Genomic DNA, 55,959 nt, shown 5'->3' with positions numbered 1-55,959 from the left:
GTTCATTGTATACATTGGCACTGTCCATGAACAACATCTATATTATTTGCTACCCTTGTTCCCCCTGTTATACATATACAATATAGTTCCACCTTGCCCATCGGTTGACCACTGTTTCTGTTTCTGTGTCCTACCACCTTGTATCATACTGTATCCTGTGGACCTCCTTCACAGTGAGGCCACATTCTCTGTTTTCATGGTCTTTTTAATAGATTTCAACAGCATTATGTATTGCTGTATCAATAAAGGATATTTTTGACATTTCTAAAATTGTATCAGTGCCTTTCTCCTTCCCTCAGGGAAGGTAACTTTGGTTCCTATTGTGTCATTTTGTGGCACTGTTTTGGTGTGATACTCTGGAGTGAGGGGTCCCATCATAATTACCGGGACTATCCACCACAAGCAGTGGATGGTTGAGTCATCTTTCCTTCCCCCCCACCCCCCTTCCCTTCTTTTCCTGATCTTATTCATTGGATTGAGCTAAATACATTACCCAACATAACCAAATATACATGAATGTGCATACAAGATCACAAAGTATTAGGGTGTAACCCTTATAGTACCGTAGACCCCAAAGGATATGTGCATAAAGCCCTTCCCTGCCCCACATAACCAAACATACACCTGTCCATCCCTTTTACTACTCCAGATAACTATAGTTTTATTCCCATTACTACCCCTGACCACCAGGGACTCGGCCAGTAACACCCTCCACCTCCATGGATGATTCTATCTCATGATACAGCACTAAGGAAAGGAGCCGCATTGCAATCATTAGATAGCCTTGAGTTACCTCGCTCACTACCCCAGACCACCAGGGATCCCATCATTAACACCTTAAAACCCCTAGGCCACCAGTAATGTCTCCTACCCCCAGGTTGCCCATAGGTGCGCCCCCTGCAGTCCCAGGGCGGAGGTGCTCTATTATCTGCAGGTCCTGATACATTGTAGCAGCACTCCAGTAATGAGTGGAATGCTGGTTGCCAGGGAACAGACATGCTCCGTGTGTTTATGCTATGACTAGAATAATTCTGGGAAAGATTCCTCCAATTTCATTGATACAAAACTCACTTTGTGGGGAATTCACAGAAATCATCCATGAAATGATAAAAAGGAGGGCGAGATTTTCTAGAATGAGCAAAAATGTTTCCACTGATGTAAGATATTTCCAGAACTCGGGAGCGAGTGTCCTGAGTATAAGATGTCCGAGCCCCCTGGTATAAGATGGCCGAGCCCCCTGGTATAAGATGTCAGAGCCCCCTGGTATAAGATGTCAGAGACCCCTGTTATAAGATGGCTGAGCCCCCTGGTATAAGATGTCCGAGCCCCCTGGTATAAGATGTCCGAGCCCCCTGGTATAAGATGTCCGAGCCCCCTGGTATAAGATGTCCGAGCCCCCTGGTATAAGATGTCAGAGCCCCCCGGTATAAGATGTCAGAGCCCCCTGGTATAAGATGTCAGAGCCCCCCGGTATAAGATGTCAGAGCCCCCTGGTATAAGATGTCAGAGCCCCCTGGTATAAGATGTCAGAGCCCCCTGGTATAAGATGTCAGAGCCCCCCGGTATAAGATGGCAGAGCCCCCCGGTATAAGATGTCAGAGCCCCCTGGTATAAGATGGCAGAGCCCCCCGGTATAAGATGTCAGAGCCCCCCGGTATAAGATGTCAGAGCCCCCCGGTATAAGATGGCAGAGCCCATGGTATAAGATGGCAGAGCCCCCTGGTATAAGATGGCAGAGCCCATGGTATAAGATGGCAGAGCCCCCTGGTATAAGATGTCAGAGCCCCCCGGTATAAGATGGCAGAGCCCCCTGTTATAAGATGGCAGAGCCCCCTGGTATAAGATGGCTGAGCCCCCTGGTATAAGATGGCAGAGCCCCCTGGTATAAGATGGCAGAGCCCCCCGGTATAAGATGGCAGAGCCCCCCGGTATAAGATGGCTGAGCCCCCCGGTATAAGATGGCTGAGCCCCCCGGTATAAGATGGCAGAGCCCCCTGGTATAAGATGGCAGAGCCCCCCGGTATAAGATGGCAGAGCCCCCCGGTATAAGATGGCTGAGCCCCCTGGTATAAGATGGCAGAGCCCCCTGGTATAAGATGGCAGAGCCCCCTGGTATAAGATGTCAGAGCCCCCCGATATAAGATGGCAGAGCCCATGGTATAAGATGGCAGAGCCCCCTGGTATAAGATGGCAGAGCCCCCCGGTATAAGATGGCAGAGCCCCCTGTTATAAGATGGCAGAGCCCCCCGGTATAAGATGGCTGAGCCCCCTGGCATAAGATGGCAGAGCCCCCCGGTATAAGATGGCAGAGCCCCCTGTTATAAGATGGCAGAGCCCCCCGGTATAAGATGGCTGAGCCCCCTGGCATAAGATGGCAGAGCCCCCCCGGTATAAGATGGCAGAGCCCCTGGTATAAGATGGCAGAGCCCCCCGGTATAAGATGGCAGAGCCCCCCGGTATAAGATGGCAGAGCCCCCTGGCATAAGATGGCAGAGCCCCCCGGTATAAGATGGCAGAGCCCCTGGTATAAGATGGCAGAGCCCCCCGGTATAAGATGGCAGAGCCCCCCGGTATAAGATGGCAGAGCCCCCCGGTATAAGATGGCTGAGCCCCCTGGTATAAGATGGCAGAGCCCCCTGGTATAAGATGGCTGAGCCCCCCGGTATAAGATGGCTGAGCCCCCCGGTATAAGATGGCAGAGCCCCCCCGGTATAAGATGGCAGAGCCCCTGGTATAAGATGGCAGAGCCCCCCGGTATAAGATGGCTGAGCCCCCCGGTATAAGATGGCTGAGCCCCCCGGTATAAGATGGCTGAGCCCCCCGGTATAAGATGGCTGAGCCCCCCGGTATAAGATGGCTGAGCCCCCTGGTATAAGATGGCAGAGCCCCCTGATATAAGATGTCAGAGCCCCCCGGTATAAGATGTCAGAGCCCCCCGGTATAAGATGTCAGAGCCCCCTGGTATAAGATGGCAGAGCCCCCTGGTATAAGATGGCAGAGCCCCCTGGTATAGGATGGCTGAGCCCCCTGGTATAAGATGGCAGAGCCCCCCTGGTATAAGATGGCAGAGCCCCCTGGTATGAGATGGCAGAGCCCCCCGGTATAAGATGGCTGAGCCCCCCGGTATAAGATGGCAGAGCCCCCTGGTATAAGATGGCAGAGCCCCCGGTATGAGATGGCAGAGTCCCCCGGTATAAGATGGCAGAGCCCCCCGGTATAAGATGGCAGAGCCCCCCGGTATAAGATGGCTGAGCCCCCCGGTATAAGATGGCAGAGCCCCCCGGTATAAGATGGCAGAGCCCCCCGGTATAAGATGGCAGAGCCCCCCGGTATAAGATGGCTGAGCCCCCCGGTATAAGATGGCTGAGCCCCCCGGTATAAGATGGCTGAGCCCCCCGGTATAAGATGGCAGAGCCCCCCGGTATAAGATGGCAGAGCCCCCTGATATAAGATGTCAGAGCCCCCCGGTATAAGATGTCAGAGCCCCCCGGTATAAGATGTCAGAGCCCCCCGGTATAAGATGGCAGAGCCCCCTGGTATAAGATGGCAGAGCCCCCTGGTATAGGATGGCTGAGCCCCCTGGTATAAGATGGCAGAGCCCCCCTGGTATAAGATGGCAGAGCCCCCTGGTATGAGATGGCTGAGCCCCCTGGTATAAGATGGCAGAGCCCCCTGGTATGAGATGGCAGAGCCCCCTGGTATGAGATGGCAGAGTCCCCCGGTATAAGATGGCAGAGCCCCCCGGTATAAGATGGCAGAGCCCCCCGGTATAAGATGGCCGAGCCCCCCGGTATAAGATGGCCGAGCCCCCCGGTATAAGATGGCAGAGCCCCCCGGTATAAGATGGCCGAGCCCCCCGGTATTAGTCGCATTGGCTGATCACCTCAGTGTCAGAGGAGTCGAGAAAAAAATTAAACATAAGTGAACAATCAACTTCACACATGGCCAAGTAGCTGATGGCTCGTGCTTAGCATTGTTGGACAATGAATATGTTGGTCCTGTCCTCAGGGCTGCCACAAGGAATTCTGGGGCGCCTGACAGGAACCTTTTGTGGGTCCCCCCTTCCCTGCACACATTAATCTTACTGCATAGATACAGCACCAGAAGCAAAGTACTACAAAGATGTTACCGGAACCAAGATTACTACATAGATACAGCACTAGAAGGAATCTTACTACATAGATACAGCACTAGAACCAATCTTACTACATAGATACAGCACTAGAAGCAATCTTACTACATAGATACAGCACTAGAACCAATCTTACTACATAGATACAGCACTAGAAGCAAGCATGCTACATACAGCACTGGATCTTACTAAATAGATACATTACTGTATCAAAACTTACTCCTTAGATAGAGGACTAGAACCAAGTAGAGTCAGCACCAGAGATATCAAAGTATCTGATGCTGATTGTTTATTTACATGGCCTTCATATAGGTCACAGCTCAGGGGAGATGTAGCAGAATTGTGGGTGCCCTCCAAAGTACACAATAGAATAATGGTGCCCTCTAAAGTACACAATAGAATAATGGTGCCCTCTAAAGTACACAATAGAATAATGGTGCCCTTCAAAGTACACAATAGAATGGTGTCCCCCAAAGCACTAAATAGAATAATGGTGCCCTCCAAAGCACAAAATAGAATAATGATGCCCTCTAAAGTACACATTAGAATAATGGTGCCCTCTAAAGTACACAATAGAATAATGGTGCCCTCCAAAGTACACAATAGAATGGTGTCCCCCAAAGCACTAAATAGAATAATGGTGCCCTCCAAAGCACAAAATAGAATAATGGTGCCCTCCAAAAACATACAAAAGAATAATGGTGCCCTCCAAAGCACACAAAAGAATAATGGTGCCCTCCAAAGCACACAAAAGAATAATGGTGCCCTCCAAATTACACAAAAGAATAATGGTGCCCTCAAAAGTACACAATAGAATAATTCTGCCCTCAAAAGTACACAATAGAATAATTCTGCCCCCAAAGTACACAAAAGAATAATGGTGCCCCTTAAAGTAGACAATATGGCAACATTTCAAATCTTGTAACAAACCAAGCTCAAAAGTACACAATTGAATAATGTTGCTCCCCAAAGTACACAATAGAATAATGGTGCTCCCCAAAGTACACAGTAGAATAATGGTGCCCCCAAAAGTACACAATAGAATAATGGTGCCCTCCAAAGCACACACTAGAATAATGATGCCCTCCAAAGCACACAAAAGAATAATGGCGCCCCCCCCAAAGTACACAATAGAATAATGGCGCCCCCCCAAAGTACACAATAGAATAATGGTGCCCTCTAAAGTACACAGTAGAATAATGGTGCCCCCCAAAGTACACAGTAGAATAATTGTGCCCCCCAAAGTACACAATAGAATAATGGTGCCCCTCAAAGTAGCCAATATGGCAACATTTCAAATCTTGTAACAAACCAAGCTACTGGCTACTGGCTCAGATACGTTATTCCGTCAAATCAATACTAAATGTCCACAGCACCTTAATATGTTCAAAATCATCCCAGAAGACCTTGGACCTGCACACACTTCTCTAGCATTTGCAGGTCTTCACTTAGAGTCTGTTCACACTGATAAGAATAACAATTGCTTCCCTTCTCCGTGTCACTGGTATCAGACAAAGCCAGACAACTCCGTGTTATAGATCACATGATCACTTTATAATGAAAATCACTTTTTGGGTTTTATCTGAGTAGAATAAAAGAATATTTTGTAATAATCGTATGATCGATGCCGTGGAGTCGTCTGGCTTTGTCCAGCCTCAGCCTTGGAGAAGCGGAGCGATTATGATTCAGTGTGAACAGACTCTAAGTGAATAAATGTTGGAGAAGTGTTTCCAGGTTTAAGTTCTTCTGGGAATAATTTTTAACATATGAAGGTGATGTGGATTATCATTGATTTCACAGAAAAACGTATCTGAGGTAGTAGCTGGATTTGTTATGTAATTTGATTCGAAAGGGGATTGGATTGGACTTACCCCTGTACCTGTTTTATTTTCATTTCATAGTCACAGTGCTACCCCATTAGCTAAAAGTCACAGTGCTCCCACAGTAGCTAATAGTCACAGTGCTCCCCCAGTAGCTAAAAGTCACAGTGCTCCCTTAGTAGCCAATAGTCACAGTGCTCCCCCAGTAGCTAAAAGTCACAGTGCTCCCACAGTAGCCAATAGTCACAGTGCTCCTCCAGTAGCTAAAAGTCACAGTGCTCCCTTAGTAGCCAATAGTCACAGTGCTCCCCCAGTAGTCAGTAGTTATAGAGATTTCAAAGTAGCCAATAGTCACAGTGCTCCAAATGTAGCCAATAGTCACAGTGCTACCCATTAGCCAAAAGTCAGAGTGCTCCCTTAGTAGCCAATAGTCACAGTGCTCCCACAGTAGCCGATAGTCACAGTGCTCTCCAAGTAGCCAGTAGTTACAGTTCTTCCACAGTAGCCCATAGTTACAGTGCTCCCACAGTAGCCAATAGTCACAGTGCTCCCCAAGTAGCCAGTAGTTACAGTGCTCCCACAGTAGCCAATAGTCACAGTGCTCCCCAAGTAGCCAGTAGTTACAGTGCTCCCACAGTAGCCAGTAGTTACAGTGCTCCCACAGTAGCCCATAGTTACAGTGCTCCCACAGTAGCCAGTAGTTACAGTGCTCCTACAGTAGCCAGTAGTTACAGTGCTCCCACAGTAGCCGATAGTCACAGTGCTCCCACAGTAGCCAGTAGTCACAGTGCTCCCATCGTAACCAATAGTCACAGTGCTCCCACAGTAGCCAATAGTCACAGTGCTCCCCCAGTAGCTAAAAGTCACAGTGCTCCCTTAGTAGCCAATAGTCACAGTGCTCCCCATTAGTCAGTAGTTATAGAGATTTCAACATAGCCAATAGTCACAGTGCTCTCCAAGTAGCCAGTAGTTACAGTGCTTCCACAGTAGCCAATAGTTACTGTGCTCCCACAGTTGCCGATAGTCACAATTCTCCCCAAGTAGCCAGTAGATACAGTGCTTCCACAGTAGCCAGTAGTCACAGTGCTCCCTTAGTAGCCAATAGTCACAGTGCTCCCCAAGTAGGCAGTAGTTACAGTGCTCCCACAGTAGCCAATAGTCACAGTGCTCCCCAAATAGCCAGTAATTACAGTGCTCCCACAGTAGCCCATAGTTACAGTGCTCCACAGTAGCCAATAGTCACAGTGCTCCTACAGTAGCCAGTGGTTACAGTGCTCCCACACAAGCCTATAGTCACAGTGCTCCGCAAGTAGCCAGTAGTCACAGTGCTCCCACAGTAGCCAATAGTCACAGTGCTCCCCCAGTAGCTAAAAGTCACAGTGCTCCCTCAGTAGTCAGTAGTTATAGAGATTTCAACGTAGCCAATAGTCAAAGTGCTCCCACAGTAGCCGATAGTCTCAGTGCTCTCCAAGTAGCCAGTAGTTACAGTGCTTCCACAGTAGCCAATAGTTACTGTGCTCCCACAGTAGCCGATAGTCACAATTCTCCCCAAGTAGCCAGTAGTTACAGTGCTTCCACAGTAGCCAGTAGTCACAGTGCTCCCTTAGTAGCCAATAATCACAGTGCTCCCCAAGTAGGCAGTAGTTACAGTGCTCCCACAGTAGCCAATAGTCACAGTGCTCCCCAAATAGCCAGTAATTACAGTGCTCCCACAGTAGCCCATAGTTACAGTGCTCCACAGTAGCCAATAGTCACAGTGCTCCTACAGTAGCCAGTAGTTACAGTGCTCCCACACAAGCCGATAGTCACAGTGCTCTGCAAGTAGCCAGTAGTCACAGTGCTCCCATCATAACCAATAGTCACAGTGGTCCCACAGTAGAGTGTCACAGTGCCCACATTGTTCAATAGAAATGTCCCCCTCGCCATTAGTGTCCCCATAGCTTATGGGTAAAAGAAGATTTCTTCCTGAAGAGGTGCAGGGGACATGTGGTGACATGATTTCCATAGGTCCTCCTTCTCACAGGCTGCACACTGGTGGTCTAGGGGATGTAGAGCTGAAAGCTTCTGTGCTCCGCTGCAGCAGCTACAAGGTGGCCTCTCTTTTGGAGCCTAGATTTTTCCTTCCACATTGGCTGGCATTTGGTTCAGAGGAACCAGACAGGACCCGTCGGATCCCATCCAAGTACCAGTGTCTTCAAGATGACTCTACAGCTGATCATGGAGAATACTATGACTCCAGGTCATGATTCCTTTATCTGGCCAGGACCTTGACTGTAGTCCCAGTGTTCCCCCCTGATGGGGGCCCTGCCTGTCTTGTACCTGGTGGTGCCGTGGATGGCACAAGGGGGACGTTAAATATCTTGTTACCATATTATGAATGAAACAGTAACACACGTATCAGGCGTCAGATCTTACATGAAACAAAAAAAAATATTTTATTAACCTTTAAAACAACTTCTTTGCAGGGTCTGGAGTGTTCCCAGTCCCCACACACAAAGCCAACACACAGCAAGTGACATGGTATAACACCGGCCCCCCACCTATGTGTAGCCCACCAGCCGCGGAGTGCTGGGGAAACTCTTCCTCATTCCCATACACTTCTCCTGATCAATGAATAGAGAGTTAGCCTTGATGGACAGATCGTGCTCCAGGTTGGCCTTCGTGTGCACCAACATCTGTAAAGTGTCTTCTGCTTCCCGGAGACGTTGCTGTAGGATCTGAATAGTGTCATCAATTTCATGGACCTCCTGGACCAGGCTACGTATGAGAAAGGGAAGGAAAGAATGAGTACAAATAGTGAGTGCAGCTCTGGAGTATAATACAGGATGTAACTCAGGATCAGTACAGGATAAGTAATGTCATGTATGTACACAGTGACTGCACCAGCAGCAGAATAGTGAGTGCAGCTCTGGGGTATAATACAGGATGTAACTCAGGATCAGTACAGGATAAGTAATGTCATGTATGTACACAGTGACTGCACCAGCAGCAGAATAGTGAGTGCAGCTCTGGGGTATAATACAGGATGTAACTCAGGATCAGTACAGGATAAGTAATGTCATGTATGTACACAGTGACTGCACCAGCAGCAGAGTAGTGAGTGCAGCTCTGGGGTATAATACAGGATGTAACTCAGGATCAGTACAGGATAAGTAATGTCATGTATGTACACAGTGACTGCACCAGCAGCAGAATAGTGAGTGCAGCTCTGGAGTATAATACAGGATGTAACTCAGGATCAGTACAGGATAAGTAATGTCATGCATGTACACAGTGACTGCACCAGCAGCAGAATAGTGAGTGCAGCTCTGGAGTATAATACAGGATGTAACTCAGGATCAGTACAGGATAAGTAATGTCATGTATGTACACGGTGACTGTACCAGCAGCAGAATAGTGAGTGCAGCTCTGGGGTATAATATAGGATGTAACTCAGGATCAGTACAGGATAAGTAATGTCATGTATGTACACAGTGACTGCACCAGCAGAATAGTGAGTGCAGCTCTGGAGTATAATACAGGATGTAACTCAGGATCAGTACAGGATAAGTAATGTCATCTATGTACACAGTGACTGCACCAGCAGCAGAATAGTGAGTGCAGCTCTGGGGTATAATACAGGATGTAACTCAGGATCAGTACAGGATAAGTAATGTCATGTATGTACACAGTGACTGCACCAGCAGCAGAATAGTGAGTGCAGCTCTGGAGTATAATACAGGATGTAACTCAGGATCAGTACAGGATAAGTAATGTCATGTATGTACAGTGACTGCACCAGCAGCAGAATAGTGAGTGCAGCTCTGGGGTATAATACAGGATGTAACTCAGGACCAGTACAGGATAAGTAATGTCATGTATCTACACAGTGACTGCACCAGCAGCAGAATAGTGAGTGCAGCTCTGGGGTATAATACAGGATGTAACTCAGGATCAGTACAGGATAAGTAATGTCATGTATGTACACAGTGACTGCACCAGCAGCAGAATAGTGAGTGCAGCTCTGGGGTATAATACAGGATGTAACTCAGGATCAGTACAGGATAAGTAATGTCATGTATGTACACAGTGACTGCATCAGCAGCAGAATAGTGAGTGCAGCTCTGGAGTATAATACAGGATGTAACTCAGGATCAGTACAGGATAAGTAATGTCATGTATGTATACAGTGACTGCACCAGCAACAGAATAGTGAGCGCAGCTCTGGGGTATAATACAGGATGTAACTCAGGATCAGTACAGGATAAGTAATGTCATATATGTACACAGTGATTGCACCAGCAGCAGAATAGTGAGTGCAGCTCTGGAGTATAATACAGGATGTAACTCAGGATCAGTACAGGATAAGTAATGTCATGTATGTACACGGTGACTGTACCAGCAGCAGAATAGTGAGTGCAGCTCTGGGGTATAATATAGGATGTAACTCAGGATCAGTACAGGATAAGTAATGTCATGTATGTACACAGTGACTGCACCAGCAGCAGAATAGTGAGTGCAGCTCTGGAGTATAATACAGGATGTAACTCAGGATTAGTACAGGATAAGTAATGTCATGTATGTACACAGTGACTGCACCAGCAGCAGAATAGGGAGTGCAGCTCTGGGGTATAATATAGGATGTAACTCAGGATCAGTACAGGATAAGTAATGTCATGTATGTACACAGTGACTGCACCAGCAGAATAGTGAGTGCAGCTCTGGAGTATAATACAGGATGTAACTCAGGATCAGTACAGGATAAGTAATGTCATGTATGTACACAGTGACTGCACCAGCAGCAGAATAGTGAGTGCAGCTCTGGAGTATAATACAGGATGTAACTCAGGATCAGTACAGGATAAGTAATGTCATGTATGTACAGTGACTGCACCAGCAGCAGAATAGTGAGTGCAGCTCTGGGGTATAATACAGGATGTTACTCAGGATCAGTACAGGATAAGTAATGTCATGTATGTACAGTGACTGCACCAGCAGCAGATAGTGAGTGCATCTCAGGTGTATCTCGTCAGCTCGTTATCTCTGTCTGTTGCTGTGAGAGGCTGTGTGCTGCTGCTGCTCCTGAGCTCCAGGGAAAACCACCTCCACCTGGGGCCTGCTCTCTCCTCTCCCAGGGAGGGAGTGGGTTTTCAGGCATGAGCCAGGGCAGCAAGTCCCAGGCTCCTGCTTCCCGGTCTAGGCCGGCGGGAGGCAGGGGTAGCCAGGAACCGGCCAGCGCTGCGGAAGCCTTGGGGGTAAGAAGATCTGCAAGGAACAGCAGCAATGCTGCTCCAAGTACCCCCAGGCCAGCTAAGGCTTCAAAAAGCAGCAAGACCTCAGAAAAGATGAATACCTCAGGAAAGCTGGATACCTCGGGAAAGCTGGATACCTCGGGAAAGCTGGATACCTCGGAAAAGCTGGATACCGCAGGAAAGCTGAGTGCTCAGAGAGGTGAGGCTGACCTCAGTGAAGAGGGCTGGGGAATGCTGAGGACCCGGGAGTCTATTTCCAGCTATGCCTCCCGGGCTCTGGGCCACCTCTCTGAGTACGAAGAAGCCAGCAAGACGGTGAGGAGACTGCGGGAGGAGCTCAGGTGCGCCCATGCCAGGGCAAGCTCTGCCCCAAAGAGGAAGAAGGAGCAGATTATGGCAGAGATATCCAGGCTCCAGACTGACATCCAGGCCTTGGAAGAGAGGAAGGCTTACCTGCTGGAGAGGAGCGGGCCGTTTAAAGAAAAGATCCTTAATGATGAGAGATTCCGGGAGATGGAGGAGGAAAAACAGAGGCGGCTGATGGGGCTTCAGCCTGAGAGTCAGATGGAGGAGGAAAGTTCGGTACCGTGCAGTGGGCCCCCTGCAGGACAAGCGGCTATGTCATCTGGCTGCGGTTCTGCCGGCCCGGGTGAGGATAGTGACAGCCACCAGGGAGGGGCGCTGATGGAGGAGATCCGACGGCTCGAGTCCCCTGTGCACCTCCAGGACTTTACTTTTGGAGACGATCTGCCGGAGGATGCACCGGGGGGCAGCAAACCGCGAAAGAAGAAGACCAAATCCGTGGAAGTGGTGAGTCTAGTCTACAGCCCCCTCCCCGTAAAACCCGAGTCGGCCGCAGGGTCAGCTCACTGTGCGAGCCCCGTTAACCAGCCCAGCGCGGGTCCTGCAGTGGACTCAGTGCCAGGGAGCGGGGAGATTACAGGTGTGACATCTGATGTGGCGATGGGCTCCGTCTCTGTTTGTGGTAACAGTGTGGGAGCAGGGGAGGCATCGGCCGCGAGGCCGGACAGTAAGGGCGGCTCGGCAGTGGCGATACCATCGAAATCCAGTGCTGTGGTGCATCCCCCAGTGGGAGGGGGGGATAGCCCGGCACTGGTGGCAGCTTCCGGTGCCTCGGCGCCTCTTCATGCTGTTGCCGCTGATCACTTGGTTATGGAGCGGCGGCAGCGTGGAGGGGTCGCTGAGGCTGAGGGCTCCGGACCTCCCAAACCTAAAGTCCTATTTTGTGTTGGTGTTGGAGACAGTCTGCAGAGGAGTGCTGAGGAAGGTGGGGATCAGCGGTGCCACATACCAGCCAAAGATCAGCGGCGACTCCTACCTTCCTCTAAGAAAAGTAAAATAACATCTGCTACCGATGATGTGGAGGGCACAAGTGTGACACAAGTTGGGGTTCCCTCTGGGCGATGCGCTGCGGGGGGACCCCCGTCCCTTGTGCCTGAAGATGCGGAGGTGGTCTTGTCTGCTAATGTTGTTGCTGGTCCAGCCAGTGTGAGTGGAGTCAGTGATGTTGTGGTGGATAATGTGAATGGTGTGAGTGGTGGAGAATCTTTTCCAGCTTTGGGGGTGGGTGATGGAGGGACTGGTGGTGTGAGTGGCGCGGCTGAGTGTAACATGCAGGTGGGTAGTGTTAATGTGGTGGGTGCAGGGGTTGGTCCGGTTGCTCCCCCAGTGGCGGCCCCTATTAAGAGCTATGCCAGTGTCGCTGCTGGGGGACGTAGGGTTCCATCATCCTCGTCTCTGGGCTCTGGGGACGGCTTTTTGCAACGGCGCCTCCTGCAGGCCTTACAGAAGGGAGAAAGGACGATCAATGTAGCGGGGCAGGAGGTTGATTTGTCGTTTTGGATAGAGAGGCACGGCCTGTCTGCCTTCCGAGAGCAAAGAGGCAGGGAGACATCATGGTCGCTCCCGACAACCGGGCCGGGTGCTAACCGTAGGAATGTGGTCCGTCTTCGGTGGCGTGGCAGTGATGTGTGTCCCCCTCGGGCACGGGTAGTTGAGCTGCTGCTGAAGATGGACTTCAAGGCGGCTGACATCTTTGCCTTGATCCATCCCTATGGTACATCTGAGTTTGATGTCAGCTTTGTTCGGCCGGAGGGGCTTGAGCTCTTCTGGTCCAACTATGAGCTGAGATACAACGAGCCCGAGTGGCGGGACTTTGCTGTGCAAGCAGTGTCCCGCCAGAGCGAACTCAAGAAAGTGACCGTTCTTACCCGTAACGAATCACTATCTTGCTTTGACATCATGACCTGGATGAATCGTTATGGAGAGGTACTGGGAGTACCCGAGAAAAATCGTGACGAGTATGGTATCTGGTCAGGGGCCTGGACCTTCATGGTGAAGTTGAGGCGTTCAGGTAACTCAGTCGCCCACATCCCTTCATCAGCCTTCCTGGGGAGGGATCGGATCCTGATCTTCTACCGGGGGCAGCCTAAGCTGTGTCACAGGTGCGGTGACCCCACACATTTCAGCGCAAACTGCACCGTGCAGAAGTGTGCGTTGTGTGGGGGTGTCGGCCATCTCGCTGCATCCTGTACAGGGCAGATTAGGTGTAACCTGTGTGGTGATCTCGGTCACCCGTACAGTCGTTGTCCTCTTTCCTTCGCTAATGCGGGCTCAGCCTCAGCGGATGAAAGCCATGAGGCTGAATCTGCTGGGGAGGGGACTAGCAGAGGTGGAGGAATGGAGGGGCCAGGGAAGAAAGACAGGAAAAAGACGCCTGCCCAGCTAAGGCGTCTAGAGAAGCGTCAACAGGAGAGAGAGCGGGGGGAGTCTCGGGCTGCTGGGACAACCTCTGGCGCTCTCCTAGAGACCACACCTGTCGCTGAGGCCCCAGGGGAGGATGTACTGGATGAGGAGGTCAGGAGGATCGAGAGAGAGGAAGGTGCCACGTCCTCAGACTCCTCCCATTATGAGAGTATGGACGAGGATAATAGGGCGTGGCTAGAGGAAAAGCGTAAGCGTGGCGCCAAAAAGAAGAAAAAGGGTAAAAAGAAGGGAGGTGTAAGATCTTCTCCCTCCCTGACTAAGGTACCCAAGGAAGGTGCAACCGACCCCCCGCTGGTCGAACTTTCAAATCGATTCCTGGCCCTGGATGGAGCGCCTCCTGCCGATGGAGGGGCTGAGGGTGAAGGGCCAGAGGTGGCGGAGCCTGCAGGAGGTGCCGAGTCTCCCCCTGGGGAGTCAGGGTCCTCAGGAGGGGAGACTGGCCCAGAGTCTGGAGACGAGGATGAGGGGGCAGGTCCTGGATCTGCCCCTGAAGCATCAGAGGTGCGGGAGATGGACACCACAATATGTCTAAAAAGGGGGTGTTCATTTCCCGAGGGTGGTGGTAAGATGGGTAAAAAGAAAGCCGTCTAACTCAATCACTCATGATGGCGGCACCCACTCCGTTGACGCTGGCGTCCATTAATGTCGCCAGCATTAAGTCTGATGCGGCTAGATTTGCGGCCTTTGATTTTCTCGGCCGTGTTGAAGCCGACATTTTATTTTTGCAGGAGACCAGGCTGCCAGATTTGGCGGCCGTGTTTAAAGCTAAGAGGGAATGGAGACACGGGCCTTCCTATTGGTCTCTTGCGGCCGAGCCGTATAGCGGAGTGGCGGTACTTTTTACCGCACCGGTAGAATGCCGACGAGTTATTGAGTTAGAAATGGGGAGGTGCCTGATCCTGGATGTCCTCATGAAGGGACAAGAACTTCGTCTTATTAACATCTATGGTCCCCAGTCCAAGTGGGACAGGAAGTGTCTCTTTATGAGGATCAAGCCCTACCTTTTTACAAGTCGGCAGGTGGTCTTTGGAGGGGACTTCAATGCTGTCACGAGGTCCCAGGATAGGGGAGGTTCCAGAGACAAGCTGACTTATGATAGCGTCGCTCTTAATAGCATAGCCAGTGAGGCTCGCCTGGTGGATGTCCACATCCGGCACACCCCAGGCCACGCGGGGTTCACCTATTATAGGGGTAGCTGTAGGTCTAGAATAGACAGGTTTTATTTAAAGGAGGAAGCCATTTCTTCAGCAGTGTCCGTTGTTGAGGTGGAATTCTCCGACCACTGTTTAATTTTGTTTTCTCTGAATGTTACAGAGACCCCCCGGATGGGAAGAGGCTACTGGAAGCTCAATTCGTCTCTCCTGGAAGAAGCAGAGATTAGACAATCCTTTGAGGACTTTCTTCAGAGCCAGGTACCATTGCTGGGCCTTTGTAGCAGTAAGTCAGAGTGGTGGGAGATGCTCAAGAAAAGGGTGGCGAGATTCTTCCGCCAGCTCTCGAGCCTCAGGAGCCTGGACAGGTACCGCCTGTATCAGGGCCTGAGGAGGAAACTCGAGCATCTCGTCTCGACTGGAGGTAGTCGTGAGGACATCTCCAGAGTGAAATCCTTGCTGAAGAGGTGTCAGTACGATAGACACGCATCTTTGGTTTTTGAGAGGGATTACGGGAAATACCGCTCGCCCGACCCTTACAGAAACTGCAAGATGTCAGTGAATGGTAAAGTTGTCACGGGACTGGTTGACAGTACGGGATCCCTGAAAAGGTCCAGATCAGGGATCCTGGAGGTCGTCAGATCCTTCTACTCGCACTTCTTGGGCAGGAAGGATCTAGATCGGGATGTGATGTCGGGTTTCCTGGCTGAAACTGTCCCTGAGCCAGGAGTAGACCCCTCTCTTGATGTTTTGACAGAGATGATCAGGGAAGAGGAAGTCAGCCGGGCGATTGAAGGGCTCGCCCTCAAGAAATCGCCAGGCCCGGATGGCTTAACATCTGAGTTTTATAAGACCTTTAAGGACGCCTTGGTTCCCCTCTTGACTGAGGTATTCAATGAGTGTCTTTCCTCGGGCGCTCTGCCGAAGTCAATGAGGAGGTCTGCCCTGATCATCCTGTCAAAGGGTAAGGACCGATCTCGTATTGAGAACTGGCGTCCCATAGCGCTTCTCAATACGGACAGAAAGGTTTTGGCAAAGGTGCTGTTTAATCGGCTGGTGCAGTTTGCGCCCCGGCTCCTTTCGGGGACCCAGCACTGCTCTGTTCCAGGCCGCAGTACATTTAGTGCTGTGCTTTGTGTCCGGGAGGCAGTGGAGCAGGGCAGGGCTGGTAACTGGAAGGGGTACTTGCTGTCCTTGGATCAGGCAAAAGCGTTTGATCGGGTTAACCACGAGTACCTCTGGTCTGTCCTTCTGAGGTATGGCCTGCCGGGTGGGTTTGTCAATTGGCTAAAGGTTTTGTACGCAGGGGCAGAGAGTTTCCCGCTTGTGAACGGTTGGATTGGCCGCTCTTTTGAGGTCGGGTCTGGTGTTCGCCAGGGTTGTCCTCTGAGCCCACTTTTATACGTGTTCGCGATTGACCCATTCCTTAGGAGGGTTGATCGTGGGCCGTTGGTGGGAGTCGGGATGGATCGGGCAGCACCGGAAGCCACTCTAAGAGTGGTAGCGTATGCTGATGATGTCACCGTTTTCGTGTCCTCGGGAGGGGAGGCGCAATGGGTGATGTCAGAGGTTGACCGCTACTCAGAGGTTTCTGGGTCCAAGATCAACCGGGATAAGTGTGAGAGTCTCTGGCTGGGAGAGGGGGATCCAGGCTTTGATCTCCCGGACACTCTTCCAGGGCCCCAGGACTCCGCCAAAGTTCTCGGCATCGAATTCGGCCAGGGGGATTACCCCATGCAAAACTGGGATGGCAGGCTTAAGATCGCCGCTCAGAAGGTGGACCAGTGGAAGGGTTGGTCTTTGACCCTCAGAGAAAGGGTTAATCTGATCAAAACTTACCTGCTCCCGTTACTGATTTATCTGGGCAGTGTGTGCATGTTGCCAGAACCCCTCTGGACTCGGGTCTACAGTCTGTTCTTCCAGCTGTTATGGGGGAATAGGCTGAACCTAATCAAGAGGGAGGTTACTTACCGCACGAGGAGACAAGGAGGGTTGTGTATGGTCAACCCTGTGGTGTTCCTAGTGAATACCTTTCTTAAGATCAATGTAGCAAACCTCTGGAAAGAGAGGGCTCCTCCGTGGGTATACTCCTGCAGGGGATGGTTTCGACCTTTCTTCCAGGAATGGGAGACAGGAGGGCAAGTGAAGGATCTTCGCACACCACATGGGCATCTTCCGGCTTACGCTACCCCGGTTCTGAAGGTGATTCGCCGGTGGGGTCTGGGAATGTGGGAGATCAGGACCTTGTCGAGGAAAGTCCTTGACAAGAGGGTTCTGTTGACCCATTTCCAGAAGCCTCTGGCCCTCAGGGATTGCCCAAGTCGGGATCTGGGGGTGGGTTTGAGTTTATTGAATTCAATCAGGATCCCCTTGAAGTTTTGGGACGTGACTTGGCGCTGCTTCCATGGAAAGCTGTGTGTGAGGGACAATCTGAAGTGTAGGAGCTCTGAGGAAAGGGGTTGTCCCCGGGAGGAGTGCGGTGGCCTGCTGGAGAGCATGGACCACTTCCTGCTTCAGTGCCCCTTTAACACAGAGGTGTACAACCGGGTGGGCGCTTCCATCCATTGGCCCGGGTTGGCCAGTCTCTCCTATGCGGAGTGGGCCTATGGAGCATTCAGAGGCCTGGGTGGCCGGGACCGCTGCACGTTATTCCTAGTTAACCTAGTGGTCAGGTACCACACGTGGAACGCACGGTGTTTAGTATCGACGCAGCGTAAAATCCTCCCGGTGGATGAGGTGGTTAGGAACATTCTGGGTGACCTGGTGAAGGTGCGCTCTCTGGAGTATGAGAGGCGGGGCACGGGGAGGGCCTCTCTCCTTTGGAGGGGGTTCTCCTTTAGTGTCCCTTAGTCTGTCATCTCCTCTCCTGGTGTTGGGCTGAAGCTGACACAGTAGATTTTTGTTTTGTATCTGAGCGTGTAGTGATGTGGGGCTTGCAGGCGCCGAACCTGGGCTTCATGTGGTTTGTATTTATGTTGTTTAGACTTTATTTGTATTCTGTTTTCTTTGTTATGTTGTAAATACTGTATATAGTGTATATATTGTATATAGTGGGGTTTGGGACATAGTGTTAGGTTGGGAGGGGGGTGATGGTGGTGGGACTTATGAACTGACCTTGGGCACTGGTCTGGACTACTTAACGCAAACTTTGGACGTTAGACCAGTGTCTGGGGGGAAGGGGAGGGTGCGGGCGAGGGATCTAGTTTAGTGTAGTGTTATGTGTATTATGTGTTTGTTGTTATATATTTATAAAAAAAAAAAAAAAAATGGGTGTGGGGTGGTTTGTTATTAGAGGGTGTGGGGTGGGTTTATGTATATTTATAGTCATTTATGTTTATTTGTGGGTGTGGCTTGTCTTATTGTTTATTGGTTTGGTTGAGGGTGTGACAATCGGTTGGGTGGGGGTTGTAGTATTTGGTGTTTATACATTTTGGTGTATTTTAAATTATTATTTTTGCTAGGAGTGAATGTGGCTGGACCAGCAGGTAAGATATTGTATATATTTTGTATATATTATGTTTGGTTTGTATTGTTATGTTTTTTATTTTTATATAAAATAAAAGATCTACAGGATGTAACTCAGGATCAGTACAGGATAAGTAATGTCATGTATGTACACAGTGACTGCTCCAGCAGAATAGTGAGTGCAGCTCTGGGGTATAATACAGGATGTAACTCTGGATCAGTACAGGATAAGTAATGTCATGTATGTACAGTGACTGCACCAGCAGCAGAATAGTGAGTGCAGCTCTGGGGTATAATACAGGAGGTAACTCAGGATCAGTACAGAATAAGTAATGTCATGTATGTACACAGTGACTGCTCCAGCAGAATAGTGAGTGCAGCTCTGGGGTATAATACAGGATGTAACTCTGGATCAGTACAGGATAAGTAATGTCATGTATGTACAGTGACTGCACCAGCAGCAGAATAGTGAGTGCAGCTCTGGGGTATAATACAGGAGGTAACTCAGGATCAGTACAGGATAAGTAATGTCATGTATGTACACAGTGACTGCTCCAGCAGAATAGTGAGTGCAGCTCTGGAGTATAATACAGGATGTAACTCAGGATCAGTACAGGATAAGTAATGTCATGTATGTACACAGTGACTGCACCAGCAGCAGAATAGTGAGTACACAGTGACTTTTGAGTTTTTTTTACCGTAATTGTGCGATATCTCGGCACAGTTCCACATTGGGGCGGCGGGTGCGTTCATCGAGACGTGTCTGGGCCACCCTCATTGGGGCCATTTTGTCCTTGATGGCTTTCTTGATGGCTTCGATGGTCATCTCGGTCTGGAAGATTTCTTGTAGCGTCTGCAAAATTTATTGGAACATTTCGTAATAGGAGGCAGATGTCACAAAGAGGAGCAGCAGATGCCGGATTAACATTATATTCAGACTAGAGAGCCCTGTGATGGTGGGGGGGCTGTCACCCAGCTTTCCCAGGTGCGGATTACAGCGGTCAGTGCTGTGTAGGGCGGAGGACCCCTCCCTGTAACTACAATAACGTGGCCGCGGTGTGATCCCCCGAGCCTCAGGTGTTGGGAAACCCTGGGAACGGTTCTTGGCTCGCACACATTTTCCATCCAAAGGTTCTGAGATTGTGATTCTCTCGGCAGCGGGTGCAGACTCACCAACATCTCAGGAATAAGGGGAAACCTGTGCAATGTGTACATGTACGTAGCCCTACACCTGCCTCCAGGCCGGGTCCTGCTCACAGAGCTGGATGTAGCAGAGCCGGACACGTCCATGACCTGTGCACACACTGAGGAGTGATGATCACTCACAATAATAATTGATATTAGAAGCGTCTATGTTTACTTCCAGTGGATAAAGACCGGTCGCTGATCGGGTGATGTCACACAGGTGCACCGCTTGTTTGTATCACAGAGAGATGTGTGTTATAACAAGCCGTGCACCTGTGTGACATCACATGACCAGGGATATAACGAGCCGTGCGCCTGTGTGACATCACATGACCAGGGATATAACGAGCTGTGCACCTGTGTGCCATCACATTCCCAGGGATGTAAGAGCCGTGCACCTGTGTGACATCACATGACCCGGGATATAATGAGCCGTGCACCTGTGTGACATCACATGACCAGGGATATAATGCGCCCTGCACCTGTGTGACATCACATGACCAGGGATGTAAGAGCCGTGCATCTGTGTGACATCACATGAGCAGGGATGTAAGAGCCGTGCATCTGTGTGACATCACATGAGCAGGGATATAACGAGCCGTGCGCCTGTGAGACACAACATTTCCAGGGATATAACGAGCAGTGCACCTGTGTAACATCCCATGACCAGGGATATATAATGAGCCTGGGGTGTGACATCACATGACCAGGGATATAACGAGCCGTGCACCTGTGTGACATCACATGACCAGGGATATAACGAGCCGTGCGCTTTTGTGACATCACATGGCCAGGGATATAATGAGCCGTGCACCTGTGTGACATCACATGACCAGGGATATAACAAGCTGTGCACCTGTGTGACATCACATGAACAGGGATATAATGAGCCGTGCACCTGTGTGACATCACATGACCAGGGATATAACGAGCCGTGCACCTGTGTGACATCACATGACCAGGGATATAATGAGCCGTGCACCTGTGTGACATCACATGACCAGGGATATAACGAGCCGTGCACCTGTGTGACATCATGTGACCAGGGGTATAACAAGCCGTGCACGTGTGTGACATCACATGACCAGAGATATAACGAGCAGTGCACCTGTGTGACATCACATGACCAGGGACCGGCTTCTATCTACAAAAAGTAAACAATAAAGCCTCCTATACAATGACAGATAAGAAGCAGATACTGAGAAAACTATGAGAAATGGATGCAGAAAGTAAATTGTATAACTTGTAATTACTCAGATAATATCAATTATTTGCTGAAAGTGGACAACCCCTTTAAATTCTTACCAACAGCAGAAGAGGTTCCCTACTTTTGATTCTGTGGTCCCTTCTTATTACACTTATTCTGACACAGGGCCTCTATGTACCCTGTATAACACAGGGGTCATCTGAAGGCACAGGAGCCATTGGGCCCCAGACCCCAGGGCCCGGGTGTAGGTGATACCTTGGCTAGATGGCTCTGGAGCTTGTTCTTGGCATCGGCGGAGTCGGAGATCCTGTTGGTGAAGGCCACGTTCACCAGGTTGAACTGGTTCCACATCTCGTTGGAGGTGGCATTGAGGAGGCTCTCCACGTCCTCCCTCAGCTTGGCCGACGCCACGCGTTCACTCTGAGAGCGCAGGATGTTGTCGTCGCTGAACTTGGCCCAGGTTTCGGGAATGGAGATACTGGAGGAGGGAGAGGAGGAGACGGGAAGGGAGTTACAGGGATTCGGATACATTGTAGACGTCAGGATGATCCATAAAGAATGTGCACGTTCCGACAAAAGTGCGAGCGCGTCCCATTGGGGCACATTTACTAAGGCTTTGCAATGCACTTTTTTCGGACTGTGCCCTATGCTTAATGGTAAAATGTATTTAAGTAGAGGGTGCGTTGCGATTCTGTCGCATGCAACCCTTTTTGTGGCGCCGGATTCCATGCAAGACCAATTAGGGGACGGTGCCATGGGATGATCCGGCTGATTTGGACTGAGCGCTGGATTTAACTTTAAAATTGTGTTGCAAGACAATGCACTTACATGCACCAGGAAGAAGATGGCGAACTCCGGCGGAGAAGCGATCCTAATAATACCACCCTACAGTACCCTAATAATAATTCTTTATTTATATAGCGCACACAGATGACGCAGCGCTGCACAAAGCGTGACAAATCGGTCCCTGTCCCCAATGGGGCTCATAATCTAAACAACCTACCAGTATGGTAGAGTGTGGGAGGAAACCGGAGGACCCAGAGGAAACCCACACAAACACAGAAAGAACATACAAACTCTTTGCAGATGTTGACCTGGGTGGGATTAGAACCCAGGACCCCAGCGCTGCAAGGCAGAAGTGCTACCCACTCAGCCACCGTGCTGCCCTACCCTAATAATACTTCCAAACAGTATCGTAATGATACCACCATACACTTCCCTAATAATACTTCCGAACAGTATCCTAATAATACCACCCAACAGTACCCTAATAATTTTGAACAGTATCCTAATAATACCACCATACAGTACCCTAAGAATGCAACAAAAATACTACTAAACCACTATGCAGTATTTTAATAGTATCGATATACAGTAATCTAGTAGTACTGCTAAACATTATCTCAATAATACCTCCCTTAAGTATCCTGATAATACTGCTGTAGTATCCCAAAAATACCACCAGTATCCTAATAATACTCCAATACAGTACCATGTAACACTGCATTATACTGCTCCCACAATCCTGCCACTCATTGTCAAAGTATCATAGCCATTAATAACATCGCCACACAGTACCTGAATAATACACTCATACAGCGCCCACATTATGCCGCTATTCAGTACTCTTATTGTCTGCACAATCCTGGAGCTCTGTTCCCAAATAACATTGCCATTAAGTGTCCTAAGAATACTGTCATATGGTTTCTACACTGCCTTATATCCCCCTCACAATAAATAATACTGCCATGCATCACCTGAATAATACTTCTATACATAATACCGCTATATAGATCAGGACTATGAGGCTGTAAATGTATGGTTTGACCTGCTTAGACTGATAATTCCACCTGATAGCGGGTTTTCAGTTCTGGGCGGAGTTCTGGGCGGAGTTTCCATATTAAAGTTCTGTCTACACCCTGCGGCCCAGTCATAAATCCTTCTAGTTTTTCCTTCCCGCTAGACAGCAGGGATTGTGAAATATCTGATAACAGATCCCAAACCTCATGAATGTTACTCAGTAATAAGTGCTAGTTATACCGCATTACACTAGTGTATATTATACAGTATTATTATTCTAGTATATACAGTATTATTATACTATATGGTATTATTATACTAGTATATACTATATGGTATTATTATACTAGTATATACTATACGGTACTATTATACTAGTATATACTATACCCCATTACACTAGTATATAATATACAGTATTATTATGAGAGTATATACTATACGGTATTATTATACTAGTGTACACTATATGGTAATATTATACTAGTATATACTGTACCGTATTATTATACTAGTATATACTTTACGGTATTATACTAGTGTTTATTATACCATATTATACTAGTATATACTTTACCGCATTATACTATTATATAATATACGGTATTATTATACTAGTGTATACTATTTGGTATTATTATACTAGTATATAATATACCGCATTATACTGGTATATACTATACAGTATTATTATACTAGTATATACTATATGGTATTATTGTACTGGTATATACTATACAGTATTATTATACTAGTATATACTATACGGCATTATTATACTAGTTTATACTATACGGTATTATTATACTAGTTTATACTATATGGTAATATTATACTAGTGTATACTATTTGGTATTATTATACTAGTATATAATATACCGCATTATACTGGTATATACTATACGGTATTATTATACTAGTTTATACTATACGGTAATATTATACTAGTATGGGTATGACCGAGGCAGATGACCATGTAGATGGACCTACGTTGCGTCTACACGTTCCACTCCTCTGTAGTATCCGATGCCGTCGGAGGTATTCCTGAGGTTCTGGCACTTGTCGTCGATGCGGTAGGCCGCCTGTTTGTCGCTGATGTCCCGCTCCAGCTCGTGCTGAGCCGCCCGGTTCGATCTGAAGGCGAATCATGACAAATATTAGGAGAGAAAAAAAGGTTCTGGAGTCTGAGAACCAAGATGGCTGCCTCCATGGAGACCACATGGACCTGGGGTGGCTACAGCAGGAAGGTGGAGTGGCAGGTAATACGTCCCTGTGTGATATTTTCATGGTTCGCCTATGGTGGAGGGGTCTCCACCGCTGACATCAAAGATACTACTGTATATTTGATTTAATAATATAGGGGAATTTAAGCCCCACCCCCTGGGAACCGCCTACTTTTCGTGGAGTTTTTGTAAGCTCCACCCCTTTTGAATTTTCAAATACATGATTATAGAAAAATAAATCTGTGATATCATCCTGTCCTCAGGTCATTACTGGAAGGTCACGATGAGAGCTGCCGTCATGTGGTCTGGGTCATGTGATCACTTATGGAGCCCAGAAACGACTATAGGGACTACAGGGCTCCATGTGTGACAACTCTAATGAAAGGAACGTGGTTGTCAGCCACAAATATCCATCAGAGGCAGATTAGGTTGTCAGATAGGTGACACTCTATAGGGGGATCTCTAGGTGGTGCTGGGACCCCCCTTTCACCAGGGGCCCATGACCACTCAACTAACTGTTAGGCTGAGTCAAGGGGTGGAGGAACCTTCAGAAAAGACCACCCCCAGGATGTACCACCAAGTGTAAGGAGGACGTCTTACGCCAGCTGTGCTGCCACCTTCTCCAGATGTCTTCTCATCCTCTCCTGGCAGGACTTGATGGAGTCCACCTCCTAGACCGAGCACATGAGACAGATAAGGACAAGGAGAAGACATTAGGGGGAAGGACACACCCCAGGCCTGTAGGGCGGCCTTGTATTTAGGAGGGGTTTATGGATCAGGGCTTGGATATGTCAAGGCTATAGGTGGCCATACAAATTGCATAGAAGTGGACAACCCGTGATCCAGTGATCGCCCAATGAGCATAGACAATGCTGGATCGGGCATACTGCAACCCAACAGCCTGATCCTTATCTCCGCTGATATCAAGGGTTTGGAGACCACCGTACGCATCAGATCGTTGTCCATCTAATAAATTAGTGGGTTTGGCCAACAATTTAATGTATCGTAACTGTCAACGACCAGGCGACGTCCGCACACTGCTGTGCTCTTAGTTCTCTGCATGGAGCTGCTCCTTTCTTTCAGCAGCCAGCTTCCAGTTGGACACTGTAGCGGTCAGTCAGACCATAGGGGAATTTCTGCGCAAAGAGTACAGAGCACAGCAGTGTGAGGACCACCCCCCAGGAAGCTACAATCCTGGAATACAGCTGCTACTAACAACATACACAAAGGTATAATTACACATCTCTCCAGGGCAATACCTAACACTACAGAGTCTACAAAGTACACAGAGCACAGCAGTGTGAGGACACAGCTACAGTGTACTTGGAGAAGCTACAATCCTGGAATACAGCTGCTACTAACAACATACACAAAGGTATAATTACACATCTCTCCAGGGCAATACCTAACACTACAGAGTCTGCAGAGTACACAGAGCACAGCAGTGTGAGGACACCTCCCAGAAGCTACAATCCTGGAATATAGCTGCTGCTAACAACCTACACAAAGGTATAATTACACATCTCTTCAGGGCAATACCTAACACTGTCTACATAGTACACAGAGCACAGCAGTGTGAGAAGATGCCCCACTCTTGGACAAGCTACAACCCTGGAATATAAATCCATATTTTACTACAACTAACAACCTACACAAAGGTCTGATTACACATCTCACCAGGGACAATAGCTAACACTGGCTGCAGAGAGCACAGTGCACAGCAGGGTGAGGATATGCTCCCAGTGCACTTTGGGAAAATACAATCCTGGAATATAAATTCATGTATCACAGTCCTGCAGCTACTAACAACACATCTGATTACCCATCTCTCCAGTGACTATATACATAACACTCTCTGCAGTCTGTATGGTGGCACCTGCTGACAGGTTCCCTTCACTAACTGGTCACCTGGACGGCCTCACCTGCAGCAGCTGCTTCTCCACATCGTCGTGGACCAGGTCTATGGACATTCTCTTCTCCCGGTGATACAGACATTCCTGAGCGACCTGCCAACAAGCACAACACAATCATATTGTTAAGAAAAATGCTGATGTCTATCTTAAAGGGAGTGTCCAGCGCCCAGTCACCAGCGCCTACATGTACTTGTACTTGACAAACCGTTCTTCATTCCTAGTCATTTTATCAAAAATTCTATTTTTATCCTTATGCAAATGAGCTTCTTGGTGCACTGGGGGCGGAGCCATTTCTCCTGGGGCACCTATTTTGTTCTTTACTGACATCTCCCGTAGTCCCTTCATTCTGAGGGTAATTGCAGGTTTCAGTATCTGCCAGGGTATGACATGCAGCACTCAGCAATCAGTGTCAGCCATTCACAGCTGCGTTGTCGTCACAATGTCATCCGGCTGGCTCGCTACATGTTACTCTATACGCAGCGATGCCTCCTGTTACACTGTTTGTAGCAACCAATGTCTGCGCTGACACATCTTTTGTTGTGGTCCCGGGCCCGGGGTGTGTTACAGAGCGGCCTGGATACACTGTATACACACCGCTCCTGCCTGGGGGGTCTAATCCGGATAATACCATAATGAGCGCAGGATTTACTGAGCTAAGGACTGTCTGAGAGAGGCTGCTGATGTACAGGACCAGAGAGTGCACACTCCAAACCATCATACTGTACCTTCTCCAAAAATAAGCCCCAGTTACAAACGGCTATAACTTTTGAACCTTGAAACACAGTTCTGGTGTTATTTTTATAAAGGTGAATCTTCCCTACTTTGTGTGAACTTTATTTCAAGGCGCCACAGAACCAGATGTATCCATTTTTAAAGTTACAGTGGATTACAGTGTAATTTTAATGTACAGCTCCCACTCCTGACTGTACCTCTAACTACGGATATCTGTGTCTGTGACATCTAAGTTATTGTTTGACATTAAAGGGGAGATTCTTCCCTGTAAAATGACAACAGGACTCTGCTTCTAGGTGTCAGAAGATGCTTGAGGTCTGTCCCACTGTCAGCATGGAGACGGAGGAGCAGGGAGCTGTAGGGAAGAGGGAGCCAGATGAAATGTGCTACAAGGAGCTACACAGACAAGAGGGGCTCATGCAAAATGACACTGGGGGCCACATTTATTACGGCTTGTACGCCTAAAAATGAGAATTCAAGCCATGACTTAATTGTAATTCCCAGCACAGACTCAGGAATTGTGACTTCTACACCCGTTGGGTGGGGGCGGTACCGTGCATTACCTATAGCCTGCACCTGTCCTATGGAGCAATTCTACACCATGTCCAGACCTGTCTTAGAATTGCCCAGAGCCTCCTGTTAGATCTGGCGCGTGTGACATGGTGTGACATTAAATAGGAGATTCATACCTTTAAAATGACACCAGAACTGCGCTTCTAGGTGCAACTGATCAGAAGAGGTTTGAAGTCTGTCCTCCTGTCAGCTGAAGGCAGCATAAAGGGAGGGAGCTGCAGGGAAGAGGGAGCTGCAAAGAAGAGAAAGCTGCAGCATAGAGGGAGCTGCAGGGAAGAGAGAGCTGCAGGGAAGAGAGAGCTGCAGGGAAGAGGGAGGTGCAAGGAAGAGGGAGGTGCAAGGAAGAGGAAGCTGCAGCATAGAGGGAGCTGCAGGGAAGAGAGAGCTGCTGGAAAGAGCTGTTGAAAAAGGGAGCTGCAGGGAAAAGAGAGGGAGCTGCAGGGAAAAGAGAGGGAGCTGCAGGGAAAAGATAGGGAGCTGCAGGGAAGAGGAAGCTGCAGCGTAGAGGAAGCTGCAGGGAAGAGAGCTGCAGGGAAGAGAGAGAGAGCTGCAGGGAAGAGAGAGCTGCTGGAAAGAGGGAGCTGCAGGGAAAAGAGAGGGAGCTGCAGGGAAAAGATAGGGAGCTGCAGGGAAGAGGAAGCTGCAGCGTAGAGGAAGCTGCAGGGAAGAGAGCTGCAGGGAAGAGAGAGAGAGCTGCAGGGAAGAGAGAGCTGCTGGAAAGAGGGAGCTGCAGGGAAAAGAGAGGGAGCTGCAGGGAAGAGGGCGCTGCAGGGTAGAGAGAGCTGCAGGGAAGAGTGAGCTGCAGGGAAGAGAGAGCTGCAGGGAAGAGAGAGCTGGCAGGTGAAATGTGCTACAAGCAGCTACATACACAAGAGGAGCTCGTGTAAGGAAAATGCCATTGTTACACACATTGTCATATGTGAGAAATTTGGTGCAATGATTTCTAAAGGCAAAAGAAGCACAAGAAATATTCATTGTTTGGCGACTTATGATGATGATCCAGAAGATGAAGACCCGATTAGATTTGAATAATTGTTGATAATTTTTTTTGTTAATTCAAAATAAGCCCCAACCCATTTACCCAAGCGAGAAATAATATAAGATAAGACGCGGTATGTACCAAGTACTGGAGACCAAACAAGCCAAGAATGTCCCCCATGGTCGGTGCTCTGCGCAGGACGAGGAATCACCCACCAAAAACATTTGTGTTGGGAAATTTGTAGCCTGAAGTGATTGCTATCCGTGCTTTCTATAGAGGAGATCCGTGACTCCAGGGTCTCCGCCTGCAGGAAGCTCCGTCTTTCCAAGAACTAAGACTCAAGAAAAATATGAACCTCACTGTGACGGGGGAGGAGGAATATCATAAAAACTTCTCCTGCTTTTTATTTGGATAACTTAAGGGACCCTGGAGCTATCAGTCCCTGCTGAGGAGCAGCCAAGGACCGGCCAGACAGGTCTTCTACAGACCAACGCCTGGTCATTTACTCTATTAGTAGATCATCAAGTCCTTTATATTGTCCTGTTCCTCCGGCAACAAGATGAGGATTAGAGTTGTGTCAACAATTGTATCTGAATTGTTTATTAGGCTTAGGCTTTTCATGAAAAGACTCATAAGATCCGACCTGGTCTCAGGTGGACGGTGATGTTTGTCGATGGATTAGATGACAAACTAACAGACTTACAGACATAACAGTCCCATAGATGTTTTGGAGTGAACTTAGACACCACTTGGATCTCCTCAGGACAATGGTTACTAGACACCTTCTAAACACAGGGATGGAAGGCTTTGAACTTTTATACAAGCATCCAACACACCTTTAGGAGATGTCGGCCAACCTCTTCTTCAGCCTACACTTGTTCCATCCGATCCTTATACATGGTCACTTGGTTTAGGCAACAATTGGAAAGAGTAGAGTATGTCGGTATCAGACACTTATGGTGGAATCTAATCTCCCGACTGACCCTCGTCTTCCCAACATTAGATGTTGGGAAAGATTTAAGAGTCCACCAATAGACATTGGATAAATCCATATAACAAACTGATTTTGGCAAGTTCTCTTATGTCCGTGGTTCCTCCTGGCTGAGGGAGTTGTGTGACTAATGCTTGAATGTGCACGGGGCCTCAAGATAGTTGCCCAACCCTACAGAAAGCGAGGTTGGCCAAATCTTCTCTGTCATGTAGGCCTTTCGCTCAACAGAAGATAGTACCTTCTGAAGACCCTTCAAGCAGACACAAGGTCGTGTGACTGTCCTATTGTCAAAGTTGACACGTTATTCCTATGGTATGGAGCATTAATAATTACAAGACATTCACTCCATAGACTTTGATCCGAATACAAATGGTGGTGGTCCAAATTGGTGGTGGTACAATCTAGTGGTGGTCCAATTTGGTGGTGGTCCCTTTGGCTTTGTGCACCGATACAGTCCTACTGTCACCAATATATAACAAAAAGGACCAAGCTGGCACAAAGAAACACAGCCACTTCCATCTAGGAATCAGCCATCGAATCAACCACTGGTGACACATGTCACTGACCACCATCAATTTTTGTGGTGGAGAAACGTTGGTCTGCTGCCCCACTGGTGGGACCCAGTTTTTGAACAATGATATGTCAACATCTCTTCATCAGCCCCCTTTAAAGTCAATTACATAATAAGTGGTGGTTACCTGTAGAGGACCCTCCGTTTCGGCAAGCGCCCTTTCAAGCCGCCTCTTGACCTCGGAGAGGGCATTTGTCTCTCCGATCATCTGGTCGATTTCGTGATTGATCTCGGATTTCCAGAAAGCGATGTCGTTGACTCGTTCCCCCAAGTCTTTACTGGTGTCGGTCTGGATTTTTCTCGTCTTCTGGTCCTTCTCCTGGATAAGTCGGCTGGTGTCGACGCGTAACCTCTCGGCACTACGCCTGGAAGACTCGGATTCCCTATAATTGTTTAGATTGGACTTGTGCCAGTCGTCTGGGGTGTACCTGGTAAAAAGTGCTGTTCTGTTGGCAGGGAATGAAAGAATCTGTGCTGGGTTAAGGCCGGGGGCGCTCTTGGAGAGGGGAGCTAGTGTTGGTGTGGCAGAGGCCACCTTGTAGTATGTGCTTGGTCTCCATGGCAGAGTCAGGCTATGGCTTAAAGTGTAATGAGGAAACCGGTTCTTGTAGCTTGATGCCATCGTGGATATGGCGGGGAGGAAGTTGGTGGGAGTGGGTCTGGGACGGGCATAGGTAGACGTCAGGGTAGTGCCTAGCAGCTCCATGGCGGAAGGAGGACAATAAATACTGTCGTCTACAAAAGAGAAAGAAAAGAAAGTTCAAGAAAAGTTACGACACAAGGAAAAGTTACAATAAGGCGAAAGTTACAAGAGGGCAACACATTTTCACAACTTGTCTACAAAAGTTACATTTCCTTTTTTTGCTACAAGTTCTGGACCTCAGAGAACTATAAGCTGGATTCTGATTGGTTACTACAGGTCCCGGTCCTGATGCTTTCCGTCGGCCGTAGACTCACAATCCTGTACAGTAAGTGATAGCTGCAATTATCCGCTCATTAATTGTCTTCAATCCTATGACAATACCGGATCGGGTTTCAGCTTTGCTTCCCGGCGGATTCATGGGCCACCCACAGGGATCAATGTTATACCAAACACTCGGAGCCGGGAGCTCAGATACATCACAACTTCCATCTCGTGTAAACATCTCAGCCTCGGCTTTTACAACTGGGGTGAATCATAGTGTAATAGAGAATATCCCCTTACATAATGAGCGTGAGCCGCAATTATCCGGAATCTTCTACAGGGCCATTTCACCAGTCTGTACTGAAGCCGAGGGAGAAAGGGTTACTGCTAGTCTATGGACTCATCCACATGGAGGTCCAAAGCATCTACACAAAGGTCAGGCCAGAATAACAGAAGAGTTACAGAGGAGAGCATGGAGACTGAGATAGATAGATAGATAGATAGATAGATAGATAGATAGATAGATAGATAGATAGATATGAGATAGATAGATATGAGATAGATAGATAGATAGATATGAGATAGATAGATAGATAGATATGAGATAGATAGATAGATAGATAGATAGATAGATAGATAGATAGATAGGAGATAGATAGATAGATAGATAGATAGATAGATAGATAGATAGGAGATAGATAGATAGATAGGAGATAGATAGATAGGAGATAAATAGATAGATAGATAGGAGATAGATAGATAGGAGATAGATAGATAGATAGATAGATAGATAGATAGATAGATAGATAGATAGATAGATAGATAGGAGATAGGAGATAGATAGATAGGAGATAAATAGATAGATAGATAGGAGATAGATAGATAGATAGATAGATAGATAGATAGATAGATAGATAGATAGATAGGAGATAGATAGATAGATAGATAGGAGATAGATAGATAGATAGATAGATAGATAGATAGATAGATAGATAGATAGATAGGAGATAGATAGATAGATAGATAGATAGATAGATAGGAGATAGATAGATAGATAGATAGATAGATAGGAGATAGATAGATAGATAGATATGAGATAGATAGATATGAGATAGATAGATATGAGATAGATAGATAGATAGATAGATAGATAGATAGATAGATAGATAGATAGGTATGGGAAAGTCCAGAGCAGCACAGCAACTATGTTGGGTGCAAAGTCCTTGACACTCTGGCAGGAGCATCTTCAGTGTATAATTCCAAAAACTTGATAAAGGCTCTGCATGAGCTGAAACGTTGCACATGGAATAAAGATACCCCATCGTTTTTGACCACTAATCTGGAGTGCTGCCTGTTTTTGGAATTATAGATAGATAGATAGATAGATAGATATGAGATAGATAGATAGATAGATAGATAGATAGATAGATAGATAGATATGAGATAGATAGATAGATAGATAGATAGATAGATAGATAGGAGATAGATAGATAGATAGATAGATATGAGATAGATAGATAGATAGATAGGAGATAGATAGATAGATAGATATGAGATATATCCAGTGTAGATATATACACTGGAGGCACTCACCTGCAGGTAGGTGGAGGCTATATATACCTTGGAGGCACTAACCTGCAGGTAGGTAGAGGCTCTATACACTGGAGGCACTCACCTGCAGGTAGGTAGAGGCTCTATACACTGGGGGCACTCACCTGCAGGTAGGTAGAGGCTCTATACACTGGAGGCACTCACCTGCAGGTAGGTGGAGGCTATATATACCTTGGAGGCACTAACCTGCAGGTAGGTGGAGGCTATGTACACTGGGGCCACTCACCTGCAGGTAGGTAGAGGCTCTATACACTGGGGGCACTCACCTGCAGGTAGGTGGAGGCTATATATACACTGGAGGCACTCGCCTGCAGGTAGGTAGAGGCTCTATACACTGGAGGCACTCACCTGCAGGTAGGTAGAGGCTCTATACACTGGGGGCACTCACCTGCAGGTAGGTAGAGGCTCTATACACTGGAGGCACTCACCTGCAGGTAGGTAGAGGCTCTATACACTGGAGGCACTCGCCTGCAGGTAGGTAGAGGCTCTATACACTGGAGGCACTCACCTGCAGGTAGGTAGAGGCTCTATACACTGGAGGCACTCACCTGCAGGTAGGTAGAGGCTCTATACACTGGGGGCACTCACCTGCAGGTAGGTAGTCAGTCAGTGGCTGCTCCTCCACATCTAAGCATCTCTGTCCTGCGGCTCCTACTGACACACTGCCCGAGTGACTGACAGGCCAGGCAACCACTCAGCATGCGAGGACGGCGGCTGGGGCGGGGCCACAGTGACAGGCAACCAATGGCGGGAGCCGGGCCGTGTGAGTGAGCGGTAACCATGGACGCACAGCACCTAGCAACCAGAGTTACAGGGATAGAGGAGAGAACGTGCAGGGGGAAAGAGAGAGGCCACAACATCTATATATATACATTATATACATCCTATACAGGGGGAGGGGACACAACATATATATATATACATACAGTGTATACATTATATACATCATCACCGCCCCCCCCCCCCATTGTATATACAGGAGGAGAGGCCACAACATGTATATATATACATTATATACATCATATACAGGAGGAGAGGCCACAACATCTATATACATACAGTGTATACATCATTTACATCATATACAGGAGGATGGGACACAACATATATATACATACAGTGTATACATCCTATACAGGGGGATGGGACACAACATATATATATACATACAGTGTATACATCCTATACAGGGGGATGGGACACAACATATATATACATACAGTGTATACATCCTATACAGGGGGATGGGACACAACATATATATACATACAGTGTATACATCCTATACAGGGGGAGGGGACACAACATATATATATATATACATACAGTGTATACATCATATACATCATATACAGGAGGAGGGGACACAACATATATATATATACATGCAGTGTATACATCATATACATCCTATACAGGAGGAGGGGACACAACATATATATATACATACAGTGTATACATCATATACAGGAGGAGGGGACACAACATATATATATACATACAGTGTATACCTCCTATACAGGGGGATGGGACACAACATATATATACATACAGTGTATACATCCTATACAGGGGGAAGGGACACAACATATATATATATATACATACAGTGTATACATCATATACATCATATACAGGAGGAGGGGACACAACATATATATATATACATGCAGTGTATACATCATATACATCCTATACAGGAGGAGGGGACACAACATATATATATATATACATACAGTGTATACATCATATACAGGGGGATGGGACACAACATATATATACATACAGTGTATACATTATATACATCATCACCGCCTCCCCCATTGTATATACAGGAGGAGAGGCCACAACATGTATATATATATATATATATATATATATATATATATATATATATACAGTGTATACATCATTTCCGGGCTCCTCCTACATCATATACATCATATACAGGAGGAGGGGACACAACATGTATATATATACAGTGTATACATCATTTACATCATATACAGGAGGAGGGGACACAACATATATATATATATATACACACAGTGTATACATCATTACCGGGCTCCTCCCACATCATATACATCATATACAGGAGGAGAGGACACAACATGTATATATATACAGTGTATACATAATTTACATCATATGCAGGAGGAGGGGACACAACATGTATATATATATATATATATATATATACACAGTGTATACATCATTAGCAGGCTCCTCCCACATCATATACATCATATACAGGAGGAGAGGACACAACATATATATATATATATATATATACATTATATACATCATATACAGGAGGAGGGGACACAACATGTATATATATATATACAGTGTATACATCATTACCGGGCTCCTCCCACATCATATACATCATATACAGGAGGAGAGGACATGACATATATATATACATTATATACATCATATACAGGAGGAGGGGACACAACATGTATATATATATATATACAGTGTATACATCATTACCGGGCTCCTCCCACATCATATACAGGAGGAGAGGACACAACATGTACATATATATATATACAGTGTATACATCATTACCGGGCTCCTCCCACATCATATACAGGAGGAGAGGACACAACATGTACATATATATATATATACAGTGTATACATCATTACCGGGCTCCTCCCACATCATATACAGGAGGAGAGGACACAACATGTATATATATATATACAGTGTATACATCATTACCGGGCTCCTCCCACATCATATACAGGAGGAGAGGACACAACATGTATACATATATATACAGTGTATACATCATTACCGGGCTCCTCCCACATCATATACAGGAGGAGAGGACACAACATGTATATATATTCAGATCTAATGATAGCGGCAAACGACTTATAAAACCATCCAGTAGCTTGTCCCCACCAGCTCTCTCTCTCAGGATGACAGGCAGGAAGTTGACCGAAACGAAGATGAAGACAATCTTGGAAATTCTTGATGACAAAACATTCCATGAAGAGACATTGTCAACATGACAAAAATACTGGCCAACAAGTGAGGAAAAAACTAGAGTATCTATGATGGACAATGTTTACATGAATAATATAAACAGCAGATGGACCACGCCTTGGAAGGTGTCTTCAGGCCCCATGTGAATATCCTAAATACGTTCTACGGAGAGTGTGTCCATACTTGACATAAAGATGGGACAATACAGGGATTTCCTTGTGGAGTAATCTCATCCCCCGTCGACCCTTCAGGGTTTGTGTTTCCTGGAGAGAGTCTTCAGCACGCGTCAGAATCTGGAAAAATTCATGCTCGAGCATAGGGACACGTATCCTAAAGAATCCGGGACTACTGGGAATTTGTTATTTAGGGAATACAGAGTCTATATCCAAATCTATGACATCTATTGGCAATGGTCCAAAAGTGGAGACAAATGGAAACTCACGTCCTTCAGACTCTTTCACCGTCATCTATGGTTTTTTTGGTGGTGGATGAAGATTAGCGCAGTTGTGAACTTTGAGCTATCAACTTTCATTGTCCTGACCAAAAAAATAAAATCATAACAGGATTTTGTCCAGCTATTATCTGTTTAATCTGGTCAGTTTTAGTGTGGGGGCTCCAAAGCGTAGAAGATTTATAGGATGGTCTATCCAACTCTTTTTCTTCCATTTATATTGAAGACCCAAATCATGGTTGGGTTCTCAACAGTATCCAAAACAGCCAGTGGTTCAGATAACTGGACCCAGAGGCAGCCTGGAGAAACTAATGGTGGAGGATGTATGGAACCCCACCGATCAGATACTGCTGACTTTTCTTGAAGAAGGGTTGGTCATTGGTAGCAAAAAGGAGCTGTCTATATGTCCTACAAGAAACCTGGCAATGTGCCGATGTTACGTGTTATGGCTGAGGGTTGAAGTAACCAAGGCTGGTTGCCTTGGGACCGACTACTCTCTCGAATGGTCACTATGGACTTTAGAAAAAGTTACCGTAATCTTTCTACCCAGGAATCCTGTTTGTAGTGACTTGGACATAGAAGGTCTGGAGAACATCCCACTTGGTGTCAAGTAAGGATTAGTTTGAGTTCCCACAACTTTTGCACAACAGTGTCCGAGTTGAATCCAAATCCTTCCTGTCGGCGGCCAATGACGCACCTTGTGTCCAATTTTCTCTATTCTTAAAATGTAAGTGTACCTATATTTGCTAACCTACTTTTAGACCATCGTCAAATTCTGTCACCTGGGTCCTTACCCCCCTCCCACACCATTCCCGATGCAGTTTTTATCTCTTGGCTGGTCGTTCGTCATGTCTTACGTCCCTCGCTTGAAGCAGTATCTGAGAGCTTTGAAATCCTGGTGTAGACGGTTATCAAGAGCTGAATCCATCTAATGACAGGATAAGTCATCTCGTTGAAAGCCGCCCTCTAACATGAAACACTGTGTCATTATTCAAAGGGGAGTATTGTTTTGGATCAGAGAGTGTCCCCCCCCCTCCTACTATTCCTCTTTGTACATTAATGGCTACTGTATCCCGCCAGAAATAGATAATTATTGCTCTTATCCGTCTTCTCTTCAGTGGAGAACCTTCTGACGTAGCTCACACGAGTCAATGGTTTTTTTTAACAATGCATATTTAAAGGTTCCTTCACGTCATCAAATTTCTGGAAAAATTGGATGACAACCATTATTGGTCCTACAAGGTAAATACTTAACCTTTCCGGGTGCTTGAAGTTGCCTATTTTTTTGTATTATGGGCTGAATGTCAGACAAGATGTAATCAATCTTCTAGAAGAACGTCTCTGGTTACTCAACTCAACAGCTTGAGTCTTCTTCATTCATATTCCAGTACGTGTGTCATAGTCTTTGCCCGTATCATCTGACGTCTCCTTAGACCTTACATTGTGTCTTCTCGTTCTGGCCTTCTAAAATGTCCGCAGATATCACTCTGGTCTACATCTTCTGATGTTGTCTCAAAGGTCTTCTCTTGTCTGTTCTATCAACTTTTTCGACCATCTTTATGAAGCTTTCAAGTCTTGTTCATCAGATTTTTCTTAAAGGTTTTGTCTATGAGTTAAGAATGTAGCCCACAAAATGATCCGTTGATTTCACCTCCTGTGAAGAGTCCAATCCTGATGGAGCCAGAAGCTCATATCCAATTATTCATAACATTATTATCTCCCACTTCTCTAACCACAAGGACCGTCGACAGTGAAGTTTTTAAACTTGGAAAACTAGAGCTTCATAGAACTTCTAGCCACAGAACTTTCATGGTGAAGACAGTAGCCCATATCTAATTGCTCATTAGAATATACTAACTCTCCCACCACCATGGCCACCAGTGACCATGTGTTGTTCCTCATGAAACAGATCTTTTATAGAACTTCTACTAAGTGATGGACCTGATCGGTCTGCTGCCTGAGAGAGCTATAGAACAGCCCCAATCCAGAAGTAATATATCAATTTTTTTAGTAAGTTGGTTCTCCATGTAGTGTCTCAACCCATGCTGACATTGGGTGTGATGAGGGACTACTTTATAGCAGGTAATTATGCCACCAATGCCGCCCCTCCCATTTCACTAGTTGGTGCTGCCTGAGGCAAGAAGCTCAACTCGCCTCATGGATTGCTTCTACCACGCAACTACCTGAACATGAGAGAACCCTTTTGATATAGAGAAAAGAGATAAATATGGAGTCCACTCTTGTTGAGGACCTCTCATGGACCTTATGCACCACACATTAAACTCTTCATGGTGGAGTCAGGAACCCTTTTCGATTACTGATATCAGTGAAGATACTAACCCTGAATTTTTCACTTCCTTGGATACCAGGAGCCGTGCGCAAGTACCAATATCCCATGAAAAAAAGTATTCAATATAGTGTCCCCTGTTGGTAAAGACCTATGTAGTCACCTTCTAGCCTTTCAACTATCCCACCATTGTGGAGCCAACCTTGGATCTCCCACTGCCTTGAAGAAAGTCAACGTCAATGTGTCCTTGGGTCTCTAGTATTAATACTGTAGGCAAGATGAGGACTGAATCGAGGACCCCATGGGTTTAGAGGTCCTCCTGGTACCTAAGAACAAAATTGTACATTGAAATTGTTGCCTTCATAATCTGCAATGTTCCTGGAGATACTTTGCTAATGGAGCACGTCGTGGACCCTCCTCATCTGTTTCCTGGATGCCAGACTGCCTTTGAAGAATTTTTCCTCCTTCTCGTGTTCTGCCAACCCCTACATCTGCTAAGAATCACGGAATAGAGGCCGGGGAGGGGGCGGCATGTGCACTATACATATTTCTCCTACTATACGCCTGGGCATCTACGAAAATCCCTGAAGAGCATAGTCAACATCAACGTACTCCAACCAAGATGACATAGTGTCACGCTGACCCTACTCTAGTGTGTACTCTGCTCAAAGTGGAGCCAGAAATGTCAAAAGTCCATTCAAAAATATTTCAGATATTTCAAGGGGATCTCCATGAAAACTTGTAATGGTCATCGAAGCGTTAGGAATGGATATGGACCTTTTGCATCCCACCAGAATCCAGACGTTCATGATCCCTATGTTATATCATGGCGGCTTTGTACATGGGTCTGATATTGGTCAGAAGACACGTAAAACACCTAATGTTGGACACTTGTAGAAGACGGAGGAAGGATTAAAGGTGTAAACTGAGGAATCCACACAAGGGGAGGAGCCCAATCTATTTACTTTCCAGGAATTCCGAGTGTCAGGTGCATTCCAGACAGATGGACGTTATTTTCCAGGAAAACCTCTCAGATTTCTACAGACAAAAAAATCTGCCTAAAGAGATGACGTGTCTCAAAGTATTATGGGGTTCACCTACCCCAATATTATAAGAGTATAATGATATGAAGTAATCAAGACCTGCTCCATAATGTAATGTAACCAGACGGTTCACATCTCCTGGCATAACCTGGGGATCTCCTGTATATAATGATATATGTACAGCTGGTATAACCTGGGGATCTCCTGTATATAATGATATATGTACAGCCAGTATAACCTGGGTATCTCCTGTATATAATGATATATGTACAGCCGGTATAACCTGGGGATCTCCTGTATATAATGATATATGTACAGCCGGTATAACCTGGGGATCTCCTGTATATAATGATATATGTACAGCCGGTATAACCTGGGGATCTCCTATATATAATGATATATGTACAGCCGCTATAACCTGGGGATCTCCTGTATATAATGATATATGTACAGCTGGTATAACCTGGGGATCTCCTGTATATAATGATATATGTACAGCTGGTATAACCTGGGGATCTCCTGTATATAATGATATATGTACAGCCAGTATAACCTGGGGATCTCCTGTATATAATGATATATGTACAGCCGGTATAACCTGGGGATCTCCTGTATATAATGATATATGTACAGCCGGTATAACCTGGGGATCTCCTGTATATAATGATATATGTATAGATGGTATAACCTGGGGATCTCCTGTATATAATGATATATGTACAGCCGGTATAACCTGGGTATCTCCTGTATATAATGATATATGTACAGCTGGTATAACCTGGGGATCTCCTGTATATAATGATATATGTACAGCTGATATAACCTGGGGATCTCCTGTATATAATGATATATGTACAGCTGGTATAACCTGGGGGTCTCCTGTATATAATGATATATGTACAGCCGGTACAACCTGGGATCTCCTGTATATAATGATATATGTACAGCCGGTATAACCTGGGGATCTCCTGTATATAATGATATATGTACAGCCGGTATAACCTGGGGATCTCCTGTATATAATGATATATGTACAGCCGGTATAACCTGGGGATCTCCTGTATATAATGATATATGTACAGCTGGTATAACCTGGAGATCTCCTGTATATAATGATATATGTACAGCCGGTATAACCTGGGGATCTCCTGTATATAATGATATATGTACAGCCGGTATAACCTGGGGATCTCCTGTATATAATGATATATGTACAGCCAGTATAACCTGGGGATCTCCTGTATATAATGATATATGTACAGCCGGTATAACCTGGGGATCTCCTGTATATAATGATATATGTACAGCCGGTATAACCTGGGGATCTCCTGTATATAATGATATATGTACAGCGGGTATAACCTGGGGATCTCCTGTATATAATGATATATGTACAGCTGGTATAACCTGGAGATCTCCTATATATAATGATATATGTACAGCCGGTATAACCTGGGGATCTCCTGTATATAATGATATATGTACAGCCGCTATAACCTGGGGATCTCCTGTATATAATGATATATGTACAGCTGGTATAACCTGGGGATCTCCTGTATATAATGATATATGTACAGCCGGTATAACCTGGGGATCTCCTGTATATAGTGATATATGTACAGCCGCTATAACCTGGGGATCTCCTGTAAATAATGATATATGTACAGCCGGTATAACCTGGGGATCTCCTGTATATAATGATATATGTACAGCCGGTATAACCTGGGGATCTCCTGTATATAGTGATATATGTACAGCCGGTATAACCTGGAGATCTCCTGTATATAATGATATATGTACAGCTGGTATAACCTGGGGATCTCCTGTATATAATGATATATGTACAGCCGGTATAACCTGGGGATCTCCTGTATATAATGATATATGTACAGCCGGTATAACCTGGGGATCTCCTGTATATAATGATATATGTACAGCCGGTATAACCTGGAGATCTCCTGTATATAATGATATATGTACAGCCGGTATAACCTGGGGATCTCCTGTATATAATGATATATGTACAGCCGGTATAACCAGGGGATCTCCTGTATATAATGATATATGTACAGCCGGTATAACCTGGGGATCTCCTGTATATAATGATATATGTACAGCCGGTATAACCTGGGGATCTCCTGTATATAATGATATATGTACAGCTGGTATAACCTGGGGATCTCCTGTATATAATGATATATGTACAGCTGATATAACCTGGGGATCTCCTGTATATAATGATATATGTACAGCTGGTATAACCTGGGGGTCTCCTGTATATAATGATATATGTACAGCCGGTACAACCTGGGATCTCCTGTATATAATGATATATGTACAGCCGGTATAACCTGGGGATCTCCTGTATATAATGATATATGTACAGCCGGTATAACCTGGGGATCTCCTGTATATAATGATATATGTACAGCCGGTATAACCTGGGGATCTCCTGTATATAATGATATATGTACAGCTGGTATAACCTGGAGATCTCCTGTATATAATGATATATGTACAGCCGGTATAACCTGGGGATCTCCTGTATATAATGATATATGTACAGCCGGTATAACCTGGGGATCTCCTGTATATAATGATATATGTACAGCCAGTATAACCTGGGGATCTCCTGTATATAATGATATATGTACAGCCGGTATAACCTGGGGATCTCCTGTATATAATGATATATGTACAGCCGGTATAACCTGGGGATCTCCTGTATATAATGATATATGTACAGCGGGTATAACCTGGGGATCTCCTGTATATAATGATATATGTACAGCTGGTATAACCTGGAGATCTCCTGTATATAATGATATATGTACAGCCGGTATAACCTGGGGATCTCCTGTATATAATGATATATGTACAGCCGCTATAACCTGGGGATCTCCTGTATATAATGATATATGTACAGCTGGTATAACCTGGGGATCTCCTGTATATAATGATATATGTACAGCCGGTATAACCTGGGGATCTCCTGTATATAGTGATATATGTACAGCCGCTATAACCTGGGGATCTCCTGTAAATAATGATATATGTACAGCCGGTATAACCTGGGGATCTCCTGTATATAATGATATATGTACAGCCGGTATAACCTGGGGATCTCCTGTATATAGTGATATATGTACAGCCGGTATAACCTGGAGATCTCCTGTATATAATGATATATGTACAGCGGTATAACCTGGGGATCTCCTGTATATAATGATATATGTACAGCTGGTATAACCTGGGGATCTCCTGTATATAATGATATATGTACAGCCGGTATAACCTGGGGATCTCCTGTATATAATGATATATGTACAGCGGGTATAACCTGGGGATCTCCTGTATATAATGATATATGTACAGCCGGTATAACCTGGAGATCTCCTGTATATAATGATATATGTACAGCCGGTATAACCTGGGGATCTCCTGTATATAATGATATATGTACAGCCGGTATAACCAGGGGATCTCCTGTATATAATGATATATGTACAGCCGGTATAACCTGGGGATCTCCTGTATATAATGATATATGTACAGCCGGTATAACCTGGGGATCTCCTGTATATAATGATATATGTACAGCCGGTATAACCTGGGGATCTCCTGTATATAATGATATATGTACAGCCGGTATAACCTGGGGATCTCCTGTATATAATGATATATGTACAGCCGGTATAACCTGGGGATCTCCTGTATATAATGATATATGTACAGCCGGTATAACCTGGGGATCTCCTGTATATAATGATATGTGTACAGCCGGTATAACCTGGGGATCTCCTGTATATAATGATATATGTACAGCCGGTATAACCTGGGGATCTCCTGTATATAATGATATATGTACAGCCGCTATAACATGGGGATCTCCTGTATATAATGATATATGTACAGCCGCTATAACCTGGGGATCTCCTGTATATAATGATATATGTACAGCCGGTATAACCTGGGGATCTCCTGTATATAATGATATATGTACAGCCGGTATAACCTGGAGATCTCCTGTATATAATGATATATGTACAGCCGGTATAACCTGGGGATCTCCTGTATATAATGATATATGTACAGCCGGTATAACCAGGGGATCTCCTGTATATAATGATATATGTACAGCCGGTATAACCTGGGGATCTCCTGTATATAATGATATATGTACAGCCGGTATAACCTGGGGATCTCCTGTATATAATGATATATGTACAGCCGGTATAACCTGGGGATCTCCTGTATATAATGATATATGTACAGCCGGTATAACCTGGGGATCTCCTGTATATAATGATATATGTACAGCTGGTATAACCTGGGGATCTTCTGTATATAATGATATATGTACAGCCGCTATAACCTGGGGATCTCCTGTATATAATGATATAAGTACAGCCGGTATAACCTGGGGATCTCCTGTATATAATGATATATGTACAGCCGGTATAACCTGGGGATCTCCTGTATATAATGATATATGTACAGCCGCTATAACCTGGAGATCTCCTGTATATAATGATATATGTACAGCCGGTATAACCTGGGGATCTCCTGTATATAGTGATATATGTACAGCTGGTATAACCTGGGGATCTCCTGTATATAATGATATATGTACAACCGGTATAACCTGGGGATCTCCTGTATATAATGATATATGTACAGCCGGTATAACCTGGGGATCTCCTGTATATAATGATATATGTACAGCTAGTATAACCTGGGGATCTCCTGTATATAATGATATATGTACAGCCGGTATAACCTGGGGATCTCCTGTATATAGTGATATATGTACAGCCGGTATAACCTGGTGATCTCCTGTATATAATGATATATGTACAGCCGGTATAACCTGGGGATCTCCTGTATATAATGATATATGTACAGCTGGTATAACCTGGGGATCTCCTGTATATAATGATATATGTACAGCCGCTATAACCTGGGGATCTCCTGTATATAATGATATATGTACAGCCGGTATAACCTGGGGATCTCCTGTATATAATGATATATGTACAGCTGGTATAACCTGGGGATCTCCTGTATATAATGATATATGTACAGCTGGTATAACCTGGGGATCTCCTGTATATAGTGATATATGTACAGCCGGTATAACCTGGGGATCTCCTGTATATAATGATATATGTACAGCCGGTATAACCTGGGGATCTCCTGTATATAATGATATATGTACAGCCGGTATAACCTGGGGATCTCCTGTATATAATGATATATGTACAGCCGGTATAACCTGGGGATCTCCTGTATATAATGATATATGTACAGCTGGTATAACCTGGGGATCTCCTGTATATAATGATATATGTACAGCCGGTATAACCTGGGGATCTCCTGTATATAATGATATATGTACAGCCGGTATAACCTGGGGATCTCCTGTATATTATGATATATGTACAGCCGCTATAACCTGGGGATCTCCTGTATATAATGATATATGTACAGCTGGTATAACCTGGGGATCTCCTGTATATAATGATATATGTACAGCCGGCATAACCTGGGGATCTCCTGTATATAATGATATATGTACAGCTGGTATAACCTGGGGATCTCCTGTATGTAATGATATATGTACAGCCGGTATAACCTGGAGATCTCCTGTATATAATGATATATGTACAGCCGGTATAACCTGGGGATCTCCTGTATATAATGATATATGTACAGCTGGTATAACCTGGGGATCTCCTGTATATAATGATATATGTACAGCCGGTATAACCTGGGGATCTCCTGTATATAATGATATATTTACAGCCGGTATAACCTGGGGATCTCCTGTATATAATGATATATGTTCAGCCGGTATAACCTGGAGATCTCCTGTATATAATGATATATGTACAGCCGGTATAACCTGGGGATCCCCTGTATATAATGATATATGTACAGCTGGTATAACCTGGGGATCTTCTGTATATAATGATATATGTACAGCCGGTATAACCTGGAGATCTCCTGTATATAATGATATATGTACAGCCGGTATAACCTGGGGATCTCCTGTATATAATGATATATGTACAGCCGGTATAACCTGGGGATCTCCTGTATATAATGATATATGTACAGCCGGTATAACCTGGGCATCTCCTGTATATAATGATATATGTACAGCCGGTATAACCTGGGCATCTCCTGTATATAATGATATATGTACAGCCGGTATAACCTGGGGATCTCCTGTATATAATGATATATGTACAGCCGGTATAACCTGGGGATCTCCTGTATATAATGTTATATGTACAGCCGGTATAACCTGGGGATCTCCTGTATATAATGATATATGTACAGCTGGTATAACCTGGGGATCTCCTGTATATAATGATATATGTACAGCCGGTATAACCTGGGGATCTCCTGTATATAATGATATATGTACAGCCGGTATAACCTGGAGATCTCCTGTATATAATGATATATGTACAGCTGGTATAACCTGGGGATCTCCTGTATATAATGATATATGTACAGCCGGTATAACCTGGAGATCTCCTGTATATAATGATATATGTACAGCCGGTATAACCTGGGGATCCCCTGTATATAATGATATATGTACAGCCGGTATAACCTGGGGATCTCCTGTATATAATGATATATGTACAGCTGGTATAACCTGGGGATCTCCTGTATATAATGATATATGTACAGCCGGTATAACCTGGGGATCTCCTGTATATAATGATATATGTACAGCCGGTATAACCTGGGGATCTCCTGTATATAATGCTATATGTACAGCTGGTATAACCTGGGATCTCCTGTATATAATGATATATGTACAGCCGGTATAACCTGGGGATCTCCTGTATATAATGATATATGTACAGCCGGTATAACCTGGGGATCTCCTGTATATAATGATATATGTACAGCCGCTATAACCTGGGGATCTCCTGTATATAATGATATATGTACAGCCGGTATAACCTGGGGATCTCCTGTATATAATGATATATGTACAGCCGGTATAACCTGGGGATCTCCTGTATATAATGATATATGTACAGCCGGTATAACCTGGGGATCTCCTGTATATAGTGATATATGTACAGCTGGTATAACCTGGGGATCTCCTGTATATAATGATATATGTACAGCCGGTATAACCTGGGGATCTCCTGTATATAATGATATATGTACAGCCGGTATAACCTGGGGATCTCCTGTATATAATGATATATGTACAGCCGGTATAACCTGGAGATCTCCTGTATATAATGATATATGTACAGCTGGTATAACCTGGGGATCTCCTGTATATAATGATATATGTACAGCTGCTATAACCTGGGTATCTCCTGTATATAATGGTATATGTACAGCCGGTATAACCTGGGGATCTCCTGTATATAATGATATATGTACAGCCGGTATAACCTGGGGATCTCCTGTATATAATGATATATGTACAGCCGGTATAACCTGGGGATCTCCTGTATATAAGGATATATGTACAGCTGGTATAACCTGGGGATCTCCTGTATATAATGATATAGGTACAGCCGGTATAACCTGGGGATCTCCTGTATATATTGATGTATGCACAGCCGGTATAACCTGGGGATCTCCTGTATATAATGATATATGTACAGCTGGTATAACCTGGGGATCTCCTGTATATAATGATATATGTACAGCCGGTATAACCTGGGGATCTCCTGTATATAATGATATAGGTACAGCCGGTATAACCTGGGGAGCTGCTGTATATAATATCACATTGCTGTATTACAACATGTGGTTGAATTTCTGGCAGATTCATTGCAATATTTTACTTGGCACTTGTATTTCTCTATAAACTTTCACCCCTTCAAATGTAAATTTACTATATTTTCCTTAGTAGTATATTTCATGTTTTCTCTCTAAATATTAGAGGAATTGGTCCCAGGAGTCAAATATCAGGAAAACACTGAGGGTAAAGCCATCATTTAACATTCATATGGGGAATTAGAAGACTAGAGGATGCATGACAGATACACAGCTCAGCAGTCAGTATCACACAGGATAGGATTAGATACACAGCTCAGCAGACAGTATCACACAGGATATGATTAGATACACAGCTCAGCAGACTGTATCACACATGGTAGGATTAGATACACAGCTCAGCAGACAGTATCACACAGGATAGGATTAGATACACAGCTCAGTAGACAGTATCACACAGGGTAGGATTAGATACACAGCTCAGCAGACTGTATCACACATGGTAGGATTAGATACACAGCTCAGCAGACAGTATCACACAGGATAGGATTAGATACACAGCTCAGTAGACAGTATCACACAGGGTAGGATTAGATACACAGCTCAGCAGTCAGTATCACACAGGATAGGATTAGATACACAGCTCAGAAGACTGTATCACACAGGATAGGATTAGATACACAGCTCAGCAGACAGTATCACACATGAAAGGATTAGATACACAGCTCAGCTGTCAGTATCACTCAGGATAAGATTAGATACACAGCTCAGCAGACAGTATCACACAGGATAGGATTAGATACACAGCTCAGCAGACAGTATCACACAGGATAGGATTAGATACACAGATCAGCAGTCAGTACCACACAGGATAGGATTAGATACACAGCTCTGCAGTCAGTATCACACAGGATAGGATTAGATACACAGCTCAGCAGTCAGTATCACACAGGATAGGATTAGATACACAGCTCAGCAGACAGTATCACACATGAAAGGGTTAGATACACAGCTCAGCAGACAGTATCCCACAGGATAGGATTAGATACACAGCTCAGAAGACTGTATCACACGGGATAGGATTAGATACACAGCTCAGCAGACTGTATCACATGGGATAGGATTAGATACACAGCTCAGCAGACTGTATCACATGGGATAGGATTAGATACACAGCTCAGCAGACAGTATCACATGGGATAGGATTAGATACACAGCTCAGCAGACTGTATCACACGGGATAGGATTAGATACACAGCTCAGCAGATAGTATCACACAGGATAGGATTAGATACACAGCTCAGCAGACTGTATCACATGGGATAGGATTAGATACACAGCTCAGCAGACTGTATCACATGGGATAGGATTAGATACACAGCTCAGCAGTCAGTATCACACAGGATAGGATTAGATACACAGCTCAGCAAACAGTATCACACATGATAGGATTAGATACACAGCTCAGCAGTATCACACAGGATATGATTAGATACACAGCTCAGCAGACAGTATCACACATGATAGGATTAGATACACAGCTCAGCAGACAGTATCACACATGATAGGATTAGATACACAGCTCAGCAGTCAGTATCACACATGATAGGATTAGATACACAGCTCAGCAGTCAGTTTCACACATGATGGGATTAGATACACAGATCAGCAGACTGTATCACACATGATGGGATCAGATACACAGCTCAGCAGTCAGTATCACACATGATGGGATTAGATACACAGCTCAGCAGTCAGTATCATACATGATGGGATAAGATACACAGCTCAGCAGACTGTATCACACATGATGGGATCAGATACATCTCTCTTCCTCATGCTGTTATATATATATATCTCTTTGCTCTGCTAATCCTCCAGGTGTTATGCTGATTTCCATGTAATTCTCCGGAGATTTGTAAATTCCTGGTGAGGAGCTGGTCCCCGTGTATCGCCCTGTGGGTGACTTATAGGAAAGTTATTATGTATCAGAGCTTTGTGTCAGTGGAACATCACCTTATTAAAACCAGAATGATTCATTCCCTGACAGCAAGCAGAGCTGCCTGGCTGGCTGTGTGATGTTATGTGTCCCGGGTGACGCTGTACACACCTGTCTTGGTTTCAGCCGCATTCATCAATTAAACATTAAAAATCTCCACTTGTTGACGGATATCACCATGACAGCGGGTGCCGTGACGTAGGCCGCCTGCCGGAGGCGCTGCAACGCGTAACCCCTTCACTGCTGCAGGACACATATATACTGCCTGTAGTGCTCTATACAGTACTGACCATACAGACTGCAGCCAGTGTTATGTATTGTCCCTGGAGAGATGTGTAATCAAACCTCACACTGCTGTGCTCTGTGCTTTCTGCAGCCAGTGTTATGTATTGTCTCTGGAGAGACGTGTAATCAGACCTCACACTGCTGTGCTCTGTGCTCTCTGCAGCCAGTGTTATGTATTGTCCCTGGAGAGATGTGTAATCAGACCTCACACTGCTGTGCTCTGTGCTCTCTGCAGCCAGTGTTATGTATTGTCCCTGGAGAGATGTGTAATCAGACCTCACACTGCTGTGCTCTGTGCTCTCTGCAGCCAGTGTTATGTATTGTCCCTGGAGAGATGTGTAATCAGACCTCACACTGCTGTGCTCTGTGCTCTCTGCAGCCAGTGTTATGTATTGTCCCTGGAGAGATGTGTAATCAGACCTCACACTGCTGTGCTCTGTGCTCTCTGCAGCCAGTGTTATGTATTGTCCCTGGAGAGATGTGTAATCAGACCTCACACTGCTGTGCTCTGTGCTCTCTGCAGCCAGTGTTATGTATTGTCCCTGGAGAGATTTGTAATCAGACCTCACACTGCTGTGCTCTGTGCTCTCTGCAGCCAGTGTTATGTATTGTCCCTGGAGAGATGTGTAATCAGACCTCACACTGCTGTGCTCTGTGCTCTCTGCAGCCAGTGTAATGTACTGTCCCTGGAGAGATGTGTAATCAGACCTCACACTGCTGTGCTCTGTGCTCTCTGCAGCCAGTGTTATGTATTGTCCCTGGAGAGATGTGTAATCAGACCTCACACTGCTGTGCTCTGTGCTCTCTGCAGCCAGTGTTATGTATTGTCCCTGGAGAGATGTGTAATCAGACCTCACACTGCTGTGCTCTGTGCTCTCTGCAGCCAGTGTTATGTATTGTCCCTGGAGAGATGTGTAATCAGACCTCACACTGCTGTGCTCTGTGCTCTGCAGCCAGGGTTATGTATTGTCCCTGGAAAGATGTGTAATCAGACCTCACACTGCTGTGCTCTGTGCTCTCTGCAGCCAGTGTTATGTATTGTCCCTGGAGAGATCTGTAATCAGACCTCTCACTGCTGTGCTCTCTGCAATCTGATTTGTTTTGCCCCTGGAGAGATGTGTCATATACGTCTCTTTATGTTAATAGTAGCAGCAGCACTGTGATATATGGATGTACATTCATACAATGCTTGTTCTCCAAGAGCATTGAGGGCATCTCTTTTCACTGCTGTGCTCTGTGCTCTCTACAGCTAGTGTTACGTAGTTTCCCTGCAGCGATGTGTATCATACCTTTCTGTATGTTGTTAGTAGAAATGTGTGATCAGACCTTTGTATATGGTGTTAGTAGCAGCAGGACTGTGATATATGGATTTATTATTCTAGGATTACCACTGGGTTTGGTTCCTCACACCGCTGTGCTCTGTGTTCTCTGCAGCCAGCGTATTGCCCCTGGAAAGATGTGTAATCATACCTTTATGTATGTTGTTAGTAGAAGCAGGACAGTGAAATATGGATTTACCTTTAAGAAATGTATCTCCTTCAAGTGCATTGGAGGCTTGTCTTTCACTGCTGTGCCTTGTGCTTTCTACATGCAGTGTATTGTATGGTATTTAGAAAGATGTGTAATTATACTTTTCTGTATGTAATTAGTAGCAGCAGGACTGTGATATATGAACTTACATTCCAGGATTGCATCTCTTCACCATCTTAACACTGCTGTGGTCTGTGCAACAAGTATCAGGTATTGTCCCTAGAGAGATGTGTAATCCAATATTTTTGTATGTCATTAGTAGCAGCAGGACTGTTATATATGGTTTTATATTTTTGGAGTGGGGGCGTGTCCTCACACTGCTGTGCTCTTACCTCTCTGTATTTAGCTGTTCCTCCCCTCCTTATGCCATGAATAAATTCTCTGTGTGAATACAGCAGAGGTGAGGTCCTGTGGAACATTAAAATCCTGAGCGCTCAGAGTGCAGCAGTGTGAGGACACGCCCTCAATGCAGCGATCTCTAGGGTTATGGTGACTTGTTTCACCTGCTTCTGGAGGACAATATAGGGCAAGTGGCACAGTAACTGTCCCCAGGAGACGCGTGAATGAGATGACGGATGAGCAGCGCCCGCCACGTGGTCTTACGATGGCTGCTTACCCAGAACGGGCAAAGTTCAGACCCCGCCCCCTGACCCACCCCTCCCCGATCCTCACAGCTTATACAAAAACTTCACCTTGAGGATATTTTTAGCTTTTTTATGAAGAAAAGAGCTAATTCTGTTCCCGCTGCAGCGGAATGAAGGAAAGGCAGATATAAACCAGCTACATATCAGGAAAGTCGCGCTTCCTTCCTTAAAATTTCACGCCAGCCCCTAAATTTAGCTTCACATGATCTGGAGTCCACGTGGTCATCACCGATGAGTCCAAGAAGACCTGACTCATAGACTTTGGGGGTGACTGTGTGATAGGGGGGAGGATGGCAAGACCCCCCTAATAACGTCAGCATGAATCAGTCATGACTATAAGAAAAATCCCCCAAATCCCCAAAATTTCATAGGGAGGGGAGGGGGATGCAGCTGCAGGGGTTTTATGAATATTGTCCCTGGAGAGATGTGTAATCAGACCTTGTGTATGCTGTTAGTATCAGCAGGACTTTGATATATGGATTTATATCCCAGGATTGTTGCTTCTCCAAGTGCAATGGGGGCGTGTCCTCACACTGCTGTGCTCTGTGCTTTCTGCAAGAAGAGATAGGTATTGTCCCCGGAGAGAGGTGTAATCATAGCTTTATGTATGTTGTTAGTAGCAACAGGATTGTGATATATGGATTGATATCCAGGGTTGTTGCTTCTCCAAGTGCACTGGGGTGTGGGTCCTCACACTGCTGTCCTCTGTGCTCTCTGAAGGCAGTGTTAGGTACTTTTCCTGAAAAGATGTGTAATCGTGTAATCAGACGTTTGTGTATGTTGTTAGTAGCAGCAGGATTGTGATTTGGGGATTTATACTGGAGCTCTTCTAAGTGCACTAGAGGCGTGTCCTCACACTGCTGTGCTCTGCACTCTCTGCAGCCAGTGATAGGAATTGTCCCTCACAAGAAGTGTAATAATACCTTTGTGAACTTTGGATTTATATTCCAATATTGTAGCTACTCTAAGTGCAGCGAAGGCTTGTCCTCACACTGCTGTGCTCTGTGCATTCAAATGCTCCACAAAGCCTTCGCTCTGCCCTGGGTGAAGTTGGATGAAGTTTCTAACCATGAACCTGTTGAAGTTTACAGAGGCTGTGAAAAAGCACGATGCTGGAGAGATGTGTCGACCCCTCCTCCCTGATTTCTGCTATGATGGCTGTAGAGAAGGGGTCACGATCTACTTACCTCGCTGACCTCGCTGACCTGGGGGCAACTCCACACGGACCCCTCCCTACCTTACATGAGGATCCATGGACCTAGACTACTACTTTATCCGAATCTTGGAGGACCCTAAGGTGACTCTGTCTGGGCTTTGCTAGTTCTTGGAGGCAGGTTACAGCTTCCGTCTTGAGGACCTCGCTGATCTGAGGGTCCCCCATCTTCTGGACCCCTGGGAGCCATATGAGTGAGACCATCCCCATCATATCTCCTGCAGCACCTCTACATGTCACTCCTGATAAGACTCCCCAGATCTGGTATCAGGAATGTTCTGTATTATCTACAATGTAAACACTTGTGATATCACAACTCCTCAAACACAGAGGGGAAAGAGAAACCTCCAGATAATACCGCCACATACCTCCCTGTATTGTGCCGCACACCTAGTACTCACAGCCCGCTCCTACTACAAGACCAGGGAGACCGACCATCCACCATAGAGACCGGGGATACAAACAGAAAAGTCACATGTTATTATACACTCAGTAACCAAGGTTATTTATATTACCCTTATACATAGGGGGCAGTATTATAGTAGTTATATTCCTGTACATAGGAGGCAGTATTATAGTAGTTATATTCCTGTACATAGGGGGCAGTATTATAGTAGTTATATTCTTGTACATAGGGGGCAGTATTATAGTAGTTATATTCCTGTACATAGGGGGCAGTATTATAGTAGTTATATTCCTGTACATAGGGGGCAGTATTATAGTAGTTATATTCCTGTACATAGGAGGCAGTATTATAGTAGTTATATTCCTGTACATAGGGGGCAGTATTATAGTAGTTATATTCCTGTACATAGGGGGCAGTATTATAGTAGTTATATTCTTGTACATAGGGGGCAGTATTATAGTAGTTATATTCTTGTACATAGGGGGCAGTATTATAGTAGTTATATTCCTGTACATAGGGGGCAGTATTATAGTAGTTATATTCTTGTACATAGGGGGCAGTATTATAGTAGTTATATTCTTGTACATAGGGGCAGTATTATAGTAGTTATATTCCTGTACATAGGGGGTAGTATAATAGTAGTTAAATTCCTGTACATAGGGGGCAATTTTTATTAGTAGAAACATACAAAATACATAGTACATTCCAATCAGAATTTAACAGAAATCATACATTGAAATTAATAAATAAATGTATAATAAGTAACTTAAATGTCCATCATTGGTTAAAGGTAAAAGGATTAAACATAATTACATGATCCATTAGTCCAAACATATATTCCTCCATAACTTCCTATTTCCATCTCTTTTTCCTATCTCTATGGATCGGATCCATCTGAGCTCAGACATTATAAGTGTGACTGCGGTCATGTGCTGGAAGGTCTCACTGTGGATGGAGACTCGGGTCCTGTTGTGCCAGTGATAATACTTTATGGTGGTGATAATGAGGTACATGGTCTCCCTGTTGATGCCATCTACATGTGATGTTACCCCATAGATGATATCTGGGTATCTGAGAGACTGTAGACGTGGTATTCTGAGCCTGCGGGACACCTCCTGCCATATCCGCCTCCCTCCCTGGCACTCGGTGGTAAAGTGCTCCATGGTCTCCTCCTGCTGACATCCTAGGGGGCACAAACGGTCAGAGACAATCAGGAATTTTAAATTGCCCCTAACAAAGAGCCTCCCATGCAAAGACAACCAGGCGATGTCAAATAACTTTGCAGGAAGCCTAGGACTATTCAGAAATTTCAGACTCTCCTGCAGGGCGGTCGTCGTGCAGTCCCTCAGAGCTGGCTGTACTGTATAGTAGGTCTTACAGATATTAGTGTACAGCTCCTTCCTGGTCCTACTCTCCAGATATGTCTTATCTATTCTCCACTTTTTCAAACACCTGAGACCATACTCCAGATACTGGGGGAGGAAGCCAGGAGTCCATCGGCCCCTCTTGAGACTGCCGCCTCGCACCCAAGACTCTGCAAAAGGCAATATCCAGTCCCTGACACTACTTACCCACAGGAGACCATTGTTTGAGTCCAGGCAACCAAAATTGACTTTCAGAAACATGGAGTCAAAGAAAACCCTTGGATTTAACATATCCAGCCCACCCTCTCTCCTCTGCAGGTAGGTGATCCCTCTTTTTACTGGGTTCAACCTGTTCCCCCATAAAAGCTGGAAGAACAGGCTAAAGAGCCTAGCGGAGAAAGATTCTGGCAAAGGAAAGACGACAGAGACGTAGAGGAAGACAGGGACCAGGTAAGTCTTCATCAGAGTAACCCTTTCTCTATAGGTCAGCCTCCAGTTCTTCCATCGCTGAACCTTTACATTTCCGGTTTCCAACTTATCCTCCCAATTTAGTTTGGCATTGTCTTCCCTCCCAAATTTCACCCCAAGGATCTTAATATGGGTGGAGGCCTTGGCGAACTGTGGCAGATCAAAGCCAGGAGCAGTATCCAATGTCCAGAAAACTTGACTCTTCTCAGGGTTGACCAGAGACCCGGAGGCCTCTGAGTAACTTCTGATGGCTGCAGACAACATCTCCACCTCACGAGGTTCAGATATCACCACAGTCACATCATCCGCGTAGGCGACTACCTTCAAAGGCAAGCAACGGGGGACCGGCACCCCCTGAAAATCGCACCGCTGCAGTGATCGCAGAAACAAGTCTATGGCAAACACATACAGCAGTGGACTCAGGGGACAACCTTGTCGCACCCCTGCCTCTACTTCAAAAGTGTCCCCCTGCCAACCATTGATCAGAGGAAAGCTCTTCGCCTCTCTATACAAAGTTCTCAGCCAATCAATAAACTGTCCCGGAATACCGTACTTTGACAAAGTGGCCCATAGATAATCATGATCAACCCTGTCAAAGGCTTTAGCCTGGTCCAGACCTACAACATATCTCCCACACCTCAGGGCTTTACATCTCTCAAACATCTCTCTTATCGAGAGGACTGCTCCAGAGATGTTCCGCCCTTTTACTGTGCCGTACTGAGAGCCTGATAACAGTGCCGGGGACAAACAGACTAACCTAGAAAACAGAATTTTTGCCAGAATTTTCCTGTCGACATTCAAGAGGGCGATCGGCCTCCAGTTCTTGATGTCACTAGGCTCCTTACCTTTGGACAGCAGAATAAGGGAGGACACTCTCATGGATGGAGGCATCAGGTGATTCTCTAGACAATTGGTAAACACATCCACAAGGATCGGGGCTAAGAGGTCTTTAAACGTTTTATAGAATTCTGCTGTTATCCCATCTGGTCCTGGTGCCTTCTTCAGATGTAACTTATCAATGGCCTCTTTAACCTCCTCCTCTGTTATTCCTGCTGTCAAAGGAGAAAAGTCCAAATCTCTAGTGTCAGGGCCTGGAGTTGCCTCCAAGAATTGAGCCATTTTCTCTTTATCCAAAACCTTTTTCTGAAATAACTCAGCATAGTAGGATCTCACCACCCCCAGGATACCCTCCCGAGATTCCTGTAAAACTCCCTGGGAGTCAGT

At 45.7% G+C, this 55,959-nt stretch overlaps 1 protein-coding gene across 2 annotated transcripts; it reads right to left on the bottom strand.

Moving 5' to 3' along the window:
- Window positions 1-8,368: 8,368 nt before the first annotated feature.
- Window positions 8,369-33,024, bottom strand: TEKT3 (tektin 3). 2 transcript variants are annotated; one of them, XM_072112646.1, is made up of 8 exons: window positions 32,864-33,024; window positions 29,888-30,495; window positions 25,924-26,007; window positions 24,602-24,672; window positions 23,769-23,912; window positions 21,234-21,456; window positions 19,285-19,439; window positions 8,369-8,709 (listed from the first exon to the last, which is right to left on the bottom strand). In XM_072112646.1, exons 2-8 carry the CDS (start codon window positions 30,464-30,466, stop codon window positions 8,493-8,495), a joined length of 1,473 nt encoding a protein of 490 aa, XP_071968747.1. In that variant the 5' UTR covers window positions 30,467-30,495; window positions 32,864-33,024; the 3' UTR covers window positions 8,369-8,492. The 2 variants fall into 2 exon arrangements, with proteins under 2 accessions (XP_071968747.1, XP_071968748.1); XM_072112647.1 differs by lacking the exon at window positions 32,864-33,024 and adding an exon at window positions 32,300-32,377.
- Window positions 33,025-55,959: the final 22,935 nt, after the last annotated feature.

The sequence above is a fragment of the Engystomops pustulosus genome, chromosome 6 (genome assembly GCF_040894005.1).
Source record: "Engystomops pustulosus chromosome 6, aEngPut4.maternal, whole genome shotgun sequence".
Lineage (NCBI taxonomy): Eukaryota > Metazoa > Chordata > Amphibia > Anura > Leptodactylidae > Engystomops > Engystomops pustulosus.
Note: the sequence above shows the minus strand (reverse complement) of the source record. Positions and strands in the feature narration are given on the sequence as shown.

Bases quoted from the DNA above. Each gene is read 5' to 3' on its own strand.
- TEKT3 (XM_072112646.1), bottom strand. From the start codon at position 30,466: ATGGAGCTGCTAGGCACTACCCTGACGTCTACCTATGCCCGTCCCAGA. The intron at 24,673-25,923 runs GTGAGGCCGTCC...TGCTCGGTCTAG, and splicing joins TGGAGAAGCAGCTGCTGCAG to GAGGTGGACTCCATCAAGTC. The intron at 19,440-21,233 runs GTATCACCTACA...TAAATTTTGCAG, and splicing joins TCCAGAGCCATCTAGCCAAG to ACGCTACAAGAAATCTTCCA.